This window comes from Eumetopias jubatus, unplaced genomic scaffold (assembly GCF_037043125.1).
Source record: "Eumetopias jubatus isolate StellerSeaLion01/CBP00866 unplaced genomic scaffold, mEumJub1_p1.0 scaffold_9, whole genome shotgun sequence".
Lineage (NCBI taxonomy): Eukaryota > Metazoa > Chordata > Mammalia > Carnivora > Otariidae > Eumetopias > Eumetopias jubatus.
Window position 1 is genome coordinate 113454827 of NW_028274815.1, and position 71196 is coordinate 113526022.

Here is a 71196-nt window from a genome sequence, read left to right on the forward strand (position 1 = left end):
AGGGGCTGATTGACCTGGGAGTGCTCTGAGTTAACTTCCTTGAAGAATATAATGTTTGTTAGTGCATAAGTAATTAAAATAGACTGAGTTGAAGCTTACAAATATATTATTAAGATTCAAGTTAAACCAAAAAATTGATCTTCGGGGAGGAGTATTTTATCACTGACAAGGTTTAGAATTGTGGGCACATGGAGATAATAAAATGCAGGCTGATTTTCAATCAGTTTTATTAGTGTTTTTAAATTCTCTGTGGACAATACACCCTCTCATTGCCTGCAAGCCCCACTTGGTACGCTACCGCAGAGCAGAAGCTCCATGAGATCAGAGGACCCACCTAATTTCCACTCTCACCATTGTATCCCCAGGACCTAGCAGATCTCAACACAACATAGACTCTCAGTAGCTGTTCAAAGAAGGAGCCCACCCAGACACCATCTTGCAACTCCTCGCATCCCAACTGTGACTTGCTCCAAAACATCAGTCTGTGAGCTGGCATGGTCATCAAGGACATACATAATGCAGAGAGAGAATAGTAAGAACAAGGTAATTCATGTTTTGATTTATCTAAATGTCTTCTTTATTTTTTTAAAAGATTTTATTTATTTATTTGAGAGAGAGAGAGAGAGAGAAACAGCATGAGAGGGGAGAGGGTCAGAGGGAGAAGCAGGCTCCCCGCTCAGCGGAGAGCCCGATGTGGGACTTGATCCCAGGACCCCGGGATCATGACCTGAGCCAAAGGCAGACGCTTAACCAACTGAGCCACCCAGGCACCCTATCTAAATGTCTTCTTTAAAAATTCAGAGATTATGGGCACCTGGGTGGCTCAGTTGTTTGGGCAACTGCCTTCGGCTCAGGTCATGATCCTGGAGTCCTGGGATCGAGTCCCACATTGGGCTCCCTGCTCAGCAGGGAGTCTGCTTCTCCCTCTGACCCTCTTCCCTCTCGTACTCTCTATCTCTCATTCTCTCTCTCAAATAAATAAATAAAATATTTTAAAAAAATAAAATAAAATAAAAATTCAGAGATTATGAGTGTGTGTGTGTGTGTGTGTGTGTGTACAATGGCTCTTCTTTTACCAAATAATAGTGTAGAACTACACATGGGGCTCTTGAGCTCTTAAAAATGGCTAGTGCAAATTGAAATGTGCTCTAGTGCAAAATTGTCACTGGTTTTCAAAGACTTAGCATAAACAGTGTAAAATATTGCACTGATATTTTTTCTGTTGTTTATATGTTGAGATTATAATATTTTGGATATATTGGATTAAATAAAATATGTTGAAATTAATTTCACCTGGAGCACCTGGGTGGCTCAGTTGGTTGAGCAGCTGATTCTGGATTCTGGCTCAGGTCATGATCCCAGGGTCCTGGGATGGAGCTGCACATTGGCTCCCTGCTCAGTGAGGAGTCTGCTTGAGGATTCTCTCTCTCTCTCTCCCTCTGCCCATCCCCCTGCTTGGGCTCTCTAAAATAAATCAATCAATCTTTAGAAATTGAATTTCACTTTTTTTTTTTTTTTTTACCTTTTTAAATGTGGCTTCGGGGCGCCTCGGTGGCTCAGTTGGTTGGGCGACTGCCTTCGGCTCAGGTCATGATCCTGGAGTCCCAGGATCGAGTCCCACATCGGGTTCCCTGCTCAGCAGGGAGTCTGCTTCTCCCTCTGACCCTCTTCCATCTCGTGCTCTCTATCTCTCATTCTCTCTCTCTCAAATAAATAAATAAAAATAAATAAAAAAAATTTAAAAAAATGTGGCTTCTAGAAAATTTTATTTTATTTTTTAAGATTTTATTTATTTGTTTATTTGAGAGAGAGAGAGAGAGCACAAGCAGGGGGAGGGGCAGAGGGAGAGGGAGACACCCCGCTGAGCAGGGAGACTTAAGCTGGCCTCTATCCCAGGACTCTGGGATCATGACCTGAGCTGAAGGCAGACACTTAACCAACTGAGCCACCAGGTGCCCCTGAAAAATTTTAGATTACACTTACGACTTGCATTATATTTCCAATAGACAAGACTAATATAGAAGATGGAAAATTTTCTCACTTTAGCAAAATAAAAAGTTGGCAATCTTTTGCCTATCCCCAAATTTTTAAAATGTGTGTTTTTGTTTTGTTTTAATGGGGAGGATTTTTTTTTTTACTTCTTTGTGAAATGCCAAAGTCTTAAAAATCCTGCTTGAATGCTGGATGGCCAATCTATGAAATGTAGTTTGAGACTCAGACAAGCACAAGACAGAAAGGAGAGACCAGAGCTGGGGACATATTTATGGGGAGAAGAAGACAGCGGCAGAGTCATTTTAACAGCAGCAGCACAACTGATGGAATGGGGATTAATCAGATTGGGAGAAAGAAGGGGAAGGTGAATGGGTGAGGGAGGGGATTTGATCTGGGTAGCAGGTCCTGCCTGGTGACTCTGAAATCACACACCACTGGTACATCCCCTCATCTCCTGGAGTATAATCTTTACCACTACACCCTGAGTCTAAAATTCATTAGACTTTTTCCTTTGGCAGTGACCATATAGTTTATGATGAAAGGGACACTATTAATAATTATGCTGGAACAACAGAGATAACTGAGACCACCTGGGTAAACCAGAGAGCAGGTCATCCTCATCTTATTGGCTAAAAGTAGTGGACTCCCTTCCATGACTCAGAAGTCAAGCATCCAAATACTGGGGTTTTAAATAATCAATGTGTCCAGGATTTGAAATAAAAACTTCAATATTATTAGTCTTCGGGGAGTTATTTCAACTCACTAGTTTCCATTTTCTTATCTGCAAAACGGGAGAGCATAATAGCTGAGGACATGGGACATGGTAACAGTTTAGTGAGTGCTAGCTATAACAAAAGCAACAACAAATGTACTCTAGTGTGTCTTCTCTTTATTTTTTTTAAAGATTTTATTTATTTATTTGACAGAGAGAGAGACAGCGAGAGAGGGAACACAAGCAGGGGGAGTGGGAGAGGGAGAAGCAGGCTTCCCGCGGAGCAGGGAGCCCGATGCGGGGCTCTATCCCAGGACCCTGAGATCATGATCTGAGCTGAAGGCGGACACTTAACAACTGAGCCACCCAGGTGCCCCTCTTAAAAAAAAAAAAAAGGCACGGGGGCGCCTGGGTGGCACAGCTGCCTAAGCAATTTTGGCTCACCTTGTGATCCTCGGTTGGTAAGATCAGCCCCAGGTCAGGCTCTGTGCTCAGCGTAGAGCCAGCTTAAGTTTCTCTCTCCCTCTGCCCCTTCCCCCCATGCTCTCTCTTTCTCTCTCTCTAGAATAAATAAATAAATCTTTTTTAAAAAGATTTTCAGGGTGCCTGGGTGGCTCAGTTGGTTAGGCGACTGCCTTCGGCTCAGGTCATGATCCTGGAGTCCCTGGATCGAGTCCCGCATCAGGCTCCCTGCTCAGCAGAGAGTCTGCTTCTCCCTCTGACCCTCCCCCCTCTCATGTGCTCTCTCTCTGTCTCAAGTAAATAAATAAAAATCTTAAAAAAATAAATAAAATAAAATAAAAAGATTTTCATTTATTTATTGGAGAGAGAATGAGAGTGAGAGAGATCACAGAGGGAGAGGGAGAAGCAGACTCGCCACTAAACAGGGAGCCTGATGTGGGGCTTGATCCCAGGACCCTGACATCATGACCTGAGCTGAAGGCAGCCACTTAAACAACTGAGCCATCCAGGCGCCCCCCAAAAGTCATTTTTTTTAAATAGGCACAAAAGGCAAAACTAGAGAGATAGTAAAAAGACCTGTGCTTGTCAGGGTTTGAGGGAGAGAGGGCTGAATAGGTGAAGCACAGAAGACTTTTTTAGGGTGATAAAACTCTTCTGTACGATCCTGTAATGGTGAATACATTATGCATTTGTCAAAACCCATAGACGTGTACAACACAAGGAGTAAATGCTAATGCATGAGAATTTTTAAAAAATCATTTGAAGCATCTGGAGAACCTCAAGATGGAATGCAGAATGCAATGAAACAATCGAACTGTATTAGAACTGTATGAAATAATCCCACTGAAGAGGGTGGGAAAAGGGTGCTGACTTAAGTAACTTTAGAAATGAATGGATCCTGTAAAACTAAAAGCAAAAGAAAGTGTGCAGAAGCACTGCACTCTAGTTGGTAAAGTTTCCCACATGGGTATGGGTCAACAATGCTGATACTGGCGTATAGGTACACTGGAATTGAACAATTAGGTAAATGGATGATGGATAGTGGGAGCCAGGTTTCTCACCATTGGAGTGGGAATTTACAGATAAGCAAAGAGAGAAGACTATAATGACTCATGTGGTAATGGATTAGAGTTGGAAATATAAATATGAACTCATGGGTGCCTGGGTGGCTAGATGGTTGAGCGTCTGCCTTCGGCTCAGGTCATGATCCCAGGATCCTGGGATCGTGTCCCGCGTCGGGCTCCCTGCTCCTTGGGAGCCTGCTTCTCCCTCTGCTTCTCTCTCTCCCTCTCTCTCCCTCTGTCTCTCATGAATAAATAAATAAAATCTTTAAAAAAAATAAATAAATATGAACTCATGTTTAGTTTAATATAGATACAGATGGTTATATACAGAAATATTTATAGATAGTGTTTACACACAGGTTAGTATATATACACATAAATTTCTTCTGTTAGTTGAGAAGGCTTAAAAGAAATGACACTTCAGTAGCAATGAGCACACTTAGCATCCAGATCTTGGCTTCTTTTTTTTTTTTTAAGATGTTATTTATTTATTTGACAGAGAGAGACAGCGAGAGAGGGAACACAAGCAGGGGGAGTGGGAGAGGGAGAGGTAGGCTTCCTACAGACCAGGAAACCCGATGTAGGGCTTAATCCCAGGACCCTGGGATCATGACCTGAGCCAAAAGCAGACACTCAACAACTGAGCCACCCAGGTGCCCCCAGATCTTGGTTTCTAATACCATTCTCCAATGGGAAGAATCAGGGCTTTTGAGAAACGGCTGATTCTAGACTGGGGCAGGAAATATGAAAGATAAGCCTGGGGCATCATATAGTGCCAGAAAGAAGGAAGTGCCCAAGAACAACAACAAGAAAAAGAAAGGACGCACAAAGATTGGGTTATGTCAAAGGGACACAGGAGGTAACTAAAAGAGCTCCCAAAAGACAAAGCTGGAACACTTTGAGCGAAAAATTAAGTAGCATTGAGTACTTTAAGTATAAAATAAATATCTATGAGTCTATACTAATATAAATAAATAACCGAATAAATAAATAGAAAAGACAAATCTTCACTGCAAAAAATTCCAAATAACTTATGTAGCTACTCTACCCTCAAGGGCATGGAACATAACTCCCCACAAGTGTGGGCTGAGCATAGTCACTTCCTTCCAAAGAGGACAGCATGAAAAAGGGTAAAAGAAAAGTAACTTTCCAGTGGAGAAACCTGACAAACTCCTCTTCAGCCAGGTAGTCAAGGTGATAAGTCATGTTGATGTCTGACAAAATGCCAGAGCCCAGAGGAACCAAGGGGTTATAAGATAAATGAGATCCCATGCTGGATGGGATCCTGGCATAGAAAGAAGACATCAGGTAAAAACTAAGGAAATCTGAATAAGCTATGAACTTTAGCTACTAGTAATGTATCAGTATTGGTTTATTAATTGTAACAAATTTATCGTGTTAATATAAAATGTTAATGGAGGAAACAGGGTAGGTGGGGGGTAAAGAACTTTGTATTATCTTCACAATTTTTCTATAAATGTAAAACTGTTCTAAAAAATAAAGTTTATTTTTGGGGCACCTGGGTGGCTCAGTTGGTTAAACGCTGCACTCTTGATCTCAGGGTCCTGAGTTCAAGCATTGCGTTGGGCTCCAACGCTGGGCATGGAGCCTACTTTAAAAAAATTAAAAAAATAAAAAATAAAATAAAATAAAGTTTAGTTTTAAAAAATGACATAAGGTCTTAATTACTTATTTTTTTTTGTAAAGATTTTATTTATTTGACAGAGAGAGACACAGTGAGAGAGGGAACACAAGCAGGGGGAGAGGGAGAGGAAGAAGCAGACTCTCCGCTGAGCAGAGAGTCTGACGCGGGGTTCTATCCCAAGATCCCGGGATCATGACCTGAGCCGAAGGCAGACGCCTAAGGACTGAGTCACCCAGGCGCCCCGACATAAGGTTTTAAATACACATTTAGTTTATTTAGACTTTAGAATGTCAAAGCCATTACACAACCTACTTTGAAAATGGAATTTCTTCAATGGAGTAAAATAAATATTCATTTATCCTACAGTTTTACTGTGTTTTGAATTCAGGCAGGAGTTAAACTAAAAGTCAGCTACCAGTTACTTAGGTCAATGTCTCATGAATTCAGCATCAAAAGCTCAGCATCTTTAATTTGTATGTATTTGAAATACAAACAAGGAAAGCTGACTGGTTCCTTGATCATTTTAAATTAAATGAAAATACGTATAATGAAAGAAATCCACATAGAGCAGATATCATCCCCATTGCCTGCACTTTCATTGCCTCAAATTGTTTAGTACAGAATGACATATATTGTTATGTAATTGGAACAATTTTGTTCTCCTTAAATAAAATACCAGCCAAAGATCATTCCGGCTGCAACTGACAGAAGCGTTACTACTAGTTCCTTCTAATTTAGAGAATTCCTTTTTTTTTTTCTTTAATCGAGTCTTGTTTCTACATTAAAGCTAAATGGAGAGCGGGGTCGAAGCTCATTGGTGGTGTGCCTGGGCCGAGGGCAGGGCTCTAAGCCATTGGTGGGCTGCCGGCAGCGGCGACCGGGCGGGGGCGCCTGGGATGGAGCTCGGAGCCCATTGGCTGCGTCGCTGGAGGATGGTGTAATGGACCGCCAAGGCCTGTGCAGCCGGTTTCTACGGCAACGGAGGCTTGAAAGAACCACTCAGATTTCGGCGTTCGCCCCCAACTCCCCCTTCCGGAGGGGGCAGGGCGGCCTGGATTTGAGGGCCCGAGAAGGAGGCGTGGGGGCTGGGAGTTAAGGGGACAGGGCCTTCCTCCGACCAAAGCTACCTAGCGAAGCAACATTGGAACCGGTTCGAGGAACCCGGGCTGCGTGCTCAGTGGGGAAAAAAAAAAAAATCAGCCAAGCAGAAAGCCGTAAAGAAGAAAGAGAAAAATGACATAAAATTCCATCTTCCCCTGATTTTTTCATTGGTAATGTTTTGCATGTGAACGAGCACAAAGCCTGGCACAGAGTAGGAACTCAGTATTTAATGGAAGGGAGGAAGGAAGAGAAAGGGGAGACGGAGGGAGGATCCATGATGTGGGCAACGTGGCGTGAGACAAAGTGCCCGCCCTACTGGGCTGAAATTCCACAGACAGACCCCGAGAACTGATGGGAGTATGACGGCCTTGAAAGGAGAGAGGGGTCGCCGGTGCGCGGGCACCGGGCGGGGTGGAGGGGGCGGCAGGCAGGATCGTGACTGGATATTTGGAAGACCTGACTCTGCAGTAAGGCTCCTTGGGTTCACATTCCCGCTGGCTCTGCCCCTCGCCAGCTGCCAGGGCTCCAGCTCTCCAGATCCCAGTGTCTTTGTGTTTGGGGAATAATAATACTTCACCGAGTTGGTGTCAGAACTGAGTTGAGATAATGCATGTCAAGTTCTTAGTACAATGCCTGAAACATCCTAAACGTGCAATCACCAGCAGCTGTTTTCATAATTGAAGAGGGGTGGGATCCGCCTAGGTGGAGAGAATGGGGCGCTTATATGGTTACCGGGTAAGGAGGGAGGAGGGGGGAGCTGTGTGGAAATCCTACAAAAGAGACCAGTTTGGATGTCATAGAGAAAATCATGGGAGATGATAGCCAGAGGGCAAACAAGAGAAAAGTAAGGAGGGTAGCTACTGTTCGCTGAGGGCCTGGCACCCTGCCAAGCCCTTTGCATGAATTGTTTCATTTCATTTTCTCACCATCCCTGATGAGGCAGTTATCATTAAACTCATTTTTTCTGGTAAGAAAACCGGCCCAGAGAGGTTATGTGGTTTGTCTGAGCTAAGAAATGACACAACCAAACGAGGCATTTGTGGGGGCTGGGACAAGAGTACAATTGGAGGTCCATAGGTCTCTAAATAGAAGTTATACATCAATGTAATGTGCTGAATGAAATACGTTTTCTTTTTATTCTTGACGAATATACCCTCAGAAAAACCTGGAAGGCCAGGTTCGAATTAGAATTCCAGGACCCCTGGAGTTCTGTACCAGAATGTGTTGGCCTAAGGAGAGCTACTGGATCCTGCGTCCTGCCCTTGTTCAGCTCCCTCGCATCCCATCAGTGAGGGACCCAGTGTGCATGAGTGGACAATCCAGCCCCCACATCCAAGCTGTCTCTTGCAAACAGCTACTTTGAGAACTAAGCCTCAGGTCTATAAGGTGTGCATTAGGCGGTGTAGTTTACCCTCCGCTGAGATGGACCCAGGGATGAGACCCATGAAGGCTCTGTAAATGAGCGTAGGGATATTTTGGAAGGGGATTCTGGGGTCTCAGGAAATGTTCTAGAAAGGGAGGACACAAACTCGGGTGGGCAGTTCCTCTAGGACCTACAGAATCCTCGCTCTACCTCCTGGGGAGGAGAAATCAGGTCTCAGGGCAAAGGCTACTCTCGCCAGTGATGATGAGGGAGCGTTGAAGTCGGGTATTTGGAATCCAGGAAGCTGGTGCTGTCTCCTGGGCCTCATTGTGCCAGGAGACATGCAGGCTGTCTCAGTGATAGACCCTCAGAGAACTTGGGGAGGATGGGCCTGACCTCTCAGGCTGAAGGAAACTATTAAAGCTGAGAACACTGAAGGAGTATATTAGCTTTTTTAAAGATGAAGGAAGAAGCCCTTTTTCAGTATAGAATCAGTGCAGGTGTGCTAAGGGATATTTTGAGTATCATTAAAGAAGGACAAGTAGAGGGGTGCCTGGGTGACTCAGTTGGTTAGGCGTCCATTCTGTTAGTGATCTCAGGGTGGCAAGATTGAGCCCCTCGTCCAGGCCCTGACTCAGGCTCTGTGCTCAGCTGGGAGTCGGCTTGAGATTCTCTCTCCCACTCCCGCTCCCTCTCCCTCTGCCCCTCCCCGCCCCCCCGCCACTTTCTCTCTCTCTCAAATAAATGAATAAATGTTTTTGTTTGTTTTTAGAGAGAGAGAGTGTATGGGGGGAGGAGCAGAGGGAGAGGGACAAGCAGACTCCCCACTGAGCATGGAGCCTGATATGGGGCTCTATCCCAAGACCCCGAGATCGTGACCTCAGAGGAAACCAAGAGCCAGACACTCCACCAACTGAGCCACCCAGGCACCCCAATAAATAAATCTTAATAAAAAAGGACAAGTAGACACAATGTCTTGATCTGTAACCTCAGCTAAGTAATTTCTAGATCATTCATGCAAATGAATACTTAATGGGCTTTTACTATATACCACACACAGTGCTAAATGGTGGGCTACAACCAAGAGCAAAAAAGTCATGGTCCCTGCCCTCTGGGCTCAAAATTGAGAGATAGAGACAGATATTATTAAAGCCATGACCTAAATGAACCTATCATTGTACTTGCAAGGAGCTGCTGGAAGGAGGGGACAGTGTAAGAGGGTCTGGTCTAGAAGGTTAGGGAAGGCTGCAATTAGGAAGTGCATTAGAGCTGAGCACCAGGAAAGGTAAGAGTTAACCATGGGTGAATTCCAGGAATGACGAGCAGGAGCCCAGCCAGGGTGAGGGGGTGAGGCCCAGAAGAGGCAGGGCTCTAGCAGGGCCTGGAGGGCCCCAGGGAGGACACAAAGTCTTTGAAGGTCTTTAAACTGGGGAGTAATGTGATCAAATTTCATTCTGGGGACTGTTGTCCTGGACTGAAGGAGACCAAGCTAGGAAGCAGGGAGACCAGTGAGTTCGCTGCTCTAGAGTCTTAAACTTTCCCATCAAAATTTCTTATTTTGAAAGATAGAGGAAAGGGATTCCAGTCTCTGCAGAGTCTACAGGAATTTCTTTGAAGTCTTATGTTGTATTTTGCATTTTTTTTTATTTTTTTGCCAGAAATAACACATGAAATAATTAAAACAAAACAAAACCTCCAGGGATATACTGTAGAAAATAAGTTTTCCTTTCATCCCACACCCCAAACATCCAGTTCTTCTCAGAAGCTACAATAGTTGGGGCACCCGGGTAGCTCAGTTGGCTAAGCAGCTGACTGTTAATTTTGGCTTGGGTCATGATCTCTGGATCCTGAGATCAAACCCCCAGTCGGGCTCCCCCAGAGTCTGCTTGGGGATTCTCTTTCCCTCTGTCCCTCCTGCCCCCACACATGCATGCTCTCTCTCTCTCTCAAATAAATAAATTAAAAAAAAAAAGAAACTACAACAGTTACCAATTTTATTAATAGCCTTCCAGTATTATTCTATATATAAATAAGTATATGTACATATTAATTCCATAATTTTAAAATATGTGTATCAAATCTGCCTTCAGCTGATTTGATTTGTACATTTTAAATATCTTACAATTTTATTGCCAATTATAACTCACTAAAAAATGGAAAAGTTAAAGTTAGAAATTTTAAACAGTAACATACCATATCTTGCTTTGTTCACTTTATTTTCTTTTAAAGATTTATTTATTTATTTGAGAGAGAGAGAACGAGGGGAGGGGCAGAGGAAGAGGGAGAGAATCCTTAAGCAGACTCCCTGCTGAGGACTAGAGCTGGAAGCTGGGCTCGATCCCAGGACCCTGAGATCACGACCCCAGTGAAACTAAGAACCAGATGATCAACCAACTGAGCCATCCAGGCACCTCACTTTGTTCACTTTGAAATACATCTTAGAGAGCATTCTGCATTAATATATACAGAACTGTTCTTTATTTTTTATTTTTTCTTAAAGATTTTATTTATTTATTTGACAGAGACAAAGTGAGAAAGGAACACACGCAAGGGGAGTGGGAGAGGGAGAAGCAGGCTTCCCGCGGAGCAGGGAGCCTGATGCGGGGCTTAATCCCAGGACCCTGGGATCATGACCTGAGCTGAAGGCAGACGCTTAATGACTGAGCCACCCAGGCGCCCCCAGAACTGTCCTTTAAACAGCTATATAATGTTCCACTATCTAGTTACCTATTGATAGACAGTCAGGCTTGTTTCTAGCCCTTAGTACCCCTAGTAATTCTTCAGTGGACATCCTGGTACACTGGTATTGTGCACATGTCCAAGTTTAGCTATAGATTCATTTCCTATAAGTGAATGCTGTGTTAAAGATTATGCGAATTTTAAATTTTGACAGAACATGCCAAACTGTTTTCCAAAAATGTTAGTCCATGTTTTATTTTATTTATTTATTTATATAGGGGGGCTGCGCAGAAGGAGAGAGAGAGAATCCCAAGCAGGCTCCACGCCCAGCTCAGAGCCTGACTCGGGGTGGGTCCCACAACCCCGAGATCATGACCCTAGCCAAAATAAAGAGTCAGATGCTCAACAGACTGAGCCACCCAGGCTCCTCCCATGTTTTACTTTAAAGTTCTGTAAAGTTTGCTTTCTCCTCCATATTATATCTGTGTTTATTTTCATAAAACATGTCTTCCTCCAAATAGTCTCAGTCAGGTTGAAAATCCAGTCAGTGGCACTGTATGGACCCACTGGCTTTGCACATGTCTGGTGTACACTCTCATGAGACTCCACCTTAAACTTGGTATAATCTGAGCCCTGTTCACCCATAGCTTCCTCTTGTACCGCTCCACCCTCCGCCATACTGAACTCCTTCTGCTTGCTCTGTGTTGGCCATACCTGGAGTTGACATGCATAGATGTAATGGGCACTCTGGCTGAGAATGAGGTCCCAAAGGAGCCCAGGAGCCTCTTGTGAAAGGACTTGGATGCCAGGCTGACTCCCTAGAGCAATAGGGAGCCCCAGAGGGAGTGTCGGAGCACTGGGCATTTTAGGAAGATTATTTGTTCCTTGGTCTGCCTCCTGTTGTCATCACTCTGCCTCTAAAAGTCCCTCACCAGTGACCTCCCCATTACTCAGTCCAAGGGGCACTCTTCTTTCTTTATACATAAGTACATATATGCATATGTCTGATGGCCACAATATAAAATGTCTACCTTATTGTGGGATGTGGGTAAAGAGTTTGAAGGCCATTGCTATAGGAATCCTGTTTCTTTCTCTAGCCCAGAACTCTCCTTAGAATTTAAGACCTGTGTTAAGCCACCTATTCCATAACTTCCCTTAGACATTCTTTATGTCCCAAATCTGACTCAAGACCTTCATCTCAAACTTGGATTTTCTCCTCTGTTCTGCATCTCAGGGACTGGACCGACCATCTATCCAACTGCAGAAGCTGGAAACCTGGGAATCATCTTTGGTGCTTACACGTCCCCCAGCCCATGTCTAAGTCTTGCTGATTTAAACTCCTAAATATATCTCTTTACCTTGACTACTTTTCTATGTCCATCTTCACCATCCAGGTCCAAGGTGCCCTCATCACTCACCTGGGGAAATTGGCTTTCTTTATGCTTTTTTTCTTTTTTAAGATTTTATTCAGGGGCGCCTGGGTGGCTTAGTCGTTAAGCGTCTGCCTTCGGCTCAGGTCATGATCCCAGGGTCCTGGGATCGAGCCCCACATCAGGCTCCCTGCTCAGCGGGAAGCCTGCTTCTCCCTCTCCCACTCCCCCTGCTTGTGTTCCCTCTCTCGCTGTGTCTCTCTCTGTCAAATAAATAAATAAAATCTTTAAAAAATAATAAGATTTTATTCATTTGAGAGAGAGCAAGCGAGAGAGAGCACAAATGGGTGGAGGGACAGAGGGAGAGAGAAGCATACTCTCTGCTGAGCATAGAGCCCAATATGTGGGGCTCAATCCCAGGACCCCAAGATCATGACCTGAGCTGAAGTCAGCTGCTTAACTGACTGGCATCCCCTGGTACCCCTGCCCTTCTTTATATTTGGGCTCCTGCTGACCCATTTCTACAAAGCATCCTGAATTATCTTATATTTTATTTTTATTTTTTATTAAGCAGGCTCCATGCCCAGCATGGAGCCCAACACAGGGCTTGAACTCACGCCCTTGAGATCAAGACCTGAACTGAGATTAAGAATCAGATGCCTAACCACCTGAGCCACCCATGTGCCCCCTGAATTATCTTTTAAAAATACAACCCTGATCATGTCTCTTCCTCGCTTAAAAATCTTTCAATGGTTCCTCATCATCATTCTTAGACTCAAATTCTAAACATGGCTGACCAAACCCCCAGGATCTTCAGCCTCATTTTGTACCATTGTCTCCCTTCTCTCTCTGCACTGGCCACACTAGCTGTTCTGGATAGGGTTGGTTAGTTGGCAGACGGCATCCATTCCCACTGTTTTTTGTTTTTTAACTCTACCCCAGAAGTGGGGCTTGAACTCAAGACCCTGAGATCAAGAGTCACAGGCTCGGGATGCCTGGGTAGCTCAGTCGGTTACGCGTCTGCCTTCGGCTCAGGTCATGATCCGGGGGTCCTGAGGTTGGGTCCTCCTTGCTCAGTGGGGAGCCCGCTTCTCCCTCTGCCTGCCGTTCCCCCTGCTTGTGCTCTCTCTCCACCAAAAAAAAAAAACAAAAAAAAAAACCTTAGAAAAAAAAGAGTCACAGGCTCATGGCTCATGGGGCTCTTGGCTGGCTCAGTAGGAAAAGCATACAATTCTTGATCTCGGGGTCGTGAGTTCGGACCCATGCGAGGTGTAGAGATTACTAAAATAAATAAAACTTAAAAGAAAAAGTCGCAGGCTCTATGGACTGAGCCAGCCAAGTGCCCTGATTCCCACTGTTTATGTGCCTTCCTGTGCTCACATACTGGAAAGCTAAAACACTTCCTGACTCCCCTGCAGCAAGTAGATACATTTGCATGAGGTTTGAAGGTGGAAGTAAGGCAGGAGTCAAATAGTTTCGGCTGTTTCTGCTAAGTAAGGTTGTGGAGACACGTGTGTCCTGTCTCTGGCTTCAAAAACTCATTTCATTGTCCTGGCAGTAGACATGGCAGTGGCCTTCTGATCCCGGCAGCCTGTCCTTGGATGGTAGCTTCAGTAGTGTGTCCTCAAACTCAACCCTTCCAGTGATGGCTTCCTGGCTCCTTTCTAGGAGAGGTAGCAGCTCCTGTAGTAGGTTAGTTCAGTAGTATTCTAGGAGTCATTCCTAATACCCAACTTAGGCCCCATCACTTTCTTCAATACCTACAGTGGTTTCTGTTTCTAAACCTGGACTTTTACACTGGGCATTTGGTTTCTAGAATCGGCCATGGCTCGCTCCTCTCAGCATAGGGTTGTTATACTTGTTATCCCTTTTGCGGAGGCTAATGTACTCTTGTCGCCTGTTAACCCCCAACACCATCTCTCAATTAACTCCTCATAAATTTTCTTGACCTCAGTTCAGACGTTTTTTCTGGGAAGTTATCCCTGACCTCCAAGACCAGATCAATCTCTGTTTCTTTCAGTGCTTGATCATAGTTTGTAATTATGTCTTTGTGTGCCCCTAGAATTTGAGCCCCAGGGAACTTGACTCTTGCTGTATTCCATGCCTCGAGAGAGTTGGTGCTTAGTATACATGCTAAATAAGTGGATGGAATGGAGGTGGCCAGACTGGAGGGGGTCAGGACAAAATAAAGTCTCTTAAGTAACACCGACAGGCCCAACAGGCCTGGGGCCACCTCCTCTTGGCCTTTTCCCAAGCACATCTTTTGGTGACTCTACAGCCAGCCTGAAACCCTGTGTGCTCTGGCCTCCAGGTCTTTGCACAGGCTGTTTGTGCTGCTTGGACAGCTCGGCACTCTTCACATGACTTCTTCATCTTGCGGGTTTCAGTCATGACATCATCATCTCTTCCAGGAGACCTGTACTTCAGACAATTTTATATTCTTTGTCTTTTTCAGAATATTTAAAAATACTTAATATTATTTTAAACACTGCTCTTCACTTATCTGCATCTCCCTCTGCAAGTAACTATCTCATTCCCGGGTGTATGCAAAATGCCTTGCAGGAGGGCTTGGCTCTAATGGCCCTCGTATCTGTTGAAAGCCCAATGAAAAGAATGTCAGTTAGCCAGCCTCAGTCTGGGGATCTTTGCATACTCCCTAGGAACCCATGAATAGTGAGGGATTGTAATTTGGGGGTTGCTAGATCAGGAGAGGAAGCTGGGGGAGGTTTGTTCCTTTCCAGCCCATGGCTCCGTCCCCAGACTGCCAGGCAGGAGGCCCTGGAGCAGATCCTGTGGGGGATGGGCAGGGAAATAGTTTCTTCCTCTGCTCCCTTCAGGAGAGCTGGGGGGAGGGGGGGAGGTGGGGGGAAGGGTAGAGAGAGGGAAGATTCCTTCCTAGGAGGCTCCTTGGCACAGTGCCTGCTTGGAGGGAAGGAGGGTATGATGAATGCATGATGAATGCAGGCTTTCTCCCCGCCTCCGGCCTGTGAAGGAGGGAAACCCAAGGCACAGAAGGGAGAGATAAGGGGGGAAGGGATCGAGCAGGGAAGGGTCTGTTTGCTTTGGGAGACAAGAATGAGGGGCTGAGCAGGCCTGGAAAGGCAGGACTCCTAAGAGCCAACCAGGCCTTGACTACACCTTATCAGTTCTGGAAATATCCTCAAATCACTGAGTTAGAGAATCAAGACATTGAGAACTTTGGTTCTTAGGATTGGATCATTTTAACGTCTCAGAGCTGAAAATCCTTCAGTTGGTTGTGTCTGGGGTCTCAGAGCTGTGTCTGGGGCTGGCTTGGAGTGAGTCAGCTCTCTGGGAAGTTTCCTGGACTTTCTTCCTCCCTTAGTACCTGAAAAGATGGCATTTTTAAAAAAATATTTATTTATTTGACAGACAGAGACAGCGGGAGACGGAACCCAAGCAAGGGCAGTGGGAAAGGGAGAAGCAGGCTTCCCGCGGAGCAGGGAGCTCCATGCGGGGCTCGATCCCAGGACTCTGGGATCATGACCAGAGCCGAAGGCAGACGCCCAACGACTTGAGCTACCCAGCCGCCCCAAGAGATGGCATTTTTAAAAGCCCATAAATACTTTGCATCCAATTCGTGGCATTTACTCTAAGATGATGAAGCTAACATCTTACTTCTGCCTTCCCCATTGTAATCTCCTGAGGCAAGAATCCATCTCTCTCATTTTAGTACCATTCAGAATTGTGGTCTCAAACCTGGCTGCCAATCAGAATTGTTTGGGGATGCTTACTAAAAAAATTCTCACTCACACCAGCGATTCTGAATCCTTGGAGCAAAGTTAGGGCTTAAAATTTGAGTTTTTACAATGTGCTAAGTGAGTGCGATGCATACATAGGGTTTAGGTAACAATTCCAAAGGGCCTGGCACAACACAGTAGGTGCTAAGCGTGGCCTGCAGGGGTTGGAAATGCTTTTGCAGGGTAAACAAATGATGTGTAGAAATATGGATTGAACTAGAGAGTCTGTGTACCCCAGCATCTTACACTTTGAAAAGAGATAGGGCAACGGTGTTAGCAATACAAAAGATAAATATTTATTCAGAACAAAACTTTTAACAATCGATTTTACATTCTAAGCCACAAGGAAATAGCAAAACATAATGCAAAGGAAAAACAAAAACTAAAAGAAAAGCAGCTGTCTTTTCTACTTTAACTCGGTAACACTTAGTTGACCCAATGCCCTCTTGCTTGACCTGTTTTGCAAGCAAATTTTAGAGTTAACAGCTTACTTATGATTCCAGGTTAAAATCACCTTTCTCCTGTGAGTCAGGAAGTTGTAGATGAGCTCCAGTTAGAGGCTTCTCTGGGGTTTCTAGCTATTGGGGCTAAGGTGCAAATGTAAACCTCTGGTAGGTTTCCTTATTTAGGAACACCCCCATTTCTAAGTGGTGGCAGTGAATGATGAAGGGTAAGGCCCCAAAGGACTTGGCACTTTAATCCAGATATGATACCTCACGGAGCAATGAGTACACCCTAGATTATGTTCCTTTGGCCCTTCCCTATCTCCCAAGTATTCAGAAGCCCCTGCTAAATCCCTTTCTGCTTCCTCCCCGAGATGATTTCTTAGCATTCCTCTGGGCTCATCATTCTGGAGAGATCAGACTTTCTGGGCCCTCAAGTGTTGAGGAAAATGTTGTGAAGTGTGAGAGGTAGTGGAATGAGCACCGGGCTTGGGGTCAGGGAACTCTACTCTAGGCTAGCTCTGGCACCAGACAGCTATGTGATTTTGACCCAGTCATTTAACCTCTCTGGGCCTGTTTCATCTGTTGGAAATCCAGGGGATTGGTCTAAACCAATTTTTAGGTCCTTTCCAGCAAGAAAATTCCAAATTCCATGATTCTGTGAAAAATGGCTTCTGAGCCACTGAACAGCTGTCCCAAAGTCCATGCTTTTTAATGCCATAAGAGAGGCCCTTGGCCACCATTCAGAGCTTATTGACTCAGATTACATACACTTCTAACAACAATGGTTTCACAAATTCTCAGACCACATAGATTAGAAGCAGCAAAATAACGGGGAGGGGGGAAGAGCTGCAAAAAGTAGACACCCTGACAGAAGCCACAGTCAACTTCTCAATTCAACAAACACTGATGGAGTGCCTACCACGTGGTGGGCCCCGTACCTAGTGCTGGGGCATAAAGATGAGCAAGGCAGCCCAATGGATGAAAATCCCGGGAGAAGACAAGGCGTGGGGAGTAAAAAGTACAAAAAAACCCACACAAAAACCACACACAAAAACAAAAACAACCCAGATACAAAAACGAAAACAAAATTTTAAAAAGGGAGAGGCGACACATCTGCACGCTACAGTTCTCGGTGGTTACTGATGACAGAGTCACCAATTCGGAAAAGGCTGAAATGGAGTAAACTCGATTTAAGAAGGCAGAGAGAGATGTCTCTTGTAGGTTTAAAAAGATCTCCTTCGAAAACGTAAAAAATGGTTTAAAAAAAAGTTTTGGCACTTAAGAGGGGTAAGCTGGCTCTGTATTCACCCTGGCAGGCAGGCGGGTGTTCAGTGCCCAGCCACCCCGGTTAGCTGAGCTGCCACGGAATTGTGAACTGCTTTGGGACACTGGGCAAAGGCGTGTCCTCGCTTGCCACAGAGGTTACACACGATACCCTTCCGGCAGTAAGGGCTCAGGTGCCCCTCCTCCCCGCACCTGAAGCACCTGTCCTGCGTGCAGCTGCCACTCATGTGGGTCCGGGAACCACATTTAAAGCACGTCTTGGGCTGCCCCTTGTACCAGCTGTAGCCCCTCTCGGCCCCCAAGAAGAAGGCCCCCGGCAGGTGCCTGACCCCGCCCTCCCCCTGGCGCAGCTCGATCTCACACTTGTACTCCCCGGTCCAGATCCCAAACCTGTCGGTCACTTTCACGGGCACGGCCAGCACATCGCAGTGGCGCTTGAGCCAGGTCACGATGTCCTCCACGTCCACCGTCTCGTTCCGGAAGAGGATGAAGAGCGTCTTCAAGCTGGACTTGCTCCGCCCCAGCACCACAAAGTTCTCCCAGCAGTCCTCCTGCTCGCGCTTCTCCTCGTAGACGCGTAGGAACAGGGCCAGCTTCTCCGCCGAGCGGAAGCTCACGTCGAACTCGCGGCTGCCTGGGATCTGGATGACCGCGTAGATGTCGCTCGGGTCCATGCCGATGGAGCGCAGGATGAGCGCGCCCACAACGAAGTCCCGGGTCGGGCAGGCGCCCTCGTCTCCCTGGAAACAGATGCGCACCAGGAAGCGGCCCTTGCCCGGGCCCGCCGCGGGGCCCGTCGCCACTGCCTGCTCGTCCTGAGCGGGCCGCTCCGCCGCGTCCTCGGCTGCGCCAGGCCTGGCCGGGCCCGCCATGGCCGCCGCCGCCGCCTCGGCCTTCTTCCTCCGGCCCGCCTCGGCTGCACCCTTTTTCTTGCGGGGATCCGCCGCCTCGCCGGCTGGGTCTCTCCGCCGACCCTTCGGGTCCCCGCGGCCGGCCGGGGGGAAGTCGCCGAGGCCCGGCACCGCCAGGCCCGCGGCGGCGCCGAGCGCGCCGCCCACGCCGCTGCCTCCCTCCTCCTCCCGCCGCGACGGCCGCGACTCGCGGAACTCGCCCTTCTTCTCGGCCAGGTTCTTCACCACCTGGGCCCAGCCCATCTTCTCGCGGCCGCCCTCGGCCTCCTCGCCGCGAGCCGCGGGCCGCGCGGGTGGCAGGAGCTGCGGCCGCCCCCGCTTCCTTTCCTCCTCCGCGCCGCCGCCGGTGGCCATTTTACCTCCTTCCCAGCATCCTCCACTCGCTCCCGCAGCCAAAGGGCGCCCATCCGCGCGCCCGCCCGCCCGGGGCTGTGGGGGTTTGGTGGTTTTTTTTTTTTTTTTTTTTTTTTTTGAAATTCGACGCTTCTCTCCCCCGCCCCGCTGAAGGTGTTTACCCGCGGCGCGCCGCGGCGAGCGCCGGCCCGGAGCCCTCGGGTAACGGCCGAGCCTCGTGTCCGCCGGCGCGCTCCGGCCCCACCTCCTGGGCGCCGAGGCGGGATGCGCCGCTTGGAGCGCGTCCCTGTCCCCTCGAGGCCTTGGCAGCCCCGGGTCACGCTCTCGAGGATTCGCTCTTTCGCAAGCGGTCCTCGATTTCATTCCGGCAGCATCACGAACGGCCCTCGGCCCTGAGGCGGGCCCGAGCTGAGGAAGATCTCGCCCATTTTGTTTTCTTTTCGATACCTTTTCTGTTTATCAGGAAACAAAACGAAACTAACTCTTCCTCTTCCCAAAGCACACGACAATGCGTTGTTTTTCCAGCGTTGGGTTATGGACATTTTCAAACACAGAGAAGGTTAAAAGAATTTTACCCAGTGGGTATTTTACCTCTAACTTTGGACTATTTTAACTTTCTGTCAGAATTTTTACTATGCCTTGTCACACTACACCTCTATCCATAAGTCCTTATTTTTTGATACACCCCTAAGTAATACCGCATTATTTTTTTAAAAAGACTTCCATCATACTCATGATGACAATTATAATATATTGAGTTCTTCAGCGCCCGGTACTGTTCTAAGCACATTAGGACAATTGCAAGCTTTACCACATGGAATCTTCCAAAACCACGCTGTAATTACACCCATCTTACAGGAGGCAGGGGGCTTGGAGACAGGGTTAAAACACTCGGTGAAGTGGCAGAGTTAAAAGGCGACCGCGTGAAGCTGGCTTATATTTCTAAAATCGCTTGCTTCTGACATTGTGGATCAAGGCTGTCTGCATCAGACTCCCCAGAAAAATCTGGTTAACACGAAGATTCTCGGCTAAAGTTAGCGAGCGCTGGACAGAATTTCTGTTCCTCCTTCAAATGTCTCAACTGGAGCTTTGAAACAAAGCATTGATAAAATCTGGGTGTTTGAGGGGATGGGCTTAACAATACCCTTTGTTAGCTTTGTTTTCTTAACGCAAGTCTGTGCGTTTCAGGGTGCTTCAGTGACCATTGTGACTTTGGTGAAAGGAGAGGTGGAGATAGGGAGACCCTAGTGTCAATCTGACTGCTTTGAATCTCAACCTTGTCACATGGGGCCAATGACCTCAGTTTTCATAGCTTCAGTTTGCTCATCCATAACAAAGGGATATTAAGGTCTACTCTCAGAGGACTAATGTTGGGGTTCAAGGAGATAGCCTGTGTCAAAGAGCTTGGTCCACGGTGGGGTTTCCAGGAAAGATCATTCTTCCTTCTGTTGGTGTTGGAGTCTCTCCTATTTCTCTGCCATATCTTCTGGTTCTACTTAGCATTAAAAGAGTCCCTGTGAATTCTCTCGTCTTACAATCTTTCGCTTCACCCAGTTCCACATATTGGTCTCAGGGAAGCCGACATCTCCAACTCTTGTGCCATTTGGACCTTCCAATTCCCTCACATTATATAACCTCTGGCGTGCTTTCCTCCATCCCTTCTCTGCCACACATTCCCATGGTCATACTCAGATCACTACCAGAAACATCAAACTCTTTGAGTCATGTAATCCACTCTTTTCTTCTTTCTGTTTGCCAGCTTACTGGGAGGACTTTTACAAAACCAAACAGAACCTATATAATTTAAAATAATCTCTTCCATTCCTCTTCCCTACCCTCCCACCCCAGGCAATATCATACAAATATCTACAGGATCAGGCAGGTACCTTAAATAAGAACAATGTGCTGGGTGAACTGGAGAGCACGTATTCTATCTGAAGGGGCAGTCTCAAGTCAACTCTAGCTAATTATTGCTCTCCATAAGAGCCCGCTATAGCCAGATACTCCAAATTCTAAAGAGAAAACCGAACTCTATTTTATTTATGGGAAGCATTCTTCCTTCTTCCATAAGGCTGTCTCAGCTATATTTGGGTCCTCTGTACAAAATTTAGAATCAGTCTACTAAGTTCCAGGAAACCATTTTTTGGGATTTCAATTGGAATTGCATTGAATTTGTACATAATTGCCATTTTATAATACTAAATTGCTCCATCTATAACCTCACTGGATGTCTCCTTTATTTAAGTCTTATTATTTTTATAAATTGCAATAACATTTTATAGTTTGGGAGGGGGTTGGGGGGATGGGTTAGCCTGGTGATGGGTATTAAAGAGGGCACGTTCTGCGTGGAGCGCTGGGTGTTATGCACAATGAGCCATGGAACACTACATCAAAAACTAATGATGTATGGTGATTAACATAACAATAAAAAAATTTTAAAAAATTGCAATACCATTTTATAGTTTTCTTCATAAGGGTCTTGCATAATTAAACAAATTATTCCAAGGTACAGTATGGTTTGGTTGCTATTGTAAATAATATGTTTAGAAATTACATATTTGTTTCTGGTATTTAGAGGGAATACAATTGGGGCCCCTGGGTGGCTCAGTTGGTTAAGCATCTGCCTTCGCTCAGGTCAGGATCTCAGAGTCCTGGGATTACCCCGCATCCTGCATCGGGCTCCCTGCTCAGTGGGGAGCCTGGTTCTCCATCTCCCTCTGTCTGCCACTCCCCCTGCTTGTGCTCTCTGTCTCTTTCAAATAAATAAAATCTTTAAAAAAAATAAAGGACATAGGGGCGCCTGGGTGGCTCAGTTGTTGGGTGTCTGCCTTCGGCTCCGGTTGTGATCCCAGTGTCCTGGGATCAAGCCCTGAATCGGGCTCCCTGCTCAGCAGAGAACCTGTTTCTCCCTCTCCCACTCCCCCTGCTGTGTTCCCTCTCTCTCTGTGTCTCTGTCAAATAAATAAATAAAAAATCTTAAAAATAAAGGGCATACAATTGAATTTTGTGTAGTAGCAACAATGCTGACATCTTTTAAAATTTCCAATGGTTTTTAGAATCTCTTTGCTTTTCTGTGTTGATAGTCAATATGGTCTGAATAACGAAGGTTTTGCTCTTTATGTTCAGATCTTACACTTTTTTTTTTGTCTTACTGCACTAGCCAGGACCTCTCATATAACCAACATATAGTGGGCATTTTTGTTTTATTTCTGACTACAAAGAGATCTGTTTGCATTTTGAAAAGATTTGACTTGTGGATTGGGTTCTGGCTCCATCTGAAATTTTAGTAACAACATCTTGTATTGTAAGGTTTTGTTGATATATGTAGGGCCATTCCTTCCATCAATTCCATTTTTCTCAGGTCAAGTTTTGCAGATCCAAGATTTCTGTATTCTCTTTTGGTTATTTTTTGCTTTATTTCTTGTTGATTGTCATTGCCAGCAATTTTCCCTATGAGTTGGATAAAAGACTAAATCTTTATATTTATTTCTCAGTGGATTTCTTTTTTTTTTAAGATTATTTATTTATTTATTTGACAGAGGGAGACAGCGAGAGAGGGAACACAAGCAGGAGGAGTGGGAGAGGGAGAAGCAGGCTTCCTGCTGAGCAGGGAGCCCGATGCGGGGCTCGATCCCAGGACCCCGGGATCATGACCCGAGCCGAAGGCAGATGCCCAACGACTGAGCCACCCAGGCGCCCCTCTCAGTGGATTTCTTTAAAAAATTATCAGCCATCCTCCTTAGCAGTGTTCCAGCAGTCAGACTGGCCTGTTGTGGAGATCACTGAACCAGGAGCTACAGGGGCCACGCAGGTACCCTGTGAACAGATCAGTCCAGATGGGCACTGGGGCCATCTACAGAGGGGAGCTTGACTTATTTCTGGCAAATTATTGCCACAGAAGGATATCAGAATTGGTCAGTTTGGCACCTCAGTCTAGGTTCTTATTGACAGACTTTTAGAATTGCACTTTTTTTTTTTTTTAAGATTTTATTTATTCATTTGAGACACAGACAGAGAGAGAGAATGAGCAGGGGGAGAGGCAGAGGGAGAGGGAGAAGCAGACTCCCCACTGAGCCAGGAGCCTGATGTGGGGCTCCATCCCAGGACCCCAGGACCACGACCTGAGCCAAAGGCAGACGCCCAACCATCTGAGCCACCCAGGTGCCCCATGGAATTGCACTTTTAAAAAATGTATTTTATTTATTAAAAAAATTTTTAAGGATTTTATTTATTTGAGAGAGTGAGTGAGAGAGAGCACAAGCTGGGGGAGGGACAGATTGAGCAGGGACTCAATCAGGTCATGGGATCATGACCTGAGCTAAAGGCAGGCACTTAACTGACTGTGCCACCCAGGCGCCCTGCACTTTGTTTTAAAAAAAGATTTTATTTAGCTATTTGAGAGAGAGAGAGAGAGAGCAAGCAGGGGGAGGGGCCGAGGGGGACTGAGAGGAACAAGCTGACTCTGGAGCTACGTGTGGAGCCCGACCCAGGGCTCTTATCTCATGACCCTGGGATCGTGACCTGAGCCAAAACCAAGAGTCAGATGCTCAACCGAGTCACCCAGGCACCCCGGATTTGCACTTTTTTAAAAAAAAGCTAGTTAGCAGACTGTGGAGGAGGCATGAATTGAGATGCACCTTGAAAGAAGAAGCGGGTTTTGGAGCGCAAGAGAGAAAAAAATCTGTGCGCCAGAATTTGGCAGGTAGGTCTCTCTGTCCTGCAATGTCATAGTCTGGGTGTGAGACGAGAAGTAGGTGTGTGTATGTGGGGTGGTGGTAGTAAGAAGTATGATTCCAGATGTACTTTGAAGGTATTGCTGACAGACTTGGATGTGCGATGAGAGGTGAATCAAAAGATGAATCAAGGGTGACTCCAGGAAGAGTGTTGCCATTTTGAGTTGGGGGAAAGAGTTGCATGTTAGAGTTGCCTATTAGGCACCCAAGTAGAGATGTTGAGTAGACGGTTGGACGTATGTGGCTGGAATTCAGTGGAGACCCTTGGAGATATGAGTCTGGGAGGCATCCAGGTAGAGATGGCATCCGAAGTCACAAGACTGGAAGGGAACATGAATGGAGTGTGAGTGGATAGAGGAAAAGGGAGGGTGGGTCTGAGCCCTGAGACACTCCAATAATAAAGGGAGAAGAGGAAGAACCAGCAAAAGAGAGAAGGGGTCAGGAAGCCACTCAAGAGAGTGGTTTCCTGGGCACCAAGTTTAGAAAGTGTTTCAAGGAGGGAGTGATTCGCTCTGTCAAATGCTGCAGATAGGTCACGTAAGATGGGGATGGAGAAGTGACTATGACGTTTAGCAAAGTGGAGGGCACTGGTGGCATTGACAAGGGCAGTTTTAGTGGAGAGGTAGAGAATGAAAGCCTGATTAAGAGGTGGAGAGGAATGCGCAACAGTAGACAAACCTCTCTAGGAGTTGTGCTGTAAGTGAGGCAGAAATGGCAGGTTGCTAGATGGGAAGTGGTCACTTTTTAAATTTTTAAAAAATTTTTATTTATTAATTTATTATTTTTTTAATTTAATTTTTTAATTAATTTATTTTTAAAAAGATTTTATTTTTTTTTAAATTTTATTTATTTATTTGACAGAGACACAGCGAGAGAGGGAACACAAGCAGGGGGAGTGGGAGAGGGAGAAGCAGGCTTCCCATGGAGAGGGAGCCCGATGTGGGGCTCCTGGGATCATGACCTGAGCCAAAGGCAAACGCTCAACGACTGAGCCACCCAGGCGCCCCTAAAAAAGATTTTATTGACAGAGAGAGAGCACAAGCAGGGGGAGCGGCAGGCAAAGGGAGAGGGAGAAGCAGGCTCCCCACGAAGCAGGAAGCTTGATGGCATGTGGGGCTTGATGCAATGACCTGAGCTGAAGGCAGATGCTTAACTGCTGAGCCACCCAGGCGCCCCTGATCACTTTTTTTTTTAAAGATTTATTTATTTGAGAGAGAGAGAGAGAGCACATGAGAGGGGGTAGGGTCAAAGGGAGCAGACTCCCTGCTTTTTTTAATAGAAGAAATTAAAATATGTTGGTATACTGAATAATATAGAGAGGATGATAGGAGAAAAGGGGAACTGCTGGGGCGGTATCTTAGAGAAAAATGAGGAGGGTAGGATTCGGTGTACAGTTGTCGAAATCGGTCTGAACAGGCAGTTTATACAGTCACAGGAGGGAGACAATTAGGTGGGTAAATGAAGTGATGTGAAAATGTGGGTTTACTGGGGCGCCTGGGTGGTTCAGTCGTTAGGCGACGGGCTCCCTGCTCGGCGGGAAGCCGGCTTCTCCCTCTCCCACTCCCCCTGCTTGTGTTCCTGCTCCCGCTATCGAGGTCTCTGTCAAATAAATAAACAAAATCTTAAAAAAAAAATGTGAGTTTACTAATCCCCATGATTTTCTTAGTGAAATAGGAAGCAAAGTCATTAGACAAGAGTAAGGATGGAGAAGAAAGTGATGGAGGTTTGATGAGAAGGAAATATGACATAATTCTTTAGGATGATGGGTGGGGCCCAGTTGAGCAGGCTGTGGAGAGCTCCGTTTCTCCTTGAGAGATTAGTCCCTCCGGGCGCTCGGTAGTCTGCGTCCGTTTCCTTGGAGACGGAGACGAGGGACGGGTCTCGCTGGGAAGTTTCAGTGGCCTAGGTTACCACGCGGTCCACGCTGAGGCAAGAAAGTCGGAGAAGCCGAATAATAAGTATAGCAAGAGATCAGGCCTCCACGGACTCATTACTCGTCTTCCATTTTCCCCCAATGGCGCGCGTCTTTCCGAAGTAGGTATAAGAATCGAGAGGTGGTGGGGTGCGCATGCGTGTCCGCCTTTGCTTGGTCCGGGCCTGGTTGTCTTTTGACCCCGCCCTCTCTCCGCCCACAGCTCCCTAGCCCCGCCTCTCCCTCGCGCTCTCCTACCTCCCGCTCCCTCGGGCTCTTAGTGAACTGTGGTCTCTGTGGAGACTTCACGCCTGTTTCACGTTTGTTGCTTACAGTCCCAAGGGTGGGGAATGATGGAAGTTCTTTCCCGTCCCAACTCTTTCCAGACCCAACCGCTCTGGGATTCGCTCCACAGTCCACAACTTCCAGAATCCGGTGAGTCCGGGAGGGCTGGGGAGGAGATGGGGGCTTGCTGACCCTGGGTCTGCAGTCCGCCTGCCCTCATGGCCGCGACTGTCCCGGCCGATGGAATCTGGAGATCTGAATTCCAGCCCTACCTGTGTCACACATTTGCTGTAGGACCCGGAGCCGAGCCCCCGAACCTGTTTTCGCACCACCTTATCCGAATGTGAGGGTATATTATACTGCTCTATTATTCATCTCTCATTGCTCCTCTGGTTTCCTCTTGGGTCTTTTCCTTGCCTTGTGTTTAAGAACTGTGTGCCACAGTTCTTAGCACCTCACAGCCTGGATGTGCTTCGTAAATTACGGCTGGCTGATAAAACAAGTGATAGCTAACATTTATGGAGCACTTATCACATGCTTTACAAATATCATCTCTTGGCGTTCTCCCATCAATCTGTGGAGATAGGTTTTATAATTAGATCTAGTTTACAGATGTGAAAATTGAGGCTCAGACCTCAAAAGTCACTTGCTCAAGGTCACAGATATCTGTAAGGGGCAAAGCTGGGATTTGAACTCATCAGGCCGTGTGACTTTTTTATATCTGGTAGGATTATGTTCCATGGCAGCGGTCCAAGCAGAAAACCAAGTCACCTACTCTGCCTCCCATCCTACAAACCAGAGGCCACCAGAAGAGCAAAACGAAGACTTTGACTAGCGTCCTGCCAGGTGGGCAGAGGCACTTGAGGCCGGATATGGGAATTGGGGACAGTGTATGCCCTTGGCCTTTGGTGACATCAATTATATTAGAGTAGGCTAATTGCTATGACAAACAATCCCCAGGTTTCAGGTATTAGTACAGAAGCTTATTTCTCATTTATGTCAAAGTACATTTGTGGATCTGCAGGGGTGGAAGTAATCTTTTCCACATGATCATGCAGGGATCCAGGCTCCTTCAACCTTGTGGCTCTGACAGTTTGTAAGGCCTTGAAGTCCTCTGCTTGATTCAGAGGACTGCATTCAGTCTGCATTCAGCTGGTAGAGAGGGAAGAGAGAGAGCGAGCAAAAATATCGGTAATTTTGTTGGCAGTTTTTTGTTCAGGGCCTAGATTTGACATGACCCGTATCACTCCTACTCATATTCCAGTGGCCATAACTCAGTCATATGACCACCTTTAATCACAAGGGAAAATGAGAAATGTCCTGCTGTGTGTCCAAGAGGAAAATAAAACAGGGTTTGGTCAACTCAGGATAATCTCTGCCATGTCTTTGTTATGCCATCCAGGGGAGTTCTCATGCCCTTGGCTGAGTCAGACATGGGTTCACATCTTGGCTCTGCTGTTTACTATCTTGGAAAAGCCATTCATCTCTCTGAGCTTTAGTTTTCTCGTTTGTAATATGAGGACCTGATAAGATTGTTGCAAGAATTAAATGAGAAGATCTATATAAAGCATTGTTGCTCTCAACCTTATCAGACCCAACATTCCTTTTTTTTTTTTTTTTAAGATTGATTTGTTTATTTGAGAGAGAGAGCATGAGCAGGGGGTGAGAGGGAAGCAGACTTCTTGCTGAGCTGGGAGCCCAACATGGGGCTCGATCCCAGGACTCTGAGTTAATGACCTGAGCCGAAGGCAGTCACTTTTTTTTTTTTTTTAAGATTTTATTTATTTATTTGACAGAGAGACACAGCCAGAGAGGGAGCACAAGCAGGGGGAGTGGGAGAGGGAGAAGCAGGCTTCCCGCGGAGCAGGGAGGCAGCCTGACGTGGGGCTTGATCCCAGGACCCTGGGATCGTGACCTGAGCCGAAGGCAGACGCTTAACAACCTGAGCCACCCAGGTGCCCACGGAAGGCAGTCACTGAACTGACTAAGCCACTCAGGCACCCCCCCCAATATTCCTTTTAATAACAAATACTTTGTAATATTCCTTTAGTATCTGAAATAAATTTCATACATAATATAACCTACCTATATATATAATTAAAAAACTTAATATAATACCCAAAGTGTAAAGTAAAAGGAAAGTTACTTATAGTTAAAAAACATATATTTCATTATGTAAATGCCCAGGATGTGCTGTACTAGAAGATATGTCAAAGTAGTCAGAAGGGGAGATGTGGAGTCATGGTGAATGTAACCACTGCAAATGCAGACTGACATGTGGTGGGGTATCAGGCACTCAGATATCCAGATGGATGTTTCATTGTGGTCATGATTTCCAAAGTGGTGCCCATCTCTTGGTAAAGTTCTGAACAAAACAAAGTACAATCTTCCCTTGAATATAGCTGCTTTCCTGGAAAATTTAGCATTACTGTAAAACTCTGCAAAATATTCTTTGTGTTTATATGTGAAAAAGAGTCAGGTTCTGGGAACAGATCATTACAAATAAGGTTTTGTTTACCTACATCAGTATCTGCTAGGGTTTTGGAAAGTCATGCAGGACATAGGAGAATTCTGTGTTCCATGGGGCTGTCTTGTTCTGGGGGATATCTAGCGTCCCTGGCCCCTACCCCCAGATGCCTGTTGGGACCCCCAGTATTTGAGAGGACCACAAATCCTCTCTACCAATGTAGAGGACGATCTAAAACATCGTCAAGAGTCTTTGATGTAAAGTGCTGAGCACAGGGCCTGGTGGTAGTGACAGAGTTTTTGACTTTGGCTCTAGACCCTATTCACACAGCATCTACAAGGAAACACTTTCCTTTCTTTCACTGGGGAAGGAAAGGTATGTATGGTGAGGTATGTAACAGATACAACCATGGTAAGAACAAGAACAATTAACATATACCAAGCCCTTAGGTACTGTTCTCAGCACTTGACCCATATCACTTCATTTAATCTTCTCAACAACCCTGTGAGGTGGGTGCTGTTATTACCACCTCCTCTTAGAGATGAGGCATGGACAGGTGTAACTTTGAAGGTCACAGGGAGGAGGATGGCAGAGCCAGGCTGTGACATTTGGCAGTTTGGCTCCAAGAGGCACAATCTTTTTTTTTTTTAAGTGTGAGGGGAGGGGGCAGAGGGAGAGAGAGAATCTTTTTATTTTATTTATTTACTTATTTATTTATGCGGGGGAGGGGGAGAGAGAGAGAATGAGAGCGTGCAAGCATGAGCTGGGGGAGGGGCAGAGGGAGAAGCAGACTCCCTGCTGAGCAGGGAGCCCAATGTGGGACTCGATCCCAGGACCCTGGGATTATGACCTGAGCTGAAGGCAGATGCTTAACTGACTGAGCCACCCAGGTGCCCCGGGAGAGAGAGAATCTTAAGTGGGTTCCACACCCAGCATGGAGGTTGACAGGGGGCTCCATCTCACAACCCTGAGATCATGAGCTGGGCCGAAGTCTGGAGTTGGATACCTGACCAATTGAGCCACCCAGGCACCCCTCCAAGATGCACAATCTTTTTATTTTTATTTTATTTTTAATTTTTTTTGAGAGAGAGAGAGAGCGAGAGAGCATGAGGGGTGTTGGGGGCAAAGGAAGAGGGAGAGAGAGGATCTTAAGCAGGCTCCCATGCTCAGCATGGAGCCCGATGCAGGGTTCAATCCCATAACACCGAGACCATGACCTGAGCCAAAAATCAAGAGTCAGACACTCAGCCAACTGAGCCTCCCCGGTGCCGCTCCAGGATGCACAGTCTTAACCATGTATTAGTGGGGAGAAACATGGATCTGAGTTGATGTTCCAGTTTCCCTTGTAATCCCGTCTAGGTTACTTGTCACAGTCCCAGTCTGCAAGGATTCCTGCCTTTATGCCAGTGAAATCATCTTTGTAAATTATAATGATGAAAAGAGCTACCGCTTGCTCAGGACTTATTTTGTGTTGTGGAGGCATCATTCATTCATTCATTCATTCATTCAGCAGCATCCATTTGCTGAGCACCCATGTGCCCAGCAATGGGCTGAATGTTGTTGACTCATGGTAAAGGAGACAGATTGGGTTTCTAGCTGTGTAGAGTTCACGGTCCCAACCTCAAAATGTTACTACACAAAACTTTAAATTTTTTTTTTAAGATTTTATTTATTCATTTGAGACACAGAGATACGGAGAGGGAGAGAGAGAAAGCATGAGCAGGGAGAGAGGCAGAGGGAGAAGCAGGCTCCTTGCTGAGCCAGGGGCCCAATGTGGGGCTCGATCCCAGGACCCTGGGATCATGACCTGAGCCGAACGCAGACGCTTAACCATCTGAGCCACCCAGGCGCCCCACTACACAAAACCTTAAATACACTTGAGGTGGATGGATAAAAGGAGGTCATCATTTCATTCATTCCTTACACCTGGGAGATGATCTCATCACCTTTTTACAAATGAAGGAACTGAAGCTTAGGTTGGTAACATGTCTTATGCAAAGTCATGTCCTTGAGGGCAGCTTTTTTGTGTTAAAAAAGATAAACCAGCTGATTCCACCAAGATGGAGTAGCCCCATTCCTTCTTGGTCCCCTCTTTTACACCTAAAAAAAAGCCCTGGATGTAACACAGTGTACACAGAGGACTCTGAAAACTGGCCTTCATGCTACATCTCAACAGGGGACTGTCTGCAGTAGGATCCAGAGTATTATTTAAAACATCAAGGATATAGTAAAAATCACTTGTCATACCAAGAATAAGGAAAATCACAACATGAGTGAGAAAAGAAGGATACCAACATCGAGATGAATCAGATAGAATGATCTGAGTGTTTTTATTTACAGATGACATCCCGTCTATGTAGAGAATCTTAAAAAATCTACTGAATTTAAGAGAAACTGGAATTAATAAGTGAGTTCATCAAGGTTGCAGAATACAAGTACACAAAAATCAATCACATTTTTAAAGCTTCTCTCTCTTTTTTTTAAATGTGTTACTCTTGGTCTCAGTTTTTTTTTTTTAAAGGTTTTATTTATTTATTTGACAGAGAGAGAGAGACAGCTAGAAAGGGAACACAAGCAGGGGGAGCGGGAGAGGGAGAAGCAGGCTTCCCGCTGAGCAGGGAGCCCGATACAGGGCTCGATCCCAGGACCCCGGGATCATGACCTGAGCTGAAGGCAGGCGCTCAACGACTGAGCCACCCAGGCGCCCCTAAAGCTTCTTTTATTTATTTATTTAGAGAGCGTGAGCACAAGCTGGGGGAGGAGAAGAGGGAGAGGGAGAGAGAGGATCACAAGCAGGCTTCATGCACCCATCACGGAGCCCCACGCAGGGCTCGATCTCATGACTCTGAGATCATGACCTAAGCTAGAATCAGGAGTTAGATGCTTTAACCAACTGAGCCACCCACGTGCCCCAATCACATTTCTATGTACTAACAATGAATATGGGGAAACCAAAATTAAAAATACATTTATAATCCAAAGAAATAAAATATTTTTTAAAGATTTTGTTTGTTTTTTCAAGTAATCTCCATACCCAGTGTGGGGCTCATACTCACAACCTTGAGATCAAGAGTTGCACTCTTCACCGCCTGAGCCAGCCAAGTGCCCCAGAAAATGAAATATTTAGGTGTAAACTTAACAAAGGAAGTATAGGACCTATATGCTAAAAATTACATAATGCTAATGAAAGAAATCAAAGAAGACCTAAATAAAAGGAGAGACATACTATGTTTACGATTAGAACACTCCACATAGTAAAGATGACAGTTCTCCCCAATTTGATTTCTACATTTAATGTAATTCCTGTCAAAATCCCAGCACAGTGTTTTGTAAACAGACAGGTTTATTCTAAATTTTTTTAAACATTTGTTTATTTATTTATTTATTTATTTATTTATTTATTTATTTGAGAGAGAGAGAATGAGAGATAGAAAGCACGAGAGGGAAGAGGGTCAGAGGGAGAAGCAGACTCCCCGCCGAGCAGGGAGCCCGATGTGGGACTCGATCCCGGGACTCCAGGATCATGACCTGAGCCGAAGGCAGTTGCTTAACCAACTGAGCCACCCAGGCGCCCCAGGTTTATTCTAAATTTTATATAGAAAAGCAAGGCCCTGGAATAGATAAACTATTTTGAAAAAGAAGAATAATGCGGGAACAATCACTTTACCTGATACTAAGGATATTATTAAAGCCAAAGTAATCAAGATAGCATAGTATTGGCAGAGAGATAGATAGATACATAGATCAATGGAGCAGGCTAGAGAAACCAGAAATAGAGCTACACAAATATGCCCAGATGATTTTTTTTTATAGGGGTTAACAAGGTTTTTTTTTTTTTTAAGATTTTATTATTTATTTGACAGAGAGAGACACAGCGAGAGAGGGAACACAAGCAGGAGGAGAGAGAGGGAGAAGCAGGCTTCCCGCGGAGCAGGGAGTCTGATGCGGGGCTCGATCCCAGGACCCGCCCAGCTGATTTTTGACAAGGCTGAAAAAACAGCTCAGTGGAGGAAAAGAAAGCCTTTTCCACAAATGGTGCTGGAGCACTTGGACATCCATAGGCAAGAAAAAGAACCTTGACTTAAGTCCAAATGTAAATGTAAAATGAAATAAAAATTAAATGTTAAATGTAAAACTAAAACTTTTAGAGAAAAATATAGGAGAAAAAAAATCTTTGAGACCCATGTCCAAGTGAAGAGCCCTTAGACTTTCTACCATGATCCATAAAAGAAAAATGAAATTAATGGATAAGTTGGACATCATCAAAATTAAACACTTGTTCTGTGAAAGACTGTGAAGAGGATGGAAAGACAAGCTACAGACTTGGAGAACATACTTGCAAACCACCTCTTGACAAAGGCCTGCTATGCGGAACCTATCGAGAACGCTCAAAACTCAACAATTTCTAACAACTGAATTGAAAAACGGGGCGCCTGGGTGGCTCAGTCATTGAGCGTCTGCCTTCGGCTCAGGTCGTGATCCCAGGGTCCTGGGATCGAGCCCCGTGTCAGGCTCCCTCCTCCGCGGGAAGCCTGCTTCTCCCTCTCCCGCTCCCCCTGCCTGTGTTCCCTCTCTCGCTGTCTCTCTCTGTCAAATAAATAAATAAAATCTTTAAAAAAAAAAAAAGAAAAACAATTCAGTTAGGAAATGGGCAAAAGAGGGACACCTGGGTGGCTCAGTTGGTTAAGGGTCCGGCTCCTGATTCGGACTCAGGTCATGATCTCAGGGTCATGGGATGGAGCCCTGCGTCAGGCTCCGTGCTCAGTGCTGGGTCGGCTAGGGATTCTCTCCCTCTCCCTCTGCCCTTCTCTCCCACTCACTCACACGTGTTCTCTCTCTCTGAAATAAATAAATCTTAAAAAAAAAATGGACAAAAGATATGAAGGGATGTTTCATTGAAGAGGATATCCAGATGGTAAATAAGCACATGGAAAGATACTCAACATCATTATCCATTAGGGATATGCAAATTAAGCCATAATAAGGTGTCACTACGCACCTAGCAGAATGGCTAAAATGAAAAATGGTGATTACACCAAATGCTGGCCAAGAGGAGAAACTGGATCATGCATGCATTGCTGGTGGAAGTGTAAAATAGCCCAGCCGCTCTGGAAAAAAGTATGGCAATTTCTTTTTCTTTTCTCACAGAGAGACAAGAGCATGGGAAGGATTGGGGAAGGAGCATAGGGAGAGGGAGAGAGAGAATCCAAAGCAGACTCTAGGCCCAGCCTGACACGGGGCTCGATCTCATGACCCTGAGATCATGACCTGAGCTGAAATCAAGAGTCACTTAACTGACTGAGCCACCCAGGCACCCCAGTATGACAGTTTTTAATGAAACTAACATGCAGTTCTCACCGTGCTCCAACAATTGCACTCTTGGGCATTTATTCCAGTGAAATGAAAACTTACGGTCACACAAAAACCAGTGCATGAATGCTTCATAGCAGCCTTATCATAATACTCACAAACTGGAAGCAATCCAGAGGTCCGTTAATGGTTAAATAAGCTATGGTACATCCATACCATGGAATACTATCCACTAATAAAAAGGAAAGAATTATTGATATAGTCAATAGCTTGGATGAACCCACAGAATTTTGCTGAGTGAAAAAAAACAATCTCAGAAGTTATATACTCTATGATTCCATTTATATAGCATTCTGGGAATGACAAAATTCCAGAAATGGAGAACAGATTAGTGATTGCCAGGGGTTAAGGACAAAGGTGGGGGTAGCATGGTAAGGGGAGGGAAGAGAGTGTTGCTGTAAAAGGCAGCCTGAGGGATGCTTACGGTGATGGAAATGTTCTATATCTTGTCCGTCTTAATGTTAATATCATGGTTCTGATATTGTAGTTAGTTTTGCAAAATGCTACCATTGGGAGAGACTGGGTTAAAGATACATAGGATTTCTCTGTAGTCTTAAAAATTTTTTTTTTAAGATTTTATTTATTTATTTGATAGAGAGAGACACAGCAAGAGAGGGAACACAAGCAGGGTGAGTGGGAGAGGGAGAAGCAGGCTTCCCACTGAGCAGGGAGCCTGATGTGGGACTCGATCCCAGGACCCTGGGATCATGACCTGAGCCGAAGGCAGACACTCAATGACTGAGCCACCCAGGAGCCCCGGGATTTTTTTTTAAACTTAAATTCTAGTTAGTTAACATACAGTGCAATAATGGTTTCATGTATCTTTTAAAAAAAAAGATAAAGCAGGGCTACTACCACTAATGAAAATAAATAGTCATTATTAAAGGTACAAATCTCCCTAAGTATTTAAGTTTGACTTACTAATCTTATAATTTTTATAAACACTTCTAAGGGGGATTTTGGAACTTGGTTAATTAGGTTCCCCTAATCCTTTTAAGCCACATTTTAAAATTTAGTATATTCATTTTTCATTTTCAAATAGTTTACTTGTCTGATTAACAAAAACCACTGAGCATTTAAATAATTCTTGTACAACTAATAAATAAACTTCTAGAAATGGGTAATCTATGTTCTCTTAAAAGTTTTGGTAATTTATACACATTTAATAAAAATGTCTTAAATCTTTAATGTAAAACAAATCTAAATAAAAATCTCATTTAAATTAGAACCACAAGATTAATCTATTAATCATTCCATCTTTTAAACAATACAATTAAATATCCAATATATACAGATAATTCATAACTGTAACACAAGATTATTTTAATTTACTTCATCACTTCAATTGTTAATACTAAAATTTTCCCGGGTTCACTGTATTTATCCATTAAATAAATAATATTTTCTGAAAAGTACTGTGCTGCACTTGGAGTGGGGGTTTTGGTGGGTATCGAGAATGTGGCCTCAGCATTCAAGATGATGTGGGTGATTTGTCTCAGGCCGGTGCCTGAGAGGAAGCAGGGGTTCTGAGAACATGCCCTCCAAATGCTTTATTCTGATCTGAAATATTTCCATATAGTCCTTATCTGGAAGGACCACAGCTTTTTTTTTTTTAAAGATTTTTGACAGAGAGAGAGACGGAGAGGGAACACAAGCAGGGGGAGTGGGAGAGGGAGAAGCAGGCTTCCCGCTGAGCAGGGAGCCTGATGCGGGGCTGGATCCCAAGACCCTGGGATTGTGACCTGAGCTGAAGGCAGACGCTTAACTGACTGAGCCACCCAGGCGCCCCAAGGACCACAGCTTTTATAGGTGTTTCAGACAGCCATTTGGGAGTTTTGCCCAGCTCCTGTGTCTTTGTGTAGGGCTGTGGTCCTAATGCTAAGCCTCAGGTCATCAGTAGTGACAGTGACAACTAGGAATGCCTATTCAGCACTGAATATGTGTCAGGCACTATTCCAAACACTTGAAGGTATAGTAAAATCTTATTTAATCTTCAGGACAACCCTATGAGGTATGCATGATGATGACTCCTGTTTTATAGGTTGGAACAAACCGAGGGACAGAGAGGTCAGGTGACCTGCCCAAGCTCACATGGCTAGTAGAAAGCAGAGCCTGGATTCGAACCCCGGCTGTCTGGCTCATTAGTTCTTGCCCTTAACCCCTGCCTCATCTGACCTTGCTACTGGCCAGGTTGGTGGGAGAGACTATGGGCACCTGGTCGGCCCCTGTTGCTGCTCCTCTCTTCCCCTCTGTCCATACCCATAGCCATATGAAAGTCCCCGGCGCAGAGCGGGGCCTGGGAGCTTACTGATGGATGTGAGTCCCATGCTCTGCCTCACTGTCACGGATTATAAGTTTGAGACTGGGTGGGGCTGGTGCCCGGGCCGTCTCCTGGATGGTGCATTCCCTGAGACCTGCTCCCAGGCCTGCCTGTACCCTCACTCCCTCTCTGCTCTTTCCCATGCCCTAGGGTTGCATTCCAAGCCCACCATGTTGATGACAAGCCAGCTGAGGAATCCACAAGAAAAGCACAGAGGGAGGTTGGACTCTGGGAAGATACAGGCCAAAATCCGGCTATTGAGGGTATGAGCATCCTCCCTACAGGCACTGGGGCTCGGGGTAGGGATGGGGGGGTGGGGGAGGGGGACGGTGATAGCAAACATACACTGAACATTTTGCAGGTGCCAGACTTGACTCATTTCCTTATCAGCAGTGCCATAGGCGTGCTTATCATCACCCCCCTTTTACAGATGGGAAACTGAGGTTCAGGGAGATCAAGGACTTGTACCAGGTCGCATGGCTAGAAACATGGCAGTACTAGGGATCAAAGCCGGTTAAACAAGGTGTTTGCCTTTGTGTTGAAGACCAGGAAAATGATCAGAATCCTCTTTTTTGTTTCACTACATTAGGAACACAATCTGGTGGCTTGTTCATTTAAAAATTTCCAGTAAATTAACCTTTCATGGAATACAGTGCACCTCAAAGCAAAGCTCAGAAGCTATTACATTTTTCACATCATCCGATACAGCTTAGATAATTAGCGTTCTCACCATCTATTGCTTTTTTATGGCTTCTGAACAATGTTTCAAAGTATTTGAAATGACTAAAAGAGGAGGAGTCTTTTGTGTCCCAGGCAGAAAATAGAATACTAAATACTACAAATGCTACAAAATACTGGAGAAGAATTAGTACTTTCTTCAAGAAAGTTTTAAGAGCTCAGTGAACAATGACTACTATATAAAGAAATAGGGAAGAATGTATTTGCTTTGAAACCTTTTCTTCCCTTTAACCTTCAATATTGCAGAATGGTTCAAAGGCGGCCCAACGTTCTTAAAGGAAGAGCTCATATTTCTGGTGTTATTTTTATCCTGACTTTAGAACTTGGACAATTTGGCTCTGAAGCCTGGGCTCCCAACCCATTCCTAATGTTGTCTCTTGTGATCATTCAGTCAGTTTATTGAATGCCTACTATGTGCCAGGCCCTGTTCTAAGTGCAAGGATTCACCAGTGATGTGGCCTCCGACCTTAGGGAGCTCGCATTCGACTTTGGGAGACAGATAATAAACAAGACAAATTTAAGTATATAATATGTGCCATGGTGCTAAGGGCAATGAAGAAGTGTAAAGGTAAAGTTAGGGGCTAGCGAGGCACAGAGGAAGAGTGACCGTGACCATTTTAGACAGGGTCGTCAGAGAAGGCTGCTTAAATGGTGACATCTTAGGGAAGAATGTTCCAGACAGAGGAACCGCAAGTGCAAAGGTCCTGAGGTGGGTGTGGCTAGAGCAGGAGATGAAGAAAGCTGGTGGGTGTAAGGGAATGGATGATGACTTGTTTGTAGCTCTGTAATCCATGCTTAGGCTTTGTGTTTCTATGTTGAGTAAGACAGGAAGACCCTGGGGGATTCTGAGTAGAGCAGAGACGTGGTATGACCTAGGTTTTCACAGGAATCCTTGGGCTGCCGCTGCTGCTATGCAGAGAATGGACCATGGAGACAAGGGGGAAACAGGAAGGGAGCAGAAATTACTCAGTTGGTTTGCTCTTGGAGATGGAATAGGATACTGACTCTGCCCCTCAGTCTCAGGACAATTATTTGTTCAATCTCCAGCTCTTGAGGGAGTGCCTACTATGTGCCGGGCACCGTGCCAGGTGTTGGGGACACAGCTGTGACCATGGTACTCAGAATCTGTGTGCTTATGGAGCTTACACTGTAGTGAGGAGACCTATAATAAATGAATTTAAGAAACTCAAAGAATAGTTAGTCATCAGTTTATTCAGCCCATACTTATGGAGCTCCAGGCACCGTCCTGTGTGCTGTGTCCTACAGCTGGGTCGGGACAGCCAGCCCCCCTGCCCTCCTGGCTGTGCCATTCAGGTGGGGGAGACAGGTAAGAAATAAGAAAAATAAGACAATAAGATAATACAAAAAACATATAATTACAGACTGGGGTTAAGGGTCAGGAAGGAAACAAACTAGGATTTCTGCACTCAATCTGGTGCTCAGGGAAGATCCATTTCTAGAGCAGAGGTCATTAATTCTACAGTTTCTCCAAATCCCCTGGGAATGGGGTGTGTGCAAAGGAGACACATTCCTGGTGCTTTCCCCAGCGATGTTGGCTCCGTGGGGCTGAGAATAGTGCCAAGTGAGGTAGTGCATGTGAAGTGCTGAGCAGAGTTTCACGCCTATAATAAACACTCTGTACATTTGCACTCTTACTCTTATTATTATATGAGGAATATGGGAGCTGAGGGCCAGGAAAGGGGTGGCTTCTAGTGAAGGACAGAGAAATGAGGAAGAACAGAGGAAAAAGGAAGAGAGTGCGTAGGCACGGCAGAGCTGGAGGGCTAGAGCCGGTGAGAACAGTTATCAGCTCTGGTTCCTGCGTGCACACTGAGGGTGCCAGGCACCGCCACTCACTGGCTTGGCTGTGAACATTATCTCATTTGTTTTTTCCAGCAGCTCTCCGAAGCGAGTGTTAGTTTCCCAACCTTTAGAACAAGTATAGCAGGGTTCTGGGGGGCTGACTCGTTTGCCCAGGTGCCCCGAGGGAGTAAGTGGCTGAGTTGGTATTTGAACCAAGTGGGTCTAGGCCTAACATCCAAATCTGAATACCCCACGAGGCTCAACCAGCCCGCTCGCTTCCTTGTCTTGTGGTGGGAGAACAGACAGTGGGAGTCAGAAGTCTGGCTTCCCGGTTCCGGTGCCATGACTTTCTGGCTGTGTGACTTTAGGCAAGTCACTTAACGCCTGCACGATGCTGTATCGGCAGGACAGCCTTGAGGTGCGGTCCAACCGCCCCCGCGCGATCTTGGCCTCCGCCCTCTGCACCTTGGTCCTGCCCACAGGCGCCGCCCCCTTGGGTCCTCGGGCGCCATCTCCTGGCCTCTCCCGGCCGGTTGCGCAAGCTGCTTCCCCCCTCTGGAAGATGCATCTCTCCCGCACTTCGCCCCCCTCAGCTGGGCTTTGGAACCGGACCGAAATGGGGGCTCATCCCAACGCCAGCATTTATTAGCTGGGGGACTTCGAGTTAACCTCTGAGCTCTGTAAAATAGAGCACAAAGCACCCACCCTAACGGGGGTGTTGTACTTGGCACGCAACAGGTAGGTAGAGCTCCAACCACCAGCATCAGTCCTCACGCAGTGTTGTGTATGTCCGTATAAGCCCTACAACAACCCCGTGGGGTGAGCCTCCATTTATCAATAAAATAAGAGTCAGTAAACATAGGGCCTTTGGATGAACTGATACCACCTGCCGTGCGCCCGGGGAGGCCCAGTGCCCAACACATAGTAGGCCCTCAACAATTCTTGTTGTTATTATTGTAGATTTTGTGTACCTGCTGGAGGTGACCTTAGCAAGCCCCTTACCCTCTCAGCCTCTCCTTGTTTCCGCGGGGCGATGGCTGAAATGAGAGGGTACTCATTCAGCTCAGCTGCCTGATGAACAACGGTAGCGATTATCATCCACTTGGCTTCCCCGCTTTTCCAGACATCGCCCATCACCTCCGCCCCTTTCTTACCTACCTGGGGTGTTTTCTATTTTTATTACTACCGTTACTACTGTTTTTATTTTTTTTAATTTTTAATTTTTTTAATTTAATTTTTTTAAATATTATTTTATTGATTCTAAGAAGCCAGTGATAATAAGGTACAGCCTTATCTTATTTCCCACGAACAAATTTTGTCAATTAGATGGTGACATGCCACCCGTTGTAAGAGGCGTCCACCTCTGAGATGTAAAATTCGGGAAAATGGGCGTTTCAGAACGGATGCAATAGTTCAGGGGCTCTGACCCGCAGACAATGGGGCCGCCTTTACCAGTCGAGACCACAAGGGGGCGTGCGTGCGGCGGGAGGGTCCCTAGGCTCCGGGAGGATCCGGCCGCCGCACGCAGCACCACCTCCCATCCTTGCCCTCCCCTCCGCCTGCAGACGTTGCTCAGGAACCGGCGAACCACACTCCAGGAGCTCTCCAACCATGAGGTCTTCCTCACCAAGCTCAACTGGGAGCTGATCAAGGCCATCCAGGACATGGAAGACAGCTCGGCCCTGAAAGTGCGCACGATGCTGTATCGGCAGGACATCCTTGAGGTGAGGTCCAACCGCCCCCGCCCGATCTTGGCCTCCGCCCTCTGCACCTTGGTCCTGTCCACAGGCGCCGCCCCCTTGGGCCCTCGGGCGCCATCTCCTGGCCTCTCCCGGCCGGTTGCGCAAGCTGCTTCCCCCCTCTGGAAGATGCATCTCTCCCGCGCTTCGCCCCCCCTCAGCTGGGCTTTGGAACCGGACCGAAATGGGGGCTCATCCCAACGCCAGCATTTATTAGCTGGGGGACTTCGAGTTAACCTCTGAGCTCTGTAAAATAGAGCACAAAGCACCCACCCTAACGGGGGTGTTGTACTTGGCACGCAACAGGTAGGTAGAGCTCCAACCACCAGTATCAGTCCTCACGCAGTGTTGTGTATGTCCGTATAAGCCTTACAACAACCCCGTGGGGTGGGCATTATTATCTTTATTTCACATAGGAAAAAACGGAAACAGAGGCTGGGTAACTTGCTCAAGGTCACCCTGAAGCTCACTCACCTAGCAAGGGTCAGAACTGGGACTTGCACACAGGCCGTCTGGCACCAGGATCTGGCTTCCTTCCACCGTGCTGTGGTTACCACCCTCAGCCAGTGGTGCTGCTCACAGTCTACGGGTGGAGCAACTTTTCCCGAGAACCCCGGGGGCATCCTCTGCCTCCTCTGGGAGAGCTGGAAGGGAAAGCTGCCAGAGGAGAGCTGGAAGTTCACGGGGGACCCAGGACTTGGGGCTGGAGGAGAGGCAGAAGAAATGGTTTCATGGAGCAGTAAGATGAAAGCCGGGTCTTGGGGACTTAGTCTGCTCAGGTGACCGTAACAAAGCACCATAGACCAGGTGGCTTCCGCATAGAAGTTTATTTCTCATAGTCTGGAGGCTGGAAGTCCAAGATCAAGGCGCCAGCAGGGTTGATGTCTGGTGAGGCCTCTCTCCTTGGGGTGCAGATGGCTGCCTTCTCTCTGGGTCCTCATATGGCCTTTCCTTGTGCCTACATGGAGGTAACTCTGGGGTCTCTTCCTCTTCTTACAAGTACACTACTGTTACCGGATTCTGCACCCTTTGGACCTCATTTAACCTTTATTACCCCCTTAAAGGCCCTATCTGCACAAACAGTCATATTGGGGGTTAGAGCCTCAACATATGAATTTAGGGGTACACAGTTCAGTCTACAACACAGGCCAAGGATTGCAGAGTCATTTAGCCCAAGGGGACTTAGTAGAATATTCTCCAAACTTAGACAAAATCATTGTTGATCTTCTGGCATTGATCCATTAATATAATTTTTGTTCATCCTGAGTGCTCCCTGTGGGCCCCTGGGAGACAGTGATCGGTGGGACCCTGTCCACATCAAGCTGTCATTCTAGTGGGGTCACAGGCAGAAAGTCATTTGTATATACTGCCATGGGGATGGGGATCTGGGGAGCTGAGAGGGGCCTCTCGCCCAGACATGGGAGGGTCAGGGTCAGGAAGGCTTCCTGGAGAAAGTGATGCTTGGGTTGAAACCTGCAGAAGTAGGTGTTAACTGGTAGAGAGCAGGAGAGTGTTCCAGGCAGGGGAAATGGGTGCAGAAGGCCTGTGGAGAGAGGGGGCATGGCCAGCTCAAGGAGCCACACATTGGCATAGGCCAGCTCCGGGAGGGCCTTGTCAGCCAAGGTAAGGAGTTAGGGCAGAGGGGAGCCCCTGGAGGGTTTTAAATAGGGGAGGGATAAGGTCAGCTTTTTTTTTTTTAATTGTTCATTTTTAGACAAAGATCATCCTGACTGCGGCGTGGAGCAGAGATCGGAGGAGGACCGGTTAGGGGTAGCTGTGGTGGTATTTGAGGCAGGAGATGAAGAGAACTTGAGTAGACAGTGGCAGTGGGGATGGAGAGAAGGACATGGCTTTGAGGGCTGTTGGGGTTAAGTCCATCGCACTTGGTGACATTTTGAAAGAGGGTGGAGTGGGGACCGCTGTCTGGGTTCGGGCCAGTGCCTGGGTGTGTGGTAGAGCCACCCGCTGGGGTGGGTGGTAGGAGAGGGCCCCGTTTGGAGCGGCTGGGCCAGCCTCCGGTCAGGTTCCTGGGTCTGGGAGCGGGTTTGGGTCTGGGGAAGTGCCGAGCCCCCCCGAGAGCCCATGCCTCGGTAGCGCCAGGAGAAGTTGTGGGGCGAGCTGACCCCGCCTCTCCCACAGACTGTCATGGATTTCTTGGAGTACTCGAACAAGAAGAAGCTGCAGAAGCTCAAGTGTGAACTTAAGGAGTGGGAGGAGAGGGAGGAGGCCAAGACGCAGTGTAAGAATCCCTGGCGTGAATTCCTTGATCCCCTCCCTGGCTTCGGGGAGGTCAGCGGGGCATTCATCTTGCACCTACCTTTTGGAAACCAGTAGGCCCAGCATCTCCCCTGTTAGGCAGATGGAATTGCTAAGATGCAGAGCTAATAGCTTACTTCTCGAGCACTGAACACAGCACTTCCAGGCCCCCCGAGGCTTCGGATGTGTGGGCACACTCTCAGTCATTGCAACTACCTGTGAGGCAGGGACTATTCGCCCATTTTACAGATGAGAAAGCTGGAGCTAAAGGAAGTGCGGTAGCCTGCCGAAGGTCATAACAGCTAGGAGCCAGGATCCAGCCCCATCCTGCCCCTGCTTCCCGCCACTGTCACCGAGTCAGTGGCTCGACCATGTCCCAGGTCTTCTGGCTTCCATTGCGCTGAGCCTGTGGTTTCTTTCCCTGGAGCAGACTGGAAGCCTTCTGAGGGGAGGGGTGGTGTGTCAGACCCTGGGGACACTGCCCATGGAAGGCATCAATACAGACTTTGTCTTAATGGTCATTTCACGGGAGTCTGTGTTGCCCCATCTCCCTGGGCTTGTTGCCATGGGAGCATGTGCATGAGGAGACTGAGGTCCAGGGAGGAACAGTCTTGGCGAGGGCCACACAGTAAGTCAGTGGCAGAGCTGAGACTTGTCTGGGGATCTTGCCCTGGTTTAGTCTCTTTCCTACCCAGGTTTGCCTCTTCTCCTGCGGGGGGTAAAAGACTCTAGTGTGAGCTCACTTCAACCAGACCCCAGTCCCTTGGCCAAGGAGAGCTTTGCCTCCCAGATCTCCTGGGAGGGGTCCTTGAGGGAGGATCCTGCCTCCTGTCCCTCCCGACCTCTCCAGCCCTGGCGCGGCAGGTGGAACAGCTGAATGCCGAGATTGAGAAGACCTACAAGGAAGTGAGCTTCCTGAGCACGTACATGGACCACGAGTATCCTGTCAGGTCGGTCCAGATTGCCAACCTTGTGCACCAGTTGCAGCAGATAAAGGACAGCCAGCAGGTGGGTGAGCCCCTGGCCCTGCCCTGCTGGACCATACTGGAGACAGGGCTGATGGCCCACACCCTCCTGCTGGCCCCTAGGATGAGCTGGATGACCTTAGTGAGATGCGCAGAATGGTCCTGCAGTCGTTGTCTAATCAGATTCAGAAGAAGAAGAAAAAGCTTCTGAAAGCTCTGGTGGTGGTGAGTGGTGGGTGTCCAGGTCCTGCTCCAGCCCTGCTTCCTTCCCCATCATCTGCCTCTGGGCCCCCTGCATCCCCCGCTGGTCTCTACCAGGCACTGCTGCCCGGGAAGAGGCACCTGGGGGCCAGAACTCTTCTCCGTCCGCAGAAAAGCCAGCAACCCCATCAGGAGGCTCTTCTGCAGAAGACCCAGGACAGCCAGGACATGCTGAAGTGCATGGACAAGTTCAGAGAAGTGAGTGGGCATGGAAAGGGACGGCCCCTCTGTGAGGGAGCAGAAAGGCAGGCCCCAGGACCTGTGGGAGTCAGGCTTGTCCTGATCTGGCGTTGGCCTCGCTCCTAGCTAGCGCCGTTACTGTCCCTTGCCACTCACCTGAGAAGGAGGTTAGTGCGGGCCCAGGCCTTGCCTCATTGACCAGCATCACCAGGGATGACCCATTAGCAGCATCACCAAGCATCACCCGCTCACCCATCATTTTACTGTCATTGCCACCCCCTATCTTCACCGCTTAATTCTCACTACTGACCATCACTCGTTAGCTGTGTTAATGAACTTCACCATCACCACCACCCCCCCCCGCATCCATTTTCATTATCATCCTCCATCCACCGTCAGTGTGAGTGACCTTCACCGTCTCTGCCAGCCCCCATTCATTCTCATCATCAGGTACTGCCCCCCTTTGCCACCTGTCTCCGTGCTCCCCGATCTCCGTGCTGTGTTCAGCACCATCAGACGTTGGCCCTAACTCTCGAGCAGCCCTCCAGAGCTCAGGAGGCCCCATGACCAAGCCGTGCCATCTCCCTAGATGGCCTTCCTCCTCATCCGGGTTGCTCTGTTCTCCCTTCTGGTGGGGGACATCGGGCTCCTCACACTCCCCTGCTGTGCTTCTCCCCTCAGTTTATCAACCAGTTGGAGGAGGAAATACCCATATTGAAGGCAGAGGTGGAGCAGCTCCAGGTCCAGGTCCAGGAGCCCCGAGAGATCATATTTGCGGACGTTCTGCTTCGGAGACCCAAGTATGTGATCTGTTTTGGCAGTTGCTTCTTAAACCCGCCATGCTGTGTCCTCGAAGAGGCTCTCTGTTCCCAGGGAAGGCAGCCTGGTGGAGAAGGCAGAACCCCGGACGGGGTGCAGGGAGACCTGGGTCTCGCCTCGGCTCTGCTGCTGACCATGTGGCAGACGTGACCTTTCCTGTCTCTGGGCCTCCGTGTCCCATTAGTACACAGGAAGCTGAGTTACATAATCTTTTTGGACTCTTCCGGGTCCCGGATTCCATGTTTCCATGGACCCCTAAGCTCCTGGGTGTACCCCTAAGCTCCTGGGTTGTTCCCTAAGCTCCTGGGTTGTTCCCTAAGCTCCTGGGTTGTTCCCTAAGCTCCTGGGTTGTTCAGGAAGATGGACTTGAGTAGGGTGGCTGGCTCCAGGCAAGAAGGGCCTGGAAGACACTCTGTAAGGAGAGAAGGATGTGCTCTGTGCCTGGCAGACTCCTGGGCCCCAAAGGAAGAACTTCCTTCCTTCCAAAGCCAGTTCTCCGCCTGCCTTTCTTGGGTCAGGCTCTTTGTGGCAGAGCTTGGGGAACCCACGAGGCCAGGCCTCTCCAAGATGTCACACAGGCCCTGGGGCACCTCAGTGCAGAGCCCTCAGGTAGACGGCAGACCTCAGAAGACAGATGCTGGCTAGAGATGGAAATTTGGGCATTGTCAGTATAGAGATGCTTTTTCTTTTTACTATTATTGTGGACAATTTCAAATATACAGACAGTAGAGAGAATATTTTGATGAATACTCAGTTGCCCGTGTGGATTAGAAGTTGTTATGTTTTTGCCATACTGGCTTCATCTTCATTCCTCCGCTTTTTCTTGTGAAGTACTGTAAATTGCAGACATCCTGACATTTTGTGCCTAAATACCTCAGTGGGCATCAGGAGAGTGTGGAAACCACGAGAGTGGATGAGAGAATTGGGACAAGGTGGAAAGAGCATGTGATCCTGTGGCCCCCTAAGCGTGCTGGTCCCTGCAACGGGGGCTGTATTGCAGGCGGGAACGCGCTGTTCTCGCTCCTTGTGTGCAAAGGACACCTGTCAGTTACTGAGCACTTGGTCCACGTCAGCACTTAGTCTCACTTCGTCTGCCTGCCAAAGATCGAGGTTGGAGTTACTCCCACTTGAGCAGTGAGGAAACAGGTTGCCCTGGGCTCTGGTACACAGCCAGCGCTTGTTACATACGTGCCAACCGAGGGCGTGGGGCTCCAAGGGGAGTCGTAAGCTCAAGGTGACACGCAGCCAGGGGTCCAAGCCGGCCATTCTGACCGCACAGAGAGTGCTGGTCGTGAGAGGGCCCGCATTTCAGAGCCGAGTGCCTGCTCCCTCTTGACCTCAGACCTCTGGACGGGAACATTAATCATGCCAAGCCCGTGCCTTTTTCATTTTTGGTGTGTGCGTGTGTGCACGCACACCCACATGCACACCAGTGTTTTGGGATGGGGCTCTAAGTACCAGTGTTCTGAAGAGCAGGGTGCCCCCGAGGGCGTGCTCCCCCACTCTGCAACTCTGGTGCCCCTGCTTGACTTCTCACCCCCTCTTTGCTGTTCCCTACCAGGTGCACCCCAGACATGGATGTCATCCTCAACATCCCGGTGGAAGAGCTGCTACCCTTCTAGATGTTGGGGTCAGGGGCCAGTCTTCTCTCCCTGCTCTTTACCCCATACCTGGAGCCTTGAATTGTCTTCTTCCATGACCGCGTGCCCACTCGGAGCCTGGTCTGCTCTCCCTCCCTCCCTCCCTCCACCCTTCCTCTCTTCTTTCTGGTTGGTGCTGCTGCTTGGACCAGGTGGGCATTCCCAGTCAAGTCTGCCATTCCTTTTGACCAATAAAGCTGGATTTGCATTTGCTCTTTTACTTGGAGATTTCCAGCTAGGCCTTGAGAAGAATGGACTTTGTCTTAAGATAAAGGGTGGGTAGGGCGCCTGCGTGTCTCAGTCGGTTGAGCGTCTGCCTTCGGCTCAGGTCATGATCCCGAGGTCCTGGGATCGAGTTTCACATCAGGCTCCTTGCTCTGCGGGGAGCCTACTTCTCCCTCTGCTTCTGCCTCCCTCTTTCTCTCTCTCTGTCTCTCATGAATAAATAAAATCTTAAAAAAAAAAAAGATAAGGGGTGGGTAACTACGCTGACTGTATCTGGGGCCCAGGACTTCTCGAGAAGCGCCGAGCGAGACTAGCTTGGGCTGCGCTGTTCCTGGTGCGGTGGGAGCCCAGCTTCTCTCCTGATCTGTGCTCACACCTGTTGAGGCCTGTGCCAGGGCAGAAGGGAGACCCCCCGAGCTGATGGCCCTGGGAACTTGCCGGGTTTTCCTCGCTGATGGCCATCCCTCTTCTGGCCCATTGTCTGTCTGTCCAGTGCTTGTACCCCAGGTTTGCGTGGACGTGAACACACACTCTTACTCAGACGCAGAGTTAGGCGCAGCCCCCCACCATGTGCTGGCTTGGAGATGTGCTGCCCGAACCCCCCTTCAAGCAAGGACTGTTGCTGCAGTTACTGGGAGCGCTGTGGGCACGTATCCTTCGGTGGTCAGACCCTTTGGGGTTTGCCTCGCACCTCATCCAAGGTCAGTCCCCTTCTCACATCCGATGACTGCTCCGTGTGCAAATACCAAAGGCCCAGCCATCCTGGCCTCACTTGGGACACCTCTGAAGGCCTCTTCTGGCTCCAGCATGCCATGTAGGGTCAACTGAAACTGTCCCTGGGCTTGCATGACGGCTGACTGCTCCCCCTGCCCAGACCTGCCTACTTCTGCTGTCCTCCGTTGATTTCCAGATGCTCAGTAGTCAACATCCTGCTTCGCACTCGGCCTCAGGGCCACTTCCCCGGGGACCCAGACTGCTGCAGATCCTCAGACCCTCTGGCTGCTCACCCATCCACCCTGCCTACAGAGAGACTTTGGGTTACAGGTTACAGGACACCGGACCAAATTGCCCTAGACAGTAAAGGGCTCAGGTAAATAAATGTTCAAGGTGAGGCAAGGCTTTATCCAGACATCAAGTGACGGCACCAAGGACCCAGTTTCTGTTTCTCTACTTGGTTCTCCAAGGTGTTCTCCTCCTCCTGAGGCTGGTACTCCTGTGGCCGCAGTATGGCTCCCAGCATCTCCTGGGGGGTTGCAGCTCCTTGTTCACATCCTGCTGGAAAGAGTGTCTCTGTTCCAGAATGTTCAGCCAAAGTCTTCATATTCACTATGACTGGCCTGGCCTATATCGCATGCCCACCTTGAACCAGTCTAGGAGCTGGAGAGTGCCTACTGGTTTAGTCTAGGTTACGTGCACTACCCTTGGAGCAGGGGAGGGGTGGTTGGGGTGGAGCACGTGACCTAGGTTAAGCCAGTAGGCACCTTTAGAACCATATGGATTGCAAAACAGAAATGGACAACGGTTTTTTTTTTTTTTTTTTTTTTAGATTTTGTAATTTTGTCGGGGAGAGGGGCAGAGGGACAGGGAGAGAGAGAATCGATCTTAAGCAGGCTCCCAGCCCAGCAGGGAGCCTGATGTGGGGCTCCATCACATGACCCTGAGATCATGACCTGAGCCAAAATCAAGAGTCCCGACACTTAACTGAGCCACCCAGGCGCCCCTAAAGATTTTATTTTTAGGTAATTTTCACAGCCAACATGGGGCTTGAATTTATAACCCTGAGATCAAGAGTTGCATGCTCCACTGATGGAGCCACCCAGCACCCCAGAAATGGACAACGTTGAACATAATAAGAGCAAACACTTAGCTAACACTTACTCTATGCTTCTCATATACTTAATGACTATTAAGTATATACTTAATGACTATTAAGTCCACACAAGGTCAACCCCTTTGAGGTAGGTATTGTTAGCATTTCCATCTTACAGATGAAGAACCCACTACATGAAGAGGCAAAGAGATTTTCCAAAGTCACCAGGCATAAGGTAGTTCACTCTTTTTTTTTTTTTCTGAGATTTTATTTATTTGACGGAGAGAAAGAACAAGCAGGGGGAGCAGCAGAGGGAGAGGGAGAAGCAGACAGCTGAGCAGGGAGCCCGATGCGGGGCTTGATCCCAGGACCCTGGGATCATGACCTGAGCTGAAGGCAGACGCTTAACCAGCTGAGCCACCCAGGCGCCCTGAGGTAGTTCACTCTTAAAAGCACTGTCCTGTCAGGAGGTCAGCTGAGCTGAAGAGCTGAGCTGCCAGGTGTGAGAGCAGCCAGCTAAGACAATTCAAGACTAAAGTGACAGTCAAGCCTTTCATTCCTTGCTTAGTGCAAGGAAGAGGCTAAACCAGAGAAAGTGCTTCCATCCATTCCTTTTTCCCTAGGGAATGGCGCCCACGGTCAGGTGGATGAGTGCCTGGGGGTGGTCTCACTGCTGAGGGAGCCCCGAACAAAAGGCTCCTGCAGTTTTGTGAATCTGGGGGCCCCCATCGGCAGTTGGGGTGGGGAAGGAAAGTGTGGGGTCCCGAGGTAGTTGGGAGACAAGTGTCTTCAGGGTTTCCCCTCCCCTCTGCCAGGGAGGGGTTGGCAGGGGCACCCGAGGAGGGTGTTGGTCGCTGAGTCCTTGGCTGCTCCCCACTCAGAGACTGCCAGGCACTGGCTGGGCACCCAGTCTGGGGCGTGGAGGGTAGCTTCCTGGGAGGACTGCCAGGGGGAAGCCTTTGTCGTGGCCTATGGTTGGGCCTAAAAAATCACATAGGCTTTCAGCCAGGACCTGGACACCTTATAGTGAAGGAACAAATGAATTCTGGGAAGGAAAACCAAGGAAGGAAGCCTGAACATACAGATTCCGTCACATTGCACACAGTCCTCGTGCCTCCAGATGCGACAGAGAGTAACCCCACACTGCACGGCGTACACGGATCTTCCCCACTTAACCAGGGTTGCACGTGGGTCAGACCTCGTGTGCACAGGGATGCCTCCACACACGTGCACATGGGTACACACCAGGACTGTCTTAATTCATAGAAGGAGGACCCTTGTTACATGACTTGTCAGGAATTCTATGTCCTGGTCAGCTTTGTCCCCAGTAATAATGCTGCATAAGAAACAGTGGAAACTGAGCCACCCAGGTGCCCCAACACAAGTTATTTTTTATCTTACAGTTCTGTAGGTCAGAAGTCTGGCACAAATCTCAAAAGGCTAAAATCAAGGTGTCAGCAGGGCTGCGTTCTAGAGCAGAGGCTCTAGAGGAGAATCTGTTTTCTCCAGCTTCCAGAGTCTGCATCTATTCCTTGGTGTGTGGCCACTGCCCCAGCTCCAGCCCCAGAAACTGCAGGTCAAGTCCCATCTCCTGTCCCTCTGGCTTCCTCTTCTGCCCTCTTCTTCCACTGTTAAGGCTCTGTGACATTGTATCCGCCAGGATAATTCAGGGTGATCTGTTTCCAGGTCAGCTGATTAGCAACTTAATTTTATTTGCAATCAGAATTCCTTTTTGTCGTGTAACATAACACACTCCCAGATTCTGGGGAGAGGATGTGGACATCTCTAGGGGGCTATTTTCTGCTTACTGCAGTCTGCTTTCTGGACTCCAAAGGTTCCCATCCATCCCACATGCAAAATACATTCACTTCGTCCCCAAGTCTCATCCTGTGATAGCATCAACTTGAAGCAAAAAATTCTTACCTGAATCTCATCAGCTCAAAGGTCCCCTATCTCATCATCTGAACTAGGTAGAGGGAGGATCTGAGAATAACTCATCGTGGGGCACAATTTCTTTCCATCCGTGGATCTAAGAAACTCAAGAAACAGGTTACCTGCTCCCAAAATACAATGGTGGAGTGGACATAAGGTACCTAAAAGTTATAGGCTTTTCCATTCAAAAGGGAGAAAATGAAAGGAAAAAAAGGAGTCACTGGTCCCAAGCTATTTCAAAATTCATCTGTTGTGTAGGCGTAGAATAATCCTCTGGGCTTGTGGCTCCACCTTCTGGGCTTGAGACTTTACCTTTGAGGTCATTTTTCCTTTCTGATGCCAGATAGTACCTTTTTGTGGCTCAGTGGTTCCACCAGCCTGTTTCCTGCCTAAAGGATTTTGGAGGTTGACATCCTGCTTTCATTTTTTGTCTTCTTTCGTCTCTGTCCTTTTCATTCCAAGCTGGCCATGTTTCTACTGACATGACACCCTCAGGAAGCCCGTGGGACTCTGGTGTGTGTCACGGGAATTCACTCCATTCGTCTCCTCCACGTAGCTTTCCTAGAGACTCCCGTCCCTTGTGACTTGTGACTTCTGCTCAGCTGGCTAAGGGGATCTGGGAGTCACATGCTTCCTCTCTTCAAAGAGGCTTTAAAAATTGTGGTGAAATATGTATAACATAAAATTTACCATTTTCAGTGCACGATTCAATGGCCCTAAGTACACACACAGTGTTGTGTCAGTGTCACTACTATCTCCAGAATTTTTCATCTTCCTAAAGAGAAACTCTGTACCCATTAGAGAATAACTCCCCACCAATCCCCAACCCCCCCCGCACCCCCCCCCCCGCCCACCGTCCCAGGCCCCTGTCACGTCTGCTCTCTTTGTCTCTGTCAGTTTGCCTGTTCCAGGTACTTCATTTAAGTGAAACCATACCGTAGTTCTCCTTTCCGTGTCTGGCTTATTTCACTCAGCGCAGTTTGTTTCCAAGATTCATTAATGTTGCAGCACGGGCCAGAATTTCATTCCTTTTCAAGGAGTAATATCTCATTGTTCGGATACACCACACCTTGTTTATCCATTCATCTGTTCATGGTCGCTTGGCGTGTTTCCACCTTTTGGCTGTTGTGAATAATACTGCTATGAACTTGGGTGTCCAAGTATCAGTTTGAGTCCCTGTTTTTAGTTCTTTTGGGTACATACCTGTGAGTGGAATTGCTGGATTATATGGTAATTCTATGTTTAACTTTTGAGGAACCACCAAACTTTTCCTCAGTCACCACTTTACATTCCCTCAAGCAATGCGTAGGGTTCCAGTTTCTCCATATCCTCAACATTTGTTATGTCCTTCCTCCCTCCTCCCTCCCTCCTTCCATCCTTCCTTCTTTTTTTTTTAAATAACAGCCCTTCTAGGGACACCTGGGTGGCTCAGTGGTTAAGTGTCTGCCTTCGGCTCAGGTCATGATCCCAGGGTCCTGGGTTCCAGTGCCATGTTGGGCTCCCTGCTCAGCGGGGAGTCTCCCTCTCCCTCTGCCTGCTGCTCCCCCTGCTTGTGCTCTCTCTCTGACAAATAAATAAATAAAATCTTTAAAAAAAATAGTCATTCTAATGAGTGTAAGGTGATATCCATTGTGGTTTTGATTTGCATTTCCCTGATGACTAATAATGTTGAGCATCTTTCATGGGCTTCTTTCAAAGAGCCTTTTGTATGACTGAGTACTCTGAACTTTTGATCTTTCGGAGGTATTAACAAAAGTTTGTACAGCCACACCCTCAGCGTCCTTCTTAGAACATGCTTTCCTTACAGCAAATCTCCTCATTGTTAGTACCCTTGGTGGTTGCATAGTGTGGGTATTTCCCAAACCAGCAAGTCCTGGTTCCTTTTGGGTTTACAGCTCTTTCTCTCACTTCATCTCTTTTCTCTCCATTTTACTATCAGCAGCAAGAAGAAGCCAGGCTTCACCTTCAACACTGATTCTAGTTTAGGACACCAGTAGAAATTAGGAAGGCTCCGAAAGCCCTGAACGGCGGCGACCCCTCCCCCCAGAGTATCCGGTGTGTGTTCCATTAAGCCAGGGTCGACCATGGCGTGGGCATGCCGAATATCGCCAGCAGATGGCGGTAAAGGGCCAGTAAAATTAACCTGTCAACGACTTTAAGGGCGGGCTCTCTGGGAATGAATCCCGGGTTTGTAAATCGCTAATGACACGTTTTTTTTAAAGATATTTAATTGACAGAGAGAGAAAGAGAGACAGCGAGAGAGGGAACACAAGCAGAGGGAGTGGGAGAGGGAGAAGCAGGCTTCCCGTGGAGCAGGGAGCTCGACGTGGGGCTCCATTCCAGGACCCTGGGATCGTGACCTGAGCCAAAGGCAGACGCTTAATGACTGAGCCACTGAGGAGCCCCAAGATTTTATTTATTCATTTGACAGAGAAAGACAGCAAGAGAGAGAGCACAAGCAGGCAGAGCAGGAGAGGGAGAGGCAGGCTTCCTGCCGAGCAGGGAGCCCGTTGCCCGATGCGGGGCTCGATCCCAGGACCCTGGGGTCATGACCTGAGCTGAAGGCAGTCGCTTAACGACTGAGCCACCCAGGCGCCCCACTAATGACACGTTTTATTGTAGAGTTCACAATTGGAGCAGATCATTTTGACCACTAGCGTGGCGAGTGAGAGGCCTTTGTTATGTGCCCATTGCTCTTGCCTGCTCCATGCCTCCAGCCTCATCCCTTCCCTTTCTTCTCCTGTCCCTGTTTCTAGTTCGGCGAGCCTTCCTTCCGTCCATCAAACAAGTTCATTTCCAGCTCAGCCTTTGGCACTGGCTGGTCCCCTGGTCTGAATGCTTTTTTCCACATCTTCAAGAGGCTGGCTTATCATGGGTTGGTAGTTCAAATTTCCTTTCTCAGAGAGATCTTGCCTGACCACAGTTTCTTTCCCATCACATCACTCTGTTTTACTTTATTTTATAGCATCGATTACTGCTGGACATCACACACTCATTTACTTCTTTCTATGTTTGTTATCTGAGTCTGTCAACCATAAGGTAAGCAGCACGAGGGCAAGCAATTTGTCATTCTGGTTTATTGCTATCCCTGGTGTGGGGAGCTGTTCCCGGCACATAGTTGGTGCTCAATAAATATTTATTAAATTATTGAATGGGTGAACTGGCTCTGCTAGTGTAAAGCTAAGTTTCAGTGTGACACTTGCATTGTCATGGAAACGAAGCTCCGACCTGGGGAAAATGCTCCAATGAGGAGGCAAAATGGAGTATCTGGCTAGCAGTCTGCATTATAAGACTATCACCAGTCTTGAGCTTCTGATGACAGGACCAGGGTGCTTGGTCCTGCCCTCCCACTGAACCGAGGCAATGAGCAATCTGGCAACCTGGCAATCTGGAACCTCCAAGTTGTCCTTCATCTTCACAGAGGCATGTCCCTGTGTCAAACATCGCAGAATCTTTTTGTGCAGCTTTTTTACTGGTTGGATTGAACCTGCCAATTGTCTCTTAAGAATGCACCAGCATTGGGGCGCCTGGGTGGTTCAATTGTTAAGTGTCTGCCTTCGGCTCAGGTCATGATCCCGGGGTCCAGGGATCAAGCCCCACATAGGACTCCCTGCTTGGCGGGGAGCCTGCTTCTCCCTCTCCCACTCCCCCCTGCTTATGTTCCCTCTCTTGCTATATCTCTGTCAAATAAATAAATAAAATCTTAAAAAAAAAAGAATGCCCTAGCATTCACTAAAAAAAAAAAAAAAAAAGAATGCAGCAGCACCTGGTGCCCAGCCCACCTGCCACCTGGGCGGGGTTCAATTACCTCCATCTCCTGTGAAAGTGCATCATTGTAACTAGCTCTGAGTTGGCCCTTGTCCTCATGGAATTTCAGCAGAGCTCTGTCTTAGGCAAATTAGGATTTGTGCAGGGGACTGAATAGGGGAGATGATGCAAGATGGAAGGTCAACAGATGCAAGCTCTCACTGCTGAAGATGGTGGTTTGGTTATTACTAGTTGCCATCTTAGGGCTGCGTGGATTTTTTTTTTTTTTAGTAGAAGCACATTACAAATATGGATTAAAAATAAGTGTTTAAATAGCCATTTACATAAGTTTAATGTAGCTGTGCAGAGTTATGGGCAGAGTCATCTTGAACAAGTCAGTGAGAGAATACTGGTATAACATCGACTGAACAATTTTCTCTTTTTAGATGTTTACAGTGAAGACAATTCTAAATTAAAAACAAATCTGAGGGCGCCTGGGTGGCTCAGTCGTTAAGCGTCTGCCTTCGGCTCAGGTCATGATCCCAGGGTCCTGGGTTCGAGCCCCACATCGGGCTCCCTGCTCAGCGGGAAGCCTGCTTCTCCCTCTCCCACTCCCCCTGCTTGTGTTCCTGCTCTCACTGTGTCTCTCTCTGTCAAATAAATAAATAAAATCTTAAAAAAAAAATAAAAACAAATCTGAATAGCACTCGTAGTCATGAATCATTTTTGAGAACTGCAGGGTGTATTCCATCCTGGAGCATCTCAGTTTGACTCTAGACTCATGTACCTAATGCTGGCTCTCAGCTTTAATTTCAGTTGTTTAGTTGGGCGGGGTAGGGGGGGGGGATGCTTTCAGAGACTCACTTGGACCTGTAGCCCAGAACACTGAAACATAGCCAGAAACTTCAGGATGGTTATTGACTTGTATTCCATCTTTAAGTTTCCGGGGACACAGTGTCTTCATGGTAGGGGTAGCTTGCTTTCTGCCTCTGATGGGCAGAAAGAACCTTTCTAAGGTTCGCCCTCTTAGGAAAAGGAAGATGCATAAGCTTAAAACAAAATTCTTCTTTATCAAAATACATGAATGAGTTCTGGAAATGTGGCTTTACAGTTTTTAAATTCTGTGATTAATTCAATCAATATTGCATGCCTAGGTGTGCCTGGCTGGCTCACTCTACTTCCTGTGATGACAATTCCGAAATTTCCATTTGGGGAATCCACCCTGGCTCCATTCTCAGTCCCTGCAAAAGCTGTCTCTATTTCTGGACTTGGGGGTGAGATTCATGACCAAGACTAAGACACTCAGAGTATTCTATCCCCCCAGCCACGGACTGATTTAGAGATGGGCACAAGACCTAAGTAAGGCCAATCAGTCTACTGAAGTTCAGGTCTTGGACTTCTATTTGTGCTGCAGGGGTAGTGAGCTCTCTTTCCTCCTGGGTTTCCTATTGCAGTTGATGCATAATTGCAGCTGCTTGAAGCCATCATGTACACATGGCTTGACAAGGAATCCAATACAGCAGGAGGTGGATATTACCACTGGAAGTGAAAGGAAGATGGGTTCTAATGACATCATGTGAGACCTCACCAATAGCCTTGATGATTGTCCCTGGTCTTTCAGTTGGGTGAACCAATAAATTACCTGTAGAGTGTTGACTGGTATTTAGCTTAATTGCTCCTTTTTGTATTTAAACCCGGAATTTACTTTGAAATACATCAAGAAAATAAGATGGCTCGTTAACGGCACTTTCTAAGGTTCGCCCTCTTAGGAAAAGGAAGATGCATAAGCTTAAAACAAAATTCGTATTTATCAAAATGCATGAATCGGTTCTGGAAATGTGGCTTTACAGTTTTAAAATTCTGTGATTAATTCAATCAATATTGCATGCCTAGGTGTGCCTGGCTGGCTCAGTTGTTAGGGCGTGTGACCCTTGATCTCGGGGGGTCGTAAGTTTGAGCCCCATGTTGGGTGTGGAGCCTACTTAAAAAAATATTGCATGCCCACTCTGTATTTGTGCTAGCTGCCCATTCTAGCAAGGTCAGGGAGCTCAGCAATGGGAAATAAATGCAGTTCCTAAATGCTTTTATGTGCTTCATTGGCATGCCTCACTTAGTGGGAATATCAGCACTGCCTTGAAGAAATGAGCAATTCTCATCATCCAACAGCTTCATGTTCAAACTATTTTGATGTTTTGTCACATCAGTAAAAATAAGTAACTTATTTCCCATGGGAGCCAGGGCTGGCTTCATGGGTGTGTGACCTATGCAGTCACACAGGTCCCCATACTCAAAAGAACTCTTTGCTTGGTTTAATATTCTGCTGTAACTGTCTTGACATTCTTAATACTTTTAGAACAAGGGCCCTCACATTTTTATTTTGCACTGGGCCCCACAAATTATGTGTCTTGCGCTGCCTGCAGTCTATCAGGTTGAATCTCATATTCCTTAAATCCCCCAATTTTTTGATTTGCAGAAGCAGCTGACTGCATTCTTCATCAGATTTATGCCAGCAGCCTGCATTTCTCCCATCTGATGCTATGAAAATGAATGAATTCCTGTACCATGTTTCACAGCCTCAGGACACACCAGATGATGATTAAGGGCACGAACATGGAGAAATGTCACATCTTTCACTTCTTTCATCATGTTATTTGACTGATAAATGATGCTGTGGGAGAGGAGCTTGAATAACGGCTGGAACATTCTCTTCTGGTTTGCATTGCTCTAGTGAGCTCAGCTTTTTCATATTTGTGCCAAATTTGAAAAATCATTTGCTAGCGAAAGAGCCCAAAGAGTTACAGGGGCTAAAATTAGGCCCAACATTCTTGGCTAAAAATATCAAGAGGGACGCACTTTGTTCATAGGTCACAGGTTGGGTCCTTCTTGGAGGGACTCTTTGTCTAAGTAAAAATGGCTCAAAGGATGGGACCTGGGAGAGATTGAATGCCAGGTCGGGGAAAGTTTCTTTCTTTCTATAAGATACAATGACAGCTTTTCCTCCTTCACGGCAGCCACGACATCCTCAAATTAAATGAGGTTTCGGGGACAGTGATCAAAGGCAGCTATACAGGAGGCAGAGGGAAAGCACCTTAAGTGCCCTGGGAGAGCTTCAAACTCCCTCTGAGTTGAAAGGAAGAGATCCTCTTGAGCGAGAAAAAACCCAAGTGGTTAGCTCATTCCAAGTCTTCACTCAATAGGAGACTCATTTCCCCAACCCTTTCTGAGGAAACATTTCAAATGTACAGCAAAGTGGAAAGAATACCCTTGCCCCACCACCAAGATTCTACTCTCAACAATGGACTGTACTTCCTTTATCACATGTCTGTCCATCTGTCCATCCCCCATCCATCCATCCGCCCATCTTATTTTCATGATGTTTTTCTTTCTTTTTTTAATTATGAATTCTATTTTTTTAATTGTGGTAAAAAACACATAAAACTTACCATCTTAACCATTTCTAATTGTGTGGTTTAGTGGTTTTAAGTATGCATGCATTGTTGTGCATCTAGTCTCCAGAACTTTTTCAACTTGTGCAACTGAACCTATACCCATTAAATCACAACTTTCCATTTCCCCGTCCCCCACAGGCTCTGGCAACTGCTATTTTACTTACTGTTTTTACGAATTTGACTACTCTAGATATCTCAGTTCAGTGGAATCATACCCTATTTGTCTTTTCTGCAACTTTTTTTTCACTTATCACTGTGTCCTCCAGGTTCATCCACGTTGTAGCTTATGTCAGAACTTCCTTCCTTTTTAAGGCTAAGTAATATTCCACTGGAAGTATATGCCACATTTTGTTTTCCCATTCATCTGTTAGTGCACATTTGGGTTGGTTCCACCTTTTGGCTATTGTGAAGAGTGCTGCTATGAAAATTGGTGTGCAAACATCTCTTCAAGATCTTGTTTTTAATTTCTTCCCCAGCTTTATTGAGGAATAAATGACAAATATAATTGTTTTTATTTAAAGTGTATTCAAATACTATTTCTATTTCCTTCACCTATCCACCATTCTATCTAGAAGTTTCTTTTTTAGGAACAGAACCCCACATTTTAAAGACACCTTACCTCTAGGAATAAAGACAACATTTTCTAGCTTCCCTTAAAGTTGGTATGGCTATGGGACTAAGTTCTGGCCAGTTGTATGTAAGCAGAAATGTTGTGTGGGACTTTTGGGAAAGTTGCCTAAAAGTGAGGTCTTCTCCCATTCCTTCTGTTCTATGAAACAAAAGCATGATGGCTGGAGGCCCAGCACCCGTTTTGTGCCATGAGGTGACCTTTGAGCATGGAGGCTATTCAGTAGGGATGGTGAAGCAGCAAATTAGCAACCTGGGTTGGTGATGACATAGTAGGCCTGTCAAACCAATGCCTGAACTGCTTTCTGCAGAAGTTTTTTGCATAGGAGAGGAATAAACTTCTATACTGCTTAAACCCTTTTGGATTTTTCTATTAAATGAAGCTGGATATAAGCCTGACAATAAAGGTTTCCCACATTCTATCTGTATCTATCCTTCTTATAGCCCCCATTTTTTTTTCAAACACAGGCCTGTTATAAATTCTGTACTTTTACAATCTGAAGTTCAAAACATCATTTCAATTTTTATATTATTTTATAATGTCCAAGATTTTGGTGTAGGAACTTTGTGGTAGTAATTACTGTTGCTTCTGGGTACACGGTAGGTTTTTACTTCTTTGTCCCCTTGTGGTTGGGTGCAACCACGTGACTAATTCTGACCAATGAATTGTAAGAAGAAGCACCTGCTGTCACTTGAGAAACGGAACATGTAACTGCCGGTGTGAGGCCCTGCAGAGTTCCTTTTACTTCTGGAATGGTGTCTGGGAATATTAACAGCCAGACGGTCCTGGGGACAATGAGGAGCAGAGCACCCCGTTGCCATGTGATGGTTGTGCACATGAGTAAGAAAGAACACTTTTAAGGCCATTCAGATTTCCAGGTTGTTGTTCCTGCAGCATACCCTAGCCCAGCTGTCCTCAAAATGTGGTCAGTGGACTCCTGGGGGCCTCACAAACCCCTTAAGGTGGTCCTCAGGGATGGTCAAACTATTTTCATATTGACACAGAGGCATTATTTGTTTTTTGCTGGTTAGCATTTGCACTCCTGGTTCAGGAGCAGTAGTGAATAAAACTGCTGGTGCCAAAGCACGAAACAAGGTGGTGGCACCGAATTGTACTCTTCATCCCCTTCCATTCACAGTAAAAACAAACTAAACACCCAAGAAACAAAAAAAAAGTCTTACTTAAGAACATCCTTTTTTTTTTTTTTAAGATTTTATTTATTTATTTGAGAGAGAGAAAGAGAGAGAGCATGAGCGGGGTGCGGGGGGAGAGGCAGAGTGAGAGGGAGAAGCAGACTCCCTGCTGAGCAGAGAGCTCTGTATGAGGCTCGATTCCAGGACCCTGGGATCATGAGCTGAGCTGAAAGGCAGACACTTAACTGAGCCGCCCAGGGGCCCCACTTAAGAATATCCTTCATGAAAATTATAATTTTAATCAAATTTCATCCCGTGAGTACTATGGGGACCAAGGGCAGGCTGCTCCCAAATGTGCCATTTTGGCATATTGATTTTTTAAAATAAAAGTTACTTAAGAAACAGTGGTGCTACAATAGCCAAACTGTGGAAAGAGCCAAGATGTCCATCGACAGATGAATGGATAAAGAAGAAGTGGTATATATACACAGTGGAATATTATGCAGCCATCAAAAGGAATGAGATCTTGCCATTTGCAACGACGTGGATGGAACTGGAGGGTGTTATGCTGAGTGAAATAAGTCAATCAGAGAAAGACATGTATCATATGACCTCACTGATATGAGGAATTCTTAATCTCAGGAACAAACTGAGTGTTACTGGAGTGGTGGGGGGTGGGAGGGATGGGGTGGCTGGGTGATAGACATTGGGGAGGGTATGTGCTACGGTGAGCGCTGTGAATTGTGCAAGACTGTTGAATCACAGATCTGTCCTTCTGAAACAAATAATGCAACATATTTTAAGAAAAAAGAAAAAGAAGAAGATAGCAGGAGGGGAAGAATGAAGGGGAGTAAGTCGGAGGGGGAGATGAACCATTAGAGACGATGGGCTCTGAAAAACAAACTGAGGGTTCTAGAGGGGAGGGGGGTGGGGGGATGGGTTAGCCTGGTGATGGGTATTAAAGAGGGCACGTTCTGCGTGGAGCACTGGGTGTTATGCACAAACAATGAATCATGGAACACTACATCAAAAACAAATGATGTAATATATGGTGATTAACATAACAATAAAAAAATTAAAAAAAAAGAAACAGTGGTGCTGGGGCGTCTGGGTGGCTCAGTCAGTTAAGCGTTTGACTTTGACTCAGGTCATGACCCCAGGGTCCTGGGATCAAGCCCCATGTTGGGCTGCCTACTCAGTGGGGGGCCTGCTTCTCCCTCTGCCTGCTGCTCCCCCTGCTTGTGCTCTCTGTCTCTGTCAAATAAATAAACAAAACCTAAAAAAAAAGAAAAAAAAACAATGGTGCAAGGACACTCAGACTCTCCTCTGTCCCCCTGAAAGCAGGAAACAAATCTCCCATGTGAAAGATACTGTCCATATACTGAGAAATAAAAAGACATTTTTATCATCGGAGACAAGGAATTTTATTTATTTATTTTAAAAATATTTTATTTATTTATTTGAGAGAGAGAGAGCACATGTGCGCAAGCAGGGGGAGCTGCAGAGGGAGAGAGAGAAGCAGCCCTCCCTCTCCCCTGCCCCCCACCCCCTGCCGAGCAGGGAATGACTGGGGCTTGATCCCAGGACCCTGGGATCATGACCTGAGCCGAAGATAGATGCTTAACCAACTGAGCCACCCAGGCGTCCAGAGACAAGGACTTAAAAGTAAAGAGAACTTAGAAGCAAACTTTGTTTTTTTCTAATTTACTACATCAGTCTAAATTCTGCTTAGAATTCTCTACTAAAGTTCCCAAACACCTGTTTTCTATATCCTGTCAAGGAGTCACAAGTTTATTGTTTGTCTAAAATGTATAAAAACTGCCAGTCTTGGTCATTTCTTTAGGTCTCAATCTCAATATTGGGCTTCTGTGCACATGTAATAAAATCTTGGGTTTTTTTCCTACCTTATCTCATGGGAATTTAATTATTGGTTCAGCTGGAAGACCTTGAAGGATAGAGGAAGAATATTTTCTTCCCTACAGAACACATCTTTTTAATATTCTGTATGATGAAATGGGAAGTGCACCTAAAGCAATTTTGAAATATAATGGTTGTTTCAAGTTAAAAATACTTGTGCCATTGAACTGTGGGCTGTACCGGCCACTCTTCATGAAACACTATTTTACTTGGATGAATGACTTATAGACCTATATAGGTACCTAGATAGTACCCTGGGAAGACTGATGTGGCCCACTGATGATCAAGGTGACTTTTTTCTTTTTTTAAAAGATTTTATTTATTTATTTGACAGAGAGAGACACAGTGAGAGAGGGAACACAAGCAGGGGGAGTGGGAGAGGGAGAAGCAGGCTTCCCACTGAGCAGGGGGCCCGATGTGGGGCTCGATCCCAGGACCCTGGGATCATGACCTGAGCCGAAGGCCGAGGCTTAACAACTGAGCCACCCAGGCACCCCATCAAGGTGACTTTTTTCTTTTTTTCTTTCTTTTTTTTTTTTAAAGATTTTATTTATTTACTTGAGAGAGAGAGAGAATGAGAGATAGAGAGCACGAGAGGGAAGAGAGTCAGAGGGAGAAGCAGACTGCCTGCCGAGCAGGGAGCCCGATGCGGGACTTGATCCCGGGACTCCAGGATCATGACCTGAGCCAAAGGCAGTCGCTTAACCAACTGAGCCACCCAGGTGCCCTCTTTTTTTTTTTTTTTAAGATTTTATTTATTTATTTGACAGAGAGAGAGAGAGAGAGAGCACAAGCAGGGGGAGTGGCAGAGGGAGTTGGAGAAGCAGGCTCCCCACCGAGCAGGGAGCCCAATGTTGGGCTCAATCCCAGGACCCTGAGATCATGACCTGAGCCGAAGGCAGACGCCCAATGACTGAGCCACCCAGGTGCCCAAGGTGACTTTTTCCTGTAATGTCTAGATCATCTTAGTGCCTGGGACATGAAGTCTCTTTTCTTCGACAGGGGAGAGGTCAGTACTACAAATATTTTGTTCCTATTTCTTGTCTTATATTTTGGTATTAGTTGTGGTAACATTCGCTCATGTAACAAACAAACTCCCCAATTCAGCATTTTCACCTAATAGTTTACTTCTCACATACACCCCAATCCACAGTGTGAGGGGGTGGCTTGCTCCTCCATGTAGTCATCTGGGGACCCAAGCTGATGGAGGCCCTGCCACCTTCAACATGTGGCTACCAAGGTCTCCCTGGGTATCACCAGCCTCCTGGAGGCTATTCGGTGGAGGAGGGAATATTTTACACAGAAGGAGTTCGCAGGTCACCAGGAAGTGGTATTAATCACTTCCTCCTACATGCCGTTGGCCAGAACCCAGTCACATGACTCTCTTAAGTGCAAAGACCAGATGTAGTGTAGAGGCAGGAGGGAAAGAAACTAGTTTGGGTGAAAGCTAGCCTAGTTCTGTCACTTTTCCTGTGGAAAAAGATGATTATCATTTCTTCAAAAGTAGAGAAAAAGGGGCAGAGTGTTCTTTCTGTTCTGGGAGCTGCAATCTCACCTTCAGCCACCCTGTGACCAAGGCTGTAGCTGTAAAAACGGATATAGAGATGATGATGTTTCATGTGGTCAGCAGTTGCAGGCAAACTGCAGTTGTCCCATGTGGGAGGCTTAACCTGTTCTCCCTGAAAAAAAATGAGCACCCGAACTATTGGTTCTAATAAAAAAAATCCAAATATTAAAGCTTTTCAATTACTTCTTTTCTCACTTCTGATTTTTTCCATTCTTCCTTTCACTTATAATTTGTTACTATTTTTTTTTTTTTAAGTACTATCCCCAACATGGGGCTTGAACTCACAATTGGAGATCGAGTTGCAGGCTCTGCTGACTGAGCCAGCCAGGCCCCCCACTTCTGTTACTATCTTAAATCTTAGTTACTGTCCTGTTACCATCTTAATGTTATCAACATTGTCCGTCAAACTATGTTTAAGTTGTAACATTATTTAAAACTTGAAAACAATATTCATTAAAAACACAATTGGGTCTAATTTAAACACATTATTAAGATAATACCTACAATGCACTATTTTAATTTGGACTTTAGAAAAGTCAAGGCGTTTACATTTAGACTATTTGTACTGATAAAACTTACACAGAGACTGTGGGGTGAGTATATATGGGGTGAGTGATATAAAAGTATATCCTTTTAACTTTTTCTAATTTGATAGCTTTAGAATTAAAAACGAATTATAAAAAGCCTTTAGATATACGTGGATACTTATCAATGTATTAACGTTCCAAAAGGCATTTGAAAATAGTGGACACTGTAACATCTCAATGCAAATAATATTAATGCTAAAAATTACTATAGAAATTTTATTTTGTTAAATCTACTCAGAAAATTTTAGTGGAATTTTAGTTCACATAATTTTATAGTATAACCTGGGTATTTTTATATATGAACCAAGTTGTAAGTCATTAGTTCATTATTCATACCAACCAGAGAAAACTGCTTCTGAAGGCCTCACCTGTTTGGGTCAGGCCTTTATGGTTAATCTCCATAAATTAAGGTCACTTTGACCTAAGCCTTTAATTATATCTGCACAATCCCTTCATAGCTGTAATTAGATCAGTATTTGATTGAATTACCAGGGGACAGAAATCTTGGGGTGGGAGTAAGTTTAAAATTTTACCTTCTGCAAAACCCATGTTGTTATTACATTTGCATATCCTCAAGTGTCATCATAGGTAATGAAAGATCTAATGCTTTATAGAAAGGCAAAGGAAATTAAAAGGTTATCGGCAGTTTGCTTTAGTTTGAAAATCTAATTAAAAAAAACAATAAAACGTGCCATCTCTGTATTTTCAAGACTTTTGACATTCTGTAATCAATGCATCATTATAAAAGAATTGAAGCATGTCTATATTCATCTTCTCTCAAAAACAATTACAACTATTTGTCAACTTTTCTTTTTGCTAATTGGTAAAATTAAGTATTGAAAGCCCCCAAACTGAGTGTCATGGACTGAAAGTTTGTGTCCCGCTCCAAGATTCACAGATGTTGATTCCCAAACCGGGGAATTCCCGGGGCAAGGGAGGGGAGGATCTGGAACCCGCTCCTAACCCAGAGGGCAGGGAGAGACTCCAAAAAGAGGCAGACCCTCCCAGATGGGTAGGTGGCAGGTTCAGTAAGCGAGGGAACTTACCTCCAACGCTTGTCCTGAGCCTTACCGGTTCCGCAAGGCTCCGAGTCCAGATGGTCTCATCAATACAGTGCTCTGTCAAAGGTGTGTCCTTGAAAATGGCTCTGGCTGTGGAGTTGGTGGGCGGAACGACCGTTCCAAGCCCCTGGCAGGGAGTGAGGGACCTCCAAGCTCCCGGGCTCCGCTCCCGGGTCAATCGGCCGTCATGGCCTCTCGATGATCCCCTCCAACAGTACGTCGCAGTCCCAGCTCCCGGTGTGGCTGTACTTGAAGGTGGGGCCTCTGAGGACGTGATTAAGGACAAATGAGGCCGTAAGGGTGGGGTTCTGATCCTTCAGGATTAGTGTCCTAGTAAGAAGAGACCCCAGAGGCAAGCTGGCTGTCCGCCCTGTGAGGACACAGCGGAAGGATTGCCAAGCCGCAAGCCGGAAGAGCTCTTCCAGAAACCTGCCCTGCCAGCCCAGAATCGGCGCCTTCCAGCCTCCAGAACTGTGAGCAAATAGACCTCTGTCATTTAAGCCACGCAGTCTATGGGATTTTGTTAGGGTAGCCTGAGCAGACTAATGCACTGAGAAATACCAACATTTACAGAGTGATTATTTCACACATTTTATTATTTGCCTTTACATTTGGAAATAAGATGATAATTATTAAAATTTGAAAATCGGCGCTTAGCTGGCTCAGTCTGTAGAGCATGCGACTCTTGATTTCCAGGTTGTAAATTTAGAGCCTCATGGTGGGGGTAGAGATTACTTAAAAATAAAAGCCTTAAAAATATTTAAAAATCAATCCCTATATAGGCTATATTAGAAGAGTGGTGGTTCATTCTTTTCTCTGCAGCTTACAAACCAGGGCCATAGAATGTCGTCTTTTTAAAAGGAAAATAAACATTTTATTTTCAAAAACCTCAGTATTTCAGCTTTAGAAGAGAATGCCTTGAAAGTAGCTGCTGTGCCATTTGTCTGGGCTTAATGCCATGGTTATATACGTTGTTAGTTTCATGACTTGCTGCCAATTTGTAGTTTGATAACTCGTAAGTTCAGTTTCTTCTGTGAATACGAGTATACTGAAATATGGAGTATTAAGGACAATTCAGTTTCATAAGAGCATTTTGGTTTTATTGATTAAAATTCGTCTTGAAGTGGATTAATAGCACAACCTCTTAACATATTTTCCCTCCTCCTTCTCCCTTCCCTCCCTCTCTCCTTTCCTTCCTGGCCAAGAATACAGTCATCTTACGGTTATCCTTGAAAGAAGATTCAGAATTATTTTTCTGCTTTGCAAGGAAAAAAAAAACTGACAAAGAAACGGGGGTAAGCTAAGCACATACCTATTAAAACAGTGAGGGCACCTGGGTGGCTCAGATGGTTAAGCATCTGCCTTCGGCTCAGGTCATGATCCCAGGGTCCTGGGATTGAGTCCCACGTCGGACTCCCTGCTCCTTGGGAGCCTGCTTCTCCCTCTGTTTCTCTCTCTCTCTCTCTCTCTCTGTCTCTCATGAATAAATAAATAAAATCTTTAAAAAAAAATAGTGATCGAGACCGAGCATATTTAGAGCTCTGGGTTCATCTTTCCAAGCATTCCTGCTCCTCGCAATTACTGTTTCAGTTCCTTGTAGCAAAATGACAGAGAGGAAATGGGAAGGAAAGAATCCTTATCTTTTTGTAGGAGAATTGTTTGCTTAAGGTATACGTAGAAGTTTAAGTTATACCTCTTGGGTACTTATATTTTAATATTTTATATTGAGATTTTATTTTATAAGAAGTCCACATTGATATAAATTAAAAGTTCACGGGGTGCCTGGGTGGCTCAGTCGGTTGGGCTTCTGCCCCGGGGTCCTGGGATTGAGCCCCGTGTCGGGATCCCTGCTCAGTGGAGAGCTTGCCTCTCCCTCTGCTCCTTCCCCTGCTTGTGCTCTCTTGCTCTCTCTCTCTCAAATGAATAAAATCTTTTAAAAAAAACTTCTTTATTGTCCCAGTGTATCAAAGAGGTTTCTTCCCCCATACGACATTTTTGTAATTGTGTATTTTACTTTTTAATTTCAAAAATTACCATATAGTAAAATGGACTCTTTTGGGCATACAGTTGTCTGAGTGTTAACTACCACCAAAATCAGGATGCAGAATAGTCCTCCCACCTCCCCAGATTCCCTTGGTATCCTTGACTACCACAGGAAGGAATTCTTTCATCTTCTACCCAGGAAATCAAAGCCTGGCTGGCAGGCCAATTGAAGCGGAGAGGGGAAAAGGAACTAGGTGTCTTCTAGATCAATTAGGTGCTCTTTTCAATCCTTCTAGAGTGGCTTTCAGCTCCTCCGGAGTCTTTGAATCCAGTGGCTCTTTGTTCATACTCTCTCCAGAGCAGACATTTGGCTTTCTCTTTATATTAATTTCTCATTGTATTTTGCTTTGAGTAAAGACTGTGAAGTGTCTAATTTCTGCTTTTAATTTTATTTTTAAAATTTTTGATTGCAATTTAAAGACTTTGCCAATTTTTGTGAATCTCCACAGGTTTTTGGAAAGAAATGTTTATTTTTTGGGGCGCCTGGGTGGCTCAGTCGTTAAGCGTCTGCCTTCAGCCCAGGTCATGGTCCCGGGGTCCTGGGATCGAGTCCCGCATCGGGCCCTGCTCTGCTGGGAGCCTGCTTCTCCCTCTCCCACTCCCCCGCTTGTGTTCCTGCTCTCTGCTATCTCTCTCTCTGTCAAATAAATAAATAAAATCTTAAAAAAAAAAAAGAAATGTTATATACAGCATCTTCTCTAGGATCCCCTCCATGCACTATGGGTGAAGGGAGTAGACAGGGGTTGTGTCTCATCCTTTGATGGTTCACCATTAGTAGCACCATAAGTAATTTTGGTATTGTGCCTTAAAGAAGCAATTTACCTAAATTTTGTGTATCAGTGGAAGTGTTCTTTTTTATAATTATATATATATCTAAAAATTGAGGTATAAATGACATATATTAGTTTCTAGCATACTTTAAAGCAACTTTCAAATATATAATACAATATTATTAATTGTAGTCACCATGCTATACATAACATCTGAGGACTTATTTATTTTATAATTGAAAGTTTGTACCTTTGATTCCCTTCACCCCTCCCTCCCAACCACCAGTCTGTTATCTGTATCTCAGTTATTTATTTTTTTTAAGATTCCACATTATTATAGTTATATTCTTTTTTTTAAACTTTTTTATTGTTATGTTAATCACCATATATTACATCATTAGTTTTTGGTGCAGTGTTCCCTGATTCATCGTTTGTTCATAACACCCAGTGCTCCATGCAGAACGTGCCCTCCTCAATACCCATCACCAGGCTAACCCATCCCCCTCCCCCCTCCCCTCTAGAACCCTCAGTTTGTTTTTCAGAGTCCATCATCTCTCATGGTTCGTCTCCCCCTCTGACATACTCCCCTTTTCTTCCTCTCCTGTTATCTTCTTCTTTTTCTTTTTTCTTAAAATATGTTGCGTTATTTGTTTCAGAAGTACAGATCTGTGATTCAACAGTCTTGCACAATTCACAGCGCTCACCGTAGTTATATTCTTAATTATTTGGAATAACAAGGATAATAAATAAAACATTTATATATAGAATTTATATATTATATACATATAATATAAATATAAACAATATTTTTGACCATTTCCAGTTATCGTGCTGCATGGATCCCTGTGAATCCTTGACAGAGAGTGAGGAAATGAGTAGGAAACTGGAAAATGTTTTGCTAGTTTGAGTCGTGATATGCTTTATAATTATCATGATTCCATTAGGATATTACTTTTTCTTGGTATTGTGTTTACTGTAGAAAAATTAGAAAGTAGAAAAATTACATGTATAAATAATAGAAAACATTATCCATGATCCCATATCTTTGTATATCCATTTAGGGCCTCTTGCTATCAGAAATGTTTTTATGATGATAGAGAAATAATTTACTTGCAATCCCATGCTATTTTCTAAAGAGATTAAGTGCTAAGGAAGGTCATCATCCGCTGACTTGGTTAAGGAAGGTCATCATCTGCTGACTTGGTTAAGGAAGGTCATCATCTGCTGACTTGGTTAGGGAGGGAAGGACGTGAATGGAAGACGTGAGAGGGCAAGATGGCCTTCACATAGGGAGCGGGGTTTGTGGGGGAATTATAGGAAGCGGGCTGGGAATCCAAGGTGTGGGAAAGAGCTGTGGTGAATGGAGGAGTGGAGTGACTGCCAAGACCCAGGGCCCTTGGGCTGAGGTGTCAGTGACTGAAAAAGAACTTGGAAAAAACCAAGGATTTTTAAAGGGAGTGGTTGTGAAGATTTGTTGGATAGGATGACAGAAAAGGTCTTCTGTATTTCCCCATGAAATCTTCGGTAAAACATTTTTTTCTCATGACTGCATTGTGGAGCTGAATCTACTTTGGGATGTGTTGCATTTCTTCTTTGAGGAGGTCATGGAACAAAAATAATAGCTGTTGATAGAACCCCACCCAGCATTTTGGGTACCTGTTTGTACGTGTGCATGTGTCTTTGCTATAAAATGGGATCAGTGTGACTTTTATAGTGCTCTTTGAATTAATAACACAGTTGGATTCATTCTGTATGACTGAAGAAAGCTCTAAATTTATCCTTTCTAAAGGATGCATAGCATTACGCATTATGTATATACCTACTTTATTTAATACCTCTCATTCCTTGATATTTAGGTAGTTTCTAGTTTTTCACTCTTCTAATCTATGCTGTTAGGATTATGTTTGTACGATACATTTAAAAAAAACATGGATTCTTGGGGCGCCTGGGTGGCTCAGTCGTTGAGTGTCTGCCTTCGGCTCAGGTCATGATCCCAGGGTCCTGGGATCGAGCCCCGCATCGGGCTCCCTGCTCGGCGGGAAGCCTGCTTCTCCCTCTCCCACTCCCCCTGCTTGTGTTCCCTCTCTCGCTGTGTCTCTCTCTGTCAAATAAATAAATAAAATCTTTTTAAAAAAAACATGGATTCTTAAAAACAAACAAACAAACATGGGTTCTTGTTATTTCCTTGGAATATATTCATTCCTAAAATTAGAGTCTCTGAGGGGGAACGCCTGGGTGGCTCAGTTTGTTAAGCGTCTGCCTTTGGCTCAGGTCATGATCTCAGGGTCCTGGGATCAGGTCCCGCATGGGGCTCTCTGCCCAGTGGGGAGCCTGCTTCTCCCTCTCCCTCTGCCGCTCCCCCTGCTTGTGCTCTCTCTCTCTCTCAAATAAATAAATAAAATCTTAAAAAAAAAATCAGAGTCTCTGAGCCAAAAAGCATGAACATTTCTGGGGTCTTTGAAAAGGATAGCTAAAATGTCTTCCAAATTTACCCATTTAGTCCTAAATAGGAGTGTCTGATGACAAGACTTGTTTCTATCTATACCTTGACAAACTTGGGTTTGCAAATCTTTTGAATATCTGACAATCCCATAGATAAGAAAATGAGATCTCATTGTAGTTTTATTTTATTTATTTATTTTTTAAAGATTTTATTTATTTATTTGACAGGGAGAGAGACAGCGAGAGAGGGAACACAAGCAGGGGAAGAGGGAGAGGCAGAGGGAGAAGCAGGCTTCCCGCTGAGCAGGGAGCCCGATGCGGGGCTCGATCCCAGGACCCTGGGATCGTGACCTGTGCTGAAGGCAGACACTTAACCGACTAAGCCACCCAGGTGCCCCTCATGTTTTCCTTCTTACTTTATGTTAACTTAACTATATTTTTAGGGTATCAGCGCTTCATCATATGTGTCTCACTTTGTCATTTGCCTTTTAAGTATTTATGATACTATTATTTTTCTATTTCACTTTGATGTTTATTTTATTTTAATAGTTTTTTTCAAGGTATAATTGACATCCAATAAACTGTATACATTTAAAGTGTCCAAGTTGGTAAATTTTTGCCTTGTGTATACCCCTGCTAAGCCATCATCTTGATCAAGGTAATGAACACATTCATCACCTGCGTATCCCATGCCCCTTTGTAATTCCTCTCTCCAGTTCGCCCCACCCCCCTCCCTATTCCTAGGCAACCACTGGTCTGCTTTCTGTCATTAGCGCTTACTTCGAATTTTGGGGAATTTTATATCAATGGAATAATACAGAATACACTTTTTGGGTAATGAATTATTAAAGAAATACAAATTAAGACCACAATGAGATACCACTACACACCTATTAGAGAGGTTAAAATTAAAAAGACTGACTATATACCAAGTGCTGGTGAGGATGAGGGGCAAGTGGACCTGTACTGATGGTGGGAATGTATAATGACACAAGCATCTTGGGGAACAGTTTGGTATTTCTTTAAAAGCTAAACATTCACCTACCATGTGATCCAGCCATTCCACTCCTAGGTATTTACCTAAGAGAAATGGAAGCATAGGTCCATGCAAACACTAGTAACGTGAATGTTCATAGAAGCTTTATTTGTAAATAACTCCGAACTGGACAACCTAAATGTCTATCAACAAATCTGGATAGGGGCGCCTGGGTGGCTCAGATAGTTAGGTGTCTGCCTTCGGCTCAGGTCATGATCCC

General features: G+C 46.0%; 2 protein-coding genes across 2 annotated transcripts; one reads left to right on the forward strand and one right to left on the reverse strand.

The window, feature by feature from the left end:
- Window positions 1–16419: 16419 nt before the first annotated feature.
- Window positions 16420–19191, reverse strand: ZCCHC3 (zinc finger CCHC-type containing 3). The gene has a single exon (XM_028118945.2). The coding sequence runs from the start codon at window positions 19139–19141 to the stop codon at window positions 17921–17923; it is 1221 nt and encodes a 406-aa protein (XP_027974746.1). The 5' UTR covers window positions 19142–19191; the 3' UTR covers window positions 16420–17920.
- Window positions 19192–25888: 6697 nt separating this feature from the next.
- CUNH20orf96 (chromosome unknown C20orf96 homolog) lies at window positions 25889–46693 on the forward strand. Its single transcript, XM_028118753.2, has 11 exons — window positions 25889–25908; window positions 26173–26221; window positions 26800–26917; window positions 36379–36491; window positions 40335–40493; window positions 42648–42747; window positions 43615–43772; window positions 43853–43954; window positions 44102–44188; window positions 44852–44970; window positions 46551–46693. Exons 1-11 carry the CDS (start codon window positions 25889–25891, stop codon window positions 46609–46611), a joined length of 1086 nt encoding a protein of 361 aa, XP_027974554.1. The 3' UTR covers window positions 46612–46693.
- The last annotated feature ends 24503 nt before the right edge of the window (window positions 46694–71196 follow it).

Bases quoted from the DNA above. Each gene is read 5' to 3' on its own strand.
- ZCCHC3 (XM_028118945.2), bottom strand. From the start codon at position 19,141: ATGGCCACCGGCGGCGGCGCGGAGGAGGAAAGGAAGCGGGGGCGGCCG.
- CUNH20orf96 (XM_028118753.2), top strand. From the start codon at position 25,889: ATGGCGCGCGTCTTTCCGAA. The intron at 36,492-40,334 runs GTATGAGCATCC...CTCCGCCTGCAG, and splicing joins CCAAAATCCGGCTATTGAGG to ACGTTGCTCAGGAACCGGCG. The intron at 44,189-44,851 runs GTGAGTGGGCAT...TTCTCCCCTCAG, and splicing joins GCATGGACAAGTTCAGAGAA to TTTATCAACCAGTTGGAGGA.